We start from the raw sequence: 72,089 nt of genomic DNA, 5'->3' as shown, positions 1-72,089 counted from the left end.
TGTGGACTCTCAATTGGTTACAAAGGGATGGCTAGAAAGTGACATACACTCACTTCCACACCATTACAATGTTGTTTTTTTCTCACACAGAAAATTCTGTACGTTTTTCCCTTTGGATCTAACCAATTATCTAATTGGGCTGGCCTTTTGGGCCTTTCCAATTGGGCTTAAGTGTGTGGCTTGCAGTGAGACCAAAAGGGACCAATAAGACACTAGCTCCAATGGGCTTTGGGCTTTTCTGTCAACTCTTGACAAGTTCAAAGTTACCATTAACTATATTTAATACCACTATATAAATATAGTTGCACTCTAGGTCTTATCTATAAATTATATCCCAAAACTTTATTATACATGCAACCCCTTCATAAAATATTCGTAGTAATACAAAGTCATTAATGTAGACTGCTACTTGGTAAATTACTACATCTTTATCCTTGAGTACCCGGTTTAATCCTTTAATGTTATTCATTATATATTTATGAAATCCAATTCCATAAATATATGCTTTAGTCTTACTAAAGTGGTTAGACCTAACTCTCTGAATAACAAACTCATTAAACTTATCTCAAGGGAATACTTTATATCTCCGTTAAGAGACTGTGAATTCCATCTTGAGAATACATGTTCCATCAACACTAAATGTGGCTGCCCAACATACTGAGGTTTTGACCATTACTATAGATCTCACTCTTGATATATCAAAGCAACTTACACCTCATGATCAGATCTATTATTCTCTCAGGATTAAGAGTTCATGCAAATACAAGTCGTGAGATTTATTATTCATTTGACAGTCATTAGGAAAATAATAAATCTCACAGCGGTTCGGTTCAATACGTCTTAACTCTTAAAACATATTAACACATCAACCAGAAGTCTTCACTTCCATGATCAAGACAAATCATCGTGGTTGATATGTTATAGTCTTCGCAGATGAAATGCCAAATTTCATCACCGACTACGAACTATAATTCTAAGTTTACAAAGAACTTGTGATTTATATCTTCTGTGACTTTTCACATAAATCACATACTATGCATCTTATGGACTAAATGATAATGTCCGAATATTCATGTTACCATTATTTCAGATAATAATAAAACAAATTCATTAAACACAATATTAAATCATACATAATGTCATACACAATGTCAAACTCAATATCATACATAGCATCATACAATAGGATTTAAGGGCACTAATCCTAACAATTGAAAAGAAGAAGAAGAGAATGGTATGGTTGAATTTAATCAACCAATCGTGTTGGCTTTATTCCGTACCAATTTGCTTGTAATTTAAGCACCTAGTAACCCTGTATTTAGGTGGGTTTATTGTAAGGGTAGTGTGTGAGAAGATGTGAAGAAAAGCTCAAGATTGTGCAAGGAAGCAGAGTTTCGCGGCTAAGACTCGCGGGTGGCTCGCGGCTGCAAGCCGCCAACTGCTGGCATGTGAGAAGCATGCAGGGAACTGAAGGGTTGCACTAGGTATCGCACTACAGGGCAAAAGTCCCAGGCTGGCCAGGACATTATCTTGCAGCTTAAACTCGTGACTCAGACCAGTCGCGAGGCCAAGCCGCCAAAACACCCTGTTTGGCAAAAACTAACTCTTCGCATTCCTTTCTCACCACACTATATATAGACCCTTATACCCACCAAATGAGTAGAGATTCCAAAGAGAATTTTTGAGAGAAACTCTAGAGAAATATAAGATTGATTCATCCATAGTCTTTACCTTAGAGACTCTTCAAATTCCTCTACTCTCTCCCTCTACATTGTCATACCTTTGAGGGGCTTTTCACCAAATCCTTATCTCACCACACCCACGTCTATGAGAAGGTTTATTTGGTGCTTTTGGGAAGTAGTTAGGAAGGAACCAATCTACATTGGTTGATGCTATGGTTTAGTAGCGGAATCCGGAAAGTTAAAGAAGAAATAGGTTCGGCGTAACCTCGTTAGAGCAAGAAGCTTGGAGGGCTTAGGTGCTTAGGTAGATTAGGCTTGGAGGGTCTTCTGCTATTCATGCATCCCAACTACATTCTTTAGTGGATTATTTACCGCTTAGAGGGTAGCGGAGAGGTTTTACGCCGAGGGCTTTAGTTTCCTCTTCAGTAACACATCGTGTGTTGTCCGTGTGTTTGCATCTTCCTTCCCTTTTTCTTTGCCTTATATTTACTGCTGTGGATGTGTTTATATTTGGCTTAGATTAATTATCAATTCTGTATTTGGCTTATGTTCATGTTCCGCACATTAATTGTTTGATAATAAGTTAGAATTAATAATTTATAATTTGGGCTCTAAACGTTCAAGGGTGAATTATACCCATTTTGAACTTTCATTTGGTATTAGAGTGGGTACACTTGTTGTGGTTTTAATACCTTAGTGTGATCCCTGACCCCCTTTGAGATGGATAGGTCTCAATCTCTCAATGTTCCGCCATTTTTTTGTGGTAATAATTATGCATTTTGGAAGGTCCGCATGAGGGCGTTTTTGTGTTCTATTGATGATGCTATGTGGGATGCAGTTGAAGTAGGTTGGACAAGGCCAGAGGCTGCCAAGTCTACTTGGGATAAGGCTGCTCTTGTGGCGGCCAATGCAAATAGCAAGGCATTGAATGCTATTTTTTGTGGTGTCTCTCCAGAAGAATTTCACCGGATTTCACATATCACCATTGCTAAGGAAGCATGGGAAATTCTGGAGACTAAATATGAGGGGACTAAGAAAGTAAAGGACACCAAACTTCATATGTTGACCACTTGCTTTGAGGAGTTAAAGATGAGTGAGGATGAGTCTTTTGATTCGTTTTACAGCAAATTGAATGAGGTTGTTGTTGGCAAATTTAATTTGTGAGAAAAGATGGAGGACTCGAAAGTCGTAAGAAAGATCCTTCGATCACTACCAGAGAGTTTCTGTGCTAAAGTTACAGCCATTAAAGAGAGAAAAGATCTTGACGACATTAAGGTTCAAGAGCTGGTTGGTTCTCTACAGACATATGAGTTGTCCCTGCCTTCACAAAAGAAGAGCAAATCCATTGCTCTTAAAACAATTGATGAGAGAGTGGTATCTCATGACTCCTTGGAAGAAGAAGCTATAGGCAAAAATGTGGCATACCTTATAAAGAACTTCCAAAAATTCCTAAAGCTCAAGAATATTGGGAAATTTGGTAACAAAGGAAAATTTCAGAGTTCTGGGAAGGAGAAGAAAGAATTTTGAAGGAAAGATGGTAGAGATTCCCAATCCTCACAAGGAATCACTTGCTTTGAGTGTAATGGACACGGACACTTCAAAAAGGAATGTCCCAACTATTTGAAGTTCAAAGGGAAGGTTTATGCCACTACTCTGAGTGACTCGGATTCATCAAACTCTGACTCAAAAGAGAGCTGTGATGGAGAAGGAAATTTCTCTGCATTCATGACCATTGCTCATGTGGAATCCTCAGATGATTTGGATACACTTGTGAAGGAGCTTAGGGAGTATTCTGATTTGGAGTCTATTGGAATTGTGGAGGAATCAGATGCTGAAGTGGATGAGAATACAACTAGTCTTCAAGAGAATTATGCCTCGCATCTTGAGAAATCAGGAGAGTATACAAGGGTGGCAAGGGCGGCTGTGAAGAAGATGAAGAGAGCTAAGGAGGACTACCGGAGTCTTCTGGTCAGATATAAAGAAGCAAAGTGTGAGGTTGAGACACTAAATGGTGAGTTATCTGAAACTTATGCGAAAGTAAGGTTTCTTGAGCAAGAGGTAGTGCAAGCTCATGCCAAGATAGAGAGAGTCTCCTCCCAGAAGTTAGAAGATGTTATATCATCTCAAAAACCTTCTTCAGACAAGTCTGGATTGGGATAAACCGGAGCGAATTGCTCATCAACCAATGTCACCAAAGAAGTAAAGTTTGTAAAGGCTAAAGAGACGGTTGTAGAAGAACCCATTCCTGAAAAAGTTAAGGATGTAAAGAAGAAAAATGTGGTTAAGCAACGGATAGTGAATAAGCCCCAAAATCAATCTATGGTCAAACATGAAGCTAGAGGAAGATCAATCCTATGATATCAACAGGGTCCTAGAACGGATTATGTTTGTCACTATTGCGAACTGCAAGGACATACTAGACCCAATTGTCAAAAGCTGAGAGCAGACAACAATGCCAGCGCACCTCGGCCTCGAGGAAGAAGAAATGACATGAGGTATTGGGGCGGTGAGCAACCAAGAAGTCAAAACTGTGATCCAGGAATGATGGACATGATGAAGGTGATCGGTGCCTTCACCATTTGCTTGGAAAGCTTCACACAAAGGTTTGAAAGTCCTAACTCTCGTACCCAATCTGTTAAGGATATCACCCCAAACGCACATGACGTGTGGGTGACATAGGGTACTCATGCATAAGCATTATAAAATCTCCATGCATTAATACTTCCCATGTTTGAGAATATGCTTGGTTGTTTGCTTTTTGATTTTTTGAGTTGAAAATTTTTGTCTATCAATTTGTTTGTCTTAAAATGTTTTTACATTGTTGCTCTGTTTTTTATCAAAATTTTACTGCTTTTGTGTCAAAAATCCAAAAACACATAAAAAGTAGAAAATCTCAAAAAGTTTGATTGACTTTGTTGAGTTTTGTCACAAATTCATGTTTTGCCTTGTACCTTTGTACTAATGGCTTTATGCATCTACGAGCTTCGCTTGTCTTCTATGCACTCGTATCATTGTGGGAGAAATTTTGAAATCTATGTGACTGTTGTAAATCTTCAACCTTGTCATGAATGATTAGTGAATGGTTTTGTTAATCTTGAGACATGTATAGACTCATGCCTATATATCTTCCCACCATTTATTTTTATTTTTATGCTTAAAAGAACTCTCTAAATGTAAATCTCCAAATGAAAAGAGATGTAGAGCTGCAAAAGCCTGTCGCACATATTAGTATTCGACTAGGAAAAAGGGAAAGCAACCAAAATAAAATGTATAATGCCCAAAAAGCCAAAGGCTGACTCATCAATTGAAATATAAAAAATTTAGGCATCTATCTCACAATGAGATTTTCTTTGTTCAAAAAGTGCAAATTATTTGTTGAATATGGAGCCAAATGAAAAGTTTCAAAGAATTGTTATCAAGTTCATGTGGGAGGTCACATGTGCATGTTTCTATAATTGAGATAGGTCACATTATCTAGTGCTAGTTGCGTATGCCTTGATTGAATTGATCATTGAAGCTTCACATTAGACTAAGGACTATCTCATTCTTGATATCCACACACAACACACAAGTCTATGTTCAATGAATGCCATATTCATTTGTGTGATTGTACTTGATTAAATGGGTTTTCACATACTCAATTTTTGTTGATCAAACACAAAAAGATTTTTGAGTGTTTTTAGTTGTTTTTGGAAATTATTTTGTTTTTACAAAAATGTCAAAAATTTCAAAAACAGTGTTCCCCTATTTTGGCAACTAAGTCGTGGGTCAGCCCAGTCGCGAGCCCACTCAGAATATTTCGCGGCTTACTAGCGAGTTAATGTCCTAGGCGCGAAAAATACTTAGAAAATTTTTCAAAAGTTGAGTTTTTGCTAATTTCACGGCTCAGTTTGGTGACTTATTCGCGGGTGGAGGATCTAATCGCAAGGTTACTCAGAGATTTTCGCGGCTCAGCTCGCGACTATCTCGCGGGTAGACCTTTCAGTTGCAAAAAACACTTAGAAGATTTTTCAAGAATCTTGGCTTCACAATGTTTCGCAACTTACCTTGGCGACTTACTAGCGACTTGATCCAGTCGCAAAAAACGCGTGTTTTGCGTTTTAAAGTCAGTTTTCAAAAACTTTTCAGTGTTTCCCTCGTACTTTGTGACTGTTCATTGTCTTCTCCATTTCTCTCTCTGAAACTCACCGTGCTCATCTATGAAAATCCTTCATTTCTTGTTTTCACTTCACATTTCATGTATTTAGTGTTATTTTCTTGAATTTGTGTGTTTTGAGATTGGTTTGAGTTTTGGGGGTTCGAACATGTTTGTTGCTTAAAAATGTTTGGTTTGGATGTTTAGGGTTGGTTTTTTTGTTGTCATATGTTTGGTTGTCTTAGTTTATCTGAGATTATAAATTTGTTTGTCTCACAATGTTGTGTTTCTGTCAAATTATCACATCTTGTGTGGGTTTATGTGTTAAGGGTTCATCTTACACTTTTCATATTCTTTAAGTCATGCTTCATGGACATATGCTTATGGTCTTTGCTGTCCTTATATTTCGGTTTTATGCTTGTCCCTGTCTTCATCTAGACCTACTGATCTTGTTTAAGTTGCTGAAATATTTTGTTTGATCCCTGTGTTATTTTGACACTCTGTTACTCTATCTATTATTCCCTTGTTACTAATATGTGTATATTTCCACATATTGTGTTTTGCTCTTGTTGTGGCCTATTCTGCGTGTTTACAAATGCCTCCTACTCCTTTAAAGAAGAAGACTTCAGCTAAGAAGGCTGATAAAATAATGAAAATGGGCAACAATCTGTTTAGGTCGGTCAAGCACTTTGAGAGATACAGAGATTCCTTCATGAAGGGTACCATTATCCAGGAGAGATTTGTTGACTTACATGATTTGAAGGACATTTTCATTCCAGAGTGCTTTGAGGGAAGAGGATGGGAGAAGTTGTTGAGTGATCTACCTACAGTCTATGAGCCCTTAATAAGGGAATCCTATGCAAATGTGAACATAAGGGATGAAGAGATGAACTGCTGGGTTAGAGGACATGAGTTCATCTTAGACGCACATGACATTGATGAGGTACTTGGTCTTGAGGGTTTAGAGGAGTATGAGTTCATCAACTACAAAGACAAGATGTTGTCCCTAGATACTGTCTAGGCTCGGATTGGTAGTGTTAAAGAAGGGAGATGTCTCAACACTAATGCCTTCCCTGCTGACATGAGGTGTTTGACCACCATCATGATATTCAATTTGTATCCCATAAGAAAGATGACAACTCTTACTAATTCCAGAGCTATATTCCTCATGGAGCTCAAGGAGAAAGTCATCATTGACATTAGCTCACACATATTTGACACTATCATCGATGAGACTAGAACCACTGCTAGGCCCAAGTTGGTCTTTCCTAGACTCCTTATGAGGATCTTCAGAGCAAAGGGTGTTAGAATTCCTCAAGATATCAGTCCTATGACTCCACTGTCAGCAATAAACAAATTCACCATCACAAGGATACAAAGTCATCTTCCAGGTGATGAAGAGGAGGGTGACCATGGAGAAGGTGATCCTATGGAAACTGAAGTTGAAACTGCAGGACAGACTTCCACACCTAGAAGTAGAACCAAGAGGAGCAGGGCTTCCACTTCATCAGCTGTACCTCTTGATGCATTTCAGATCATCCTGGAAAGACTTGATGGACTTAGACAAGTTCAAGATCAACATACCGAACGGATGACAACAATGCAGGATCAGCTTGATGTTCTCTCAGCCAAGTTTGATAGCATTCACACCAACCAGGATCAGTGACCCTTTGGCCATTCCGGTCAAAAAAGGGGAGAATTTTTGGGGCTGCTCTTGAGGGGGAATGCTTGTTTTGAGGGGGAGTTTCATTATTATATGTTGTTTTGTTTATAGTTTTGATACCATGCTAATTAATTTTGTTATAGGAAGTTTTGCTTACGCAGCCTTTATGCTTTTTGTTTATGTACTTGTTAATGCTATGCATTCTCTTAAGTACATCACTCTTGTGCCTATGTAGGATTGTTCCTAGATGCATATACGTTGTATGCATTGGTTAAGTGATGAATACTCTTATGCCCTTGTAGGATTGTTCCTAGATGCATATATGTTGTATGCATTGGTTGAGTGTTGGACTTGCAAATGATACTCTTCAAATGAGCTTATCATCCTGCATGTCCGGATGTTCATTTCTTGTGTGAATGAGCATTGTGATCACTATTGTATAGTGATTGATTGTGTTGTTCAAGCCATAGGTTAATGCTTTATTGCTTATGTCCTTTTTGCTTGTTCGTGCTTTTATTTCTCCATATGCTATTCAAGTAATTTTTTTTTCTGCATTCAATGATATTATTGTGTTGTTGTCTTTCAGGAGATACTTGTTCATATGTTCAAGAGCTTGTTAGAATCTAGAGTTAGGTGTGAGTGAGTTTTGTTCAGCTGTTCCCAACTTACACTTTAAGTCTAGAGTCTGTTGTAGGGTTTTGTCACGAAATAGTCAAAGGGGGAGATTGTAAGGTTGAATTTAATCAACCAATCGTGTTAGCTTTATTCTATGCCAATTTGCTTGTAATTTAAGCACCTAGTAACCCTGTATTTAGGTGGGTTTATTGTAAGGGTAGTGTGTGAGAAGATGTGAAGAAAAGCTCAAGATTGTGCAAGGAAGCAAAGTTTCGTGGCTAAGACTCATGGGTGGCTTGCGACTGCAAGTCGCCAACTGCTAGCATGTGAGAAGCATGCGGGGAGCTGAAGGGTCACGCCAGCTATCGCACTACAGGACAAAAGTCCCAAGCTGGTCAGGCCGTTATCTCATGGCTTGAACTCGCGACTCAGATCAGTCGCGAGGCCAAGCCGCCAAAACACCCTGTTTGGCAAAAACTAACTCTTCGCATTCCTTTCTCACCTCACTATATATAGACCCTTATACCCACCAAATGAGTAGAGCTTCCAGAAAGAATTTTTGAGAGAAACCCTAGAGAAATATAAGATTGATTCATCCATAATCTTTACCTTAGAGACTCTTTAAATTCCTCTACTCTCTCCTTCTCCATTGTCATACCCTTGAGAGGCTTTTCACCAAATCCTTATCTCACCACATCCACGTCTGTGAGAAGGTTTATTTGGTGCTTTTGGGAAGCAGTTAGGAAGGAACCAATCTACATTGGTTAATGCTATGGTCCAGTAACGGAATCCGGAAAACTAAAGAAGAAATAGGTTCAGCGTAACCTCGTTGAAGCAAGAAGCTTGGAGGGCTTAGGTACTTGGATAGATTAGGCTTGGAGGGTCTTCTACTGTTCATATATCCCAACTACATTCTTTAGTGGATTATTTACCGCTTGAAGGGTGGCGAAGAGGTTTTACGCCGAGGGCTTCAGTTTCCTCTTCGATAACACATCGTGTGTTGTCCGTGTATTTGCATCTTCCTTCCTTTTTTCTTTGCCTTATATTTACTGATGTGGATGTGTTTATATTTGGCTTAGATTAGTTATCAATTCTGTGTTTGGCTTATGTTCATGTTCCGCACATTAATTGTTTGATAATAAGCTAGAATTGATAATTTGTAATTTGGGGTCTAAACGTTCAAGGGTGAATTATACCCATTTTGAACTTTTAAGAACAATCACCCTGATGACTAAAATGAGTGGTGAAATTTTTCCTAGTCTCTTTTCAATCATGTCAAACTATGTTGAATTCACTCACACAGAGTTTCATATTCAGGGGGGCCCAAGATTTGAAATCACTACATATTATTGATACTAGAGTTAGTACATTTGCAAATCAGGGCTACCAGAGTGTTTAATACGGTAATCTAGTATGGTAGATTATTAGTATGATTGGTTTTGACTTTTTAAAAAGGGATTCTAATAAGTTTTACACTCCTGTGGCATGAGATGATTTGTGTAGGCCGAAAGACAAAGATGGTCTTGGTTTTAAAAAGTTTGAGAAGATGAATCAAGCTTTAGTTTCCAAATTGGGATGGTGGATTTTGTCCAAGAAAAATTGTTTTTGTGTGAAGCAATTGGCTGCTAAGTACAAGGTTAGAGCTGATTGGCTTAGAGCTCCAAAAGCCTCTAATTCATCTTGGGTTTGGAAGAGCATTGAAAGGGTGAAGGATATAATCAAGTTGGGAGCGTGTATATTAGTAGGTTCTAGGAATACTATTTTAGTTTGGGAAGACCCTTGGTTACCTGACAAATCAGGTTTTATTCCAACACCAAGGGCTTAAGAAGGTAATTCTTGTTTGGTAGTTTCTCAACTTCTAAAGTCTTCGGGTTCAGGCTGGAATGATATTTTCTTAAATGATCTGTTTGACCAAGAGCCTATTGTAGCTATTAAAAACATCCCAATTTGGTCTTTTGATATGGAAGATAGATGGACTTGGACTAAATTTGAAAATGGGAAGTTCTCAGTGAAATCTTGTTATCGTCTCATTTCTGATGATGACAATTCAACTGGCAGTGTTTCCCTTACAAGGAATATATTGAAGGCCAACATTCATGAGAGGCTAAAGATGCATCTTTGGAGAATTGCATTCAATCTTCTTCCCACTAGGGACAAGCTGAGTGAGTTTTCCCCTTCCTCTGAGTCTAGCTGCCCTCTTTGTAATGCTGAGACAGAGTTAGCCCTGCATCTTTTTACTCAATGCCACATTGCTTGAGCTATTTGGGTTGGTAGTCGTTGGAACATTAGAATTGATAGTTGGCATGTTCAATCTCCATCTCATTTGATCGAGTTACTTGTTGAACCTCCTCCATTTCTCCAGCTGGATAAAGAGCAAAGGAATGAATTCCTGCTATTTGGTGCTCTAGCTTTAGATTTGATTTGGATGTGGAGAAACAAAGCAATTAATGAGAAATCTCTTCCAATGGAGGGTCAAATTATTAGAAGCATTCAGAAGCTATTTTTGGAGCATTGGCGGCCTAAAGTTCCAGTGTTGACTAGCGTTCTAGCTAGAAACATCACTAGGTGGCGTTGTCGAAGTCAAGGTATGCCAAAATTGAATTATGATGCAGTGGTTGGTGATATTTCTTCATGTATAGCTGTTGTTGCCAGAGATTGGAGAGGGACGTTGGTGTTTGCGATTTCAAAGAAAGTTAACACCAATATCCCTATTCAAGCAGAGGCTAATGCTATTCTTTTGGCTGCCCACATTGCTTTAAATTTCTCTTTTTGTAACTGCATTATAGATAATGATTGTAAAGTTTGTATAGATGCTATTAGAGCTGGTGGGAAGGAAATTCCTTGGAGGCTTGTGAATTTTGTGGACTCAGTTAAGAATGTAGTTAGGGACTTTGGCCATGTATTTTTTAATTGGGTTCATAGGGAGGCTAATCAGGCTGCGCATGTGCTAGCCAATTGGTCTCTTAGCCAATCTTCTTTTGGTTCTTTTGATATGGGGTTTGGCCCTCCAAGTTTTGTAAATGTAATCTTGGATGAGGCTGCTTAGGCTTCTGTTTCTGCTATGTTTCAATAAAATTTTCTTTCAGCAAAAAAAAAAAAGGGAGATCTTGGTCTTGGCTTTCGTCCTATTACAAAATGTTGACTCGTGCTTCCCACGATTTTTTTTATTAAATATTTGGTTTAAAGTTAACAAACTTAGCTTACATCATCATCTTCTCAAAGAGCGAAATTCTAAATTCTTAAAGCATTCAATGTAAGATTAATAAATGTCAGCCTTGAATTGCACCAATTCAAATCAAATATAAGAGGAAATAATAGAGGAAGCATTTCACATTCAAGAATTCAAATCAAATATAAGACGAAAGAATAGAGGAATCATTTCACATACAAGATCTTTTTATAAAGTCGAAAATATCTTTTTGATTTCTACATTTTGGTAGTAGTTAATTTGATTCCTATTATTTTTAATTTTCAGTAAATTTTCATTAGTGAATTGATAGTAATGACTAAATTGATTGCAAGTTGAAAATAATAGTGACCAAAACCAAATTGCCTACAAGTTGAAAATAATAGTGACCAAATTGACTACTATGAAAATATAGAAATCAAATTGATAGTAACCCCAAAATGTAGAGATTATAATTATATTTTCTTCTTTTATAAAGGATAACATATGTCATCATTTGTGGGGTCAAAGAGTTTGGCAACCCCGGCCCACTTTGTAATAAGCCCAAAGCCCACACCGAGGAGGAAAGGACTTCCCAGGACAAAGGTAGAAAGCCCAACTTGCCGTGGGGCATCGCCGAGGATAGTCCCGTCCTTGGCCAACCAAGACCATGGAAGGAAGGAGCAACACACCATCAAAGGCAACCTCCAAGAGATTCCCAAGAGAAAGGATAAGTACAATGTGTCAGCCATAGAAGCATGGTAGAAGAGCAATTCCAGGATAAGCTATCACCTCCGCATTAAATGCCCACAACTAACATTCTGGCCACATTAATGAAGAAAGGACCCCTGAACAATGCTGCCTTGGTTGCTGCAACCCATAGAAAGAATGGGAAGCTGACAGATAAGACAAGCACTTAAGTGGTGACCTACATGATCAACAAATGGAGGGCCAAAATCAACCACAAGGGGGGTATATAATGTAAGAAGTCCTCCAGAAAGGGGGGGCAATGAGAAGTAGGAAATACTGTAACAATTCGTGTAATCCTTTAAACCTTTGTAACCCAGCACTGAAGAAGTAATAAAAACTTCCAGCCCCCAAGTGGAAGGCCGAGGAATAGAATTCCATGCTTTAATTCACATCCTTATTATCCAGCTTACTCTCAACCATGACTAGTTGTTGTAATCCTCACTAATCCCTAGTTCTTAAACCCATTATCCACAAATTCATTATATTGGGCTAGTTGGGCCTGAGTTCCTTCATCCATATAGGAGAAGTGCTCAAACCCAGTCCCTACAATTGGCGTTGTCTGTGGGAAGAACTTGTGTGTTAGTAAGGGCAACGATCAAGCATGGTAGGAACAGGCCCTCATCAAGCAGGCTCTCATCAGCCTAAATAGGCTAGATCCCAACAACAGGGTAACTTTCCCAACCCTGAGCATGAATGAAACGAAAAGAATGGAAGGTTTCGAGAGGGAAGTGTGCACACCACACAAACCAGCGGAAGCCACACTCGTGGGGGCAACCACGTGCTCCAGAGACAAAATAACAGCCAGGCCATGCAATCAGAAGAAGTTAAGAGTCACGTATCCCAGAGGCAGGATGATAAGCTAGCCATGCAGCGACAGATAGACAACCAAAAGAGAAAGCTGTGCCATGCTCGATGAAGGCGGTCTCATCCTAGCACTGACATGCCCTCCGATGATGAAAGCAATGATGACTATAGGTGAAGATCGAGAACTCCTCCGAGTGAGACCTTCTCCCACGAAGAAGAGCACTACCGGAGGCGAAAACATAAAAGCCCTTCTCCTAGGGGCTTGGGAAGCGATGCCATGAGCAAAACACTAGATAAACTCTCCAAGTCACCTTTCACACGCCACATAGAGGAGGCTATACTCCCTCGACGATTCCAGTTGCCAACCTTCATCATCTATAATGGCAAAACAAACCCTGTGCAGCATGTGAGCCAGTTCAACCAAAGGATGGCCGTCCATTCTAAGAACAAGGCACTGATGTGCAAGGTTTTCCCCTCTAGCTTGGGTCCAGTGGCGATGAGGTGGTTCAATGGCTTGAAGATGGATTCCATAGATTTGTATAGACAGCTGACCCAAGCCTTTGGCTCCCGCTTCGTTACAAACAGCAGAGCTCCTCGGCCCTTAAGTGCACTATTGTCTTTATCTATGTATGATGGAGAAACTCTAAAGGCCTACTCGGATCGATATTGGAAAATGTATAATGAAATGGATGACAACTTTAATGATGTCGCCATCAACACCTTCAAGAATCGACTCCCGGCCAGGCACGGCTTGAGGAAGTCCCTGACTGGCAAGCCTACCACCAGTGTGCGCCAACTGATGGATCAGATTGATAAGTACAAGCGAGTAGAAGAAGACCAGTTGCAAGGCAAGGGGAAAGAGAAGGTTATCCCTCAAAAGATGAGGGATTTCAGGTCGAACCGATATAACAGCAACCGCCAGAGCAACCAACACACAGACTATCAATACTGTATTTCGAGAACCAGTACATCATGTTGGAGAAAATCAAGAACGAGCCATACGTTAAGTGGTCAGATAAGATGGCAGGAGAGCCTACGAGGCGTAATCAGAACCTTTATTGCCAATACCACCAGGACTACGGGCATACCATAGAGGATTATAGAAACCTCTGGAACTATCTGGACCGGCTAGTCTGAAAAGGAAAGCCTGCATCATTCCAGTGGTCGTTAAGGCAAGGCCCATCAGGAACCCCAGAGAGATGCTGCCCTAAGGCCACCAGCAAGAACGATCAATGTAATCTTGGCCGTGCCAGGAAGAACCGACATGCACCCATTACGAGTGTTGTTTGTGGTTCAGCTGCCTGTCGAGGAGTCTCAGCTAGAGCCGAAGAGGGCTAAGGGGAATTCTCACCCAACCTTAAGCTTTTCAAAGGAAGACAAGATTGAAACCACCCAGCCGCATGACGATGCGTTGGTGATCACTCTCAGAATAGGGGACTACAATGTGAAAAAAGTGATGGTGGACGATGGTAGTGGGGCCGAGATTATGTACCCCGACCTCTACAAGGGGCTGGGGTTAAAACCAGAAGATTTGATGCCTTATAGCTCTCTTTTGATGAGTTTCGACAAGAAACTTGTTATTCCAAATGGCATGATTAGGCTGCCCATCCAGACCGCCCCAGAGGTAGTGGAGGTGAACTTCATAGTGGTGGACACCTACTCTCCATACACAGCCATCGTCGGCAGGCCCTGGCTCCATACCTTATTGGCTGTTGCCTCCTCCTTGCATCTGATTGTGAAATTCCCGTCAAGGGACCAAGTTCTCAAAATTCGTGGTTGCCAATCTACAGCAAGGCAGTGCATGGTGACTGCCATTTCACATAGGCTCGATGCAGGGTCCTCGGCCTCTATTGAAAAGAGCTTATAGCAATCAAAGGCCCTGGTGGTGCCTCCTGTGGTAGCTGCCGAGGAAGCAAAATACGAAGATTTAGAGAAGGTGGTCATTGGTGATGACCCAGAGAAGTTCTTTCGAGTCGGGGCTCAGCTGCCTCTTTAGGAGAAGAAGGAGTTAATCGAGTTCCTCAAAAGAAATATTGACGTATTTATATGGGATGCTTGTGATGCTTTAAGGATTGATCCATCCTTCATATGTCACCATCTCAATGTCAACCCGTCCATCACTCCCAAGAAGCAGCCACCCCGGCGCCCATCGAGAGAGCATGCTGATGTGATTAGGGGAGAAGTGAAGAAGCTTAAGCACGTAGGGGCTATCAAAGAGGTTTTTTACCCCGAATAGTTGGCTAATATTGTGGTGGTCAAGAAGAAAAGTGGAAAATGACGAATTTGTGTAGACTTCACAGACCTAAATAGGGCATGCCCAAAAGACTCATTCCTCATGCCTCGGATAGACCTGTTGGTGGATGCAACTACAGGACATCCTCGGATGAGTTTCTTAGACGCCTTCCAAGGCTATCATTAAATACCACTAGCTTTAGAGGATCAGGAGAAGACAGCCTTTGTGACACCTATTGGGAACTACCACTACAAGGTGATGCCGTTCGGTTTGAAGAACGCAAGGTCCACTTATCAAAGGATGATGACGAAATCTATGTTGGGCAAGTGCATCGAAATCTATATTGATGATATGGTGGTGAAGAGTAAAGTGGTGTTTGAGCATTTAAAAGACCTCGGCTGCACTTTTGATGGTTTGAGGAAGCATAAGTTGTGCCTGAATGCTTCCAAATGTTCATTTGGTGTGGGATTAGGCAAATTTTTAGGCTACATCATTACTCACAGGGGAATTGAGATCGATCCTGACTAGATCAAGGCTATTAATGACCTAAAACCACCACAAAATGCCAAGGAGGTCCAAAAGCTTACTAGAATGATCGCGGCCTTGAATCGATTCATTTCCAGGTTGGCAAATAGATGCAGACCCTTTTATCTCTTGATCAACAAATGGAAAGGATTTGAGTGGTCTGAGGACTGTATTATGGCCTACCAATAACTCAAAGAATACCTATCTTGGCCACCTATCATGTCTAGTCCCGAGGCTGATGAAGTCCTATACGCATATATCGTTGTGGCTTCTCATGTTGTGAGCTTGGTACTAATACGGGATGACAATGGCATCCAAAAGCCAGTCTATTACATGAGCAAGTCGCTACATGAAGCAGAGGTCAAGTACTTACCCTTGGAGAAAGCCATACTAGCTATTGTCCACGCTACACGAAAGCTTCCCCATTACTTCCAGGCCCACACAGTTGTTATTCTAACCTAACTACCCTTGAAGTCTGTACTTAGGACTGCTGATTATACTAGAAGGATTGCCAAATGGAACATAATTTTGGGGGCTTTTGACATCAAGTACATGCCTCGAACCTCTATAAAAGGCCAAGTCCTAGCTGATTTGGTGGCCGAGTTTGCCGAACCACTAGAAGAAACAGTAGTAGAGAAGCAAAACATGGATGAAAAATCAGTTGGAGCAATCTTTGTGCCAGGACCCCTTTGTTGGAAGGTGTACATTGATGGTGCAACAAATCAGAAGGGGTCTGGAGTAGGGCTCGTCCTAGTATCCCCCGAGAAGATTATCATAGAGAAATCCTTGAGACTTAGGTTCTCAGCCATAAATAACGAAGCCGAGTACGAGGCCTTGTTACAGAGGATGGTTATGGTGCAGAAAATGGGAGGAAAAACAGTAGAGATGTTCTCGGACTCGAGATTGGTAGTGAGCCAAGTAAAGGGAGAGTTGGAAACTAGAGACACAAGGATGCAAGAGTACTTAAGCCAAGTCAAACTCTTGCAGTCAGACTTCGATCTTTTCAGCCTGTCACATGTCTCCAGGAGTGGAAACACCCATGTAGACTCATTGGCCACACTTGCTACCTCTTCGGTAGGAGATCTGCCTCGGATTATTCTTATCGAGCACCTGGATAGAGCAAATGAGGTTGGGAAAGGCGCGGTTCACATCCATCAAGTTAGAGTGGGTCCTAGCTGGATGAACCCCACTGTAAGATGCCTCAAAGATGATATCATGCCCGAGGAGAAGTCAGAAGCTGAGAAAATACGAAGAAACTCTTCTCAGTTCTGGTTGTCCGAGGACTACAAATTGTATAAGCACTCTTATTCTGGGCCATATTTGCTGTGTATTCACCCGGAAGCATCAGAATTGCTTCTCGAAGAGCTGCATGAAAGGATCTGTGGGAGCCACACAAGAGGAAGATCTCTGTCGCACCGAGCTATTACTCAGGATATTGGTGGCAAAGGATGCAGAAGGAAGCCTCAGAATACATTAAGATATGTGACCAGTGTCAGAGGTTTGCCCAAAATATTCATCAGCTAGGTGGGGTTCTCAACCCTTTGTCCAGCCCATGGACATTTGCCCAGTGGGGCCTGGATATTGTAGGCCCTTTCCCCAAGGTGCTAGGAAATAAGAGATACCTGTTAGTCGGAATAAATTATTTCACCAAGTGGGTCGAAACTGAGCCATTGGCTAACATCAGAGATGTAGATGCTAAGAAATTCATCTGGAGAAATATTATCACACGATTCAGGGTTCCTCACACCCTCATTTCAGACAATGGACTCCAATTTGATAGTAAAGCCTTTAGAAGATACTGTTGCGAATTGGGGATCACAAATAGGTACCCAACTCCAGCTTATCCTCAGGGAAATGGGCAGACTGAAGCTGTCAATAAGGTCATAGTCAATGGGCTTAAGAAGAGACTAGATGACGCCAAGGGAAGATGGGTAGAAGAGCTGCCACACGTCCTATGGACTTACCGGACTACACCATGGCAGTTAACAGGGGAGACACCTTTTGCCATGATGTATGGGGCCGAGGCTGTTATTCCCCTAAAGGCAAACTTCCCAATGCTGCAGATGAGCTCCTTCACTCTAAGCAGTAATGATGAACTACTAGGGAAGAGCCTAGATCTGATCGATGAACGAAGAGAGAGGGCAATGATCTAGTTGGCCTATTACCACCAGAAGCTCAAGTAGGGATATGATGCCAATGTGAAGCTAAGACCACTAGCACCAGGGGACTTAGTATTGAGGAAAGTTATGGGTGTTGCCAAGAGCCCCTCGTGGGGAAAGCTGGGACCTAATTAGGAGGGACCATACTGAATTACTTCAGTAGCAGGGGTAGGTGTATACTACTTAGAAGATTTGGATGAAAAGCCTGTACCTCGTCCATGGAATGTAAATAACCTAAGAATGTATTATTATTAATGAAAGCATTTCTTTTAATTCAAATTTTAAGCCTATCATGATTATATGTCTTATGTTTTGGCAACCATCTAAGTGTTAGACAGAACCAAGGTCTTGCATGGTCCTCAGACTCAAACCTATGAGGAAACTAACTACTTCAAGAAAAGTCTAAGTGTTAGACAGAACCAAGGTCTTGTATTGTCCTCGGACTCAAACCTATGGAGAAACTAACTACTTCAAGAAAAGTCTAAGTGTTAGATAGAACCAAGGTCTTACATGGTCCTCAGACTCAAACCTACGGGGAAACTAACTACTTCAAGAAAAATCTAAGTGTTAGACAGAACCAAGGTCTTGCATGGTCCTCGAACTCAAACCTTTGGGGAAACTAACGACTTCAAGAAAAGTCTAAGTGTCAGACAGAACCAAGGTCATGCATGGTCCTCGGACTCAAACCTATAGGGAAACTAACTACTTCAAGAAAAGTCTAAGTGTTAGACAGAACCAAGATCTTGCATGATCCTCGGACTCAAACCTATAGGGAAACTAGCTACTTCAAGAAAAATCTAAGTGTTAGACAGAACTAAGGTCTTGCATGGTCCTTGGACTTAAACTTATAGGGAAACTAACTATTTCAAGAAAAGTCTAAATGTTAGACAGAACCAAGGTTATGTATGGTCCTCAGACTCAAACCTATGGGGAAACTAATTACTTCAAGAAAACTCGAAGTGTTAGATAGAACCAAGGTCTTACATGGTCCTCGGACTCAAACCTATGGGGAAACTAACTACTTCAAGAAAAATCTAAGTGTTAGACAGAACCAAGGTCTTACATGATCCTCAAACTCAAACCTATGGGAAAACTAACTACTTTCAACAAAGATGTGAACAAACACAAGCCCATGAGCATCACTTAAGGCATTCTGAGGTACATTGAACTTAACCCCCCAGTCTAATCAGCAGCTAACTGTTTTCTTAAGGTCAGTAAATTTTTAGAACATGCTTATAAGTACCTTTGTGCATTGTGCTGTGGCATTTGATCTTAGGATTTAAAGGCTTATCTTTATGAATGCTGCGTGCAAAGCATTTTTTACCATTTATGATAACCAATTCATTAGGTATAGGATTAATATCATAAAGTTATTCCCTTTGTATTCTATTCAGCGAAAGCAAGTCATAGTAGTAAGGTGGTTCAGTTACTAATTAGAGTCTAAGTGGAAATCGCCATTATGGACTTCATATTTTTTGACTGCTATTTCAAAAATATAAAACAAGTTGAACTATTGAGATCGTTTGGCTAATAATCAAAGCACAAATTATATAAATGGTAGAGCCCATCATAACAACAATAAATAAATAATGTAAAAAAAAGATATTTCATACGTTCAATCCAAAAGTCACATTACAATGTTCAAAAAAAAAAAAAAAAAAAAAAAAAAAAAAAAAAAAAAAAATTCAAAAAAAAAAAAAAAAAAAAAAAAAAAAAGAAGAAAAACATAAGGCAAAAGTCCAACAGGAACTATCCTAGATGGCCTATTTTTTCAGCTTTATTTTGATTCCTTCTTTGGGGAGTTGAGCATGAAGGGTCTCAGGGTCCTTAGGGCCCTAACTTAGGGGAGCAACCTGAAGGGGATCAACCAAAAGAGGTGTCTCCTCGGCATCAGGGGCCTGGGCATCTGCTGAGGACCTTGAGGCATCCTGGGGTGCATCTTGGTTAGGGCCTTTGTCTGTTTCATCCACCCCAGGATGCTCGGCTTCCTTGGCTGGCTCATCAAGGGCGGTTATAACCAAAGCAACTTTTGCTTGGGCAGTTTCAGCCTCCTCAAGAGCAGCCTCAGCCTCGGAGCCAGAGGGAGCAGTTTCACAGATGGCCGGGGGGTAATACACCCTCTCAGCCCCCCTAAGTTTGGATGAAGCCTCAACCCCAGCTTTGTTAAGGGCCTCAATCCAAACTTAGGAGCAGTAGAGCCTGCATACCCTAGGCACTTGAGCCTTGAAAGTAGCTTAGGTCTCAGCCATTCCCAAGGCAAAAGCTTCCTCCTCGGTTGCCTCCTTAGAAGTCTAAGCCTCTGTCCTACCAAACTCCGCCTCTTCCTTGGCCCTCAGGGCTTTATCTCTGGCCCATTCTGCGACCTTCTTGGCCCCCTCAGCCTCGACCAACTTCTACTTCAGATCAGCAATTTGCTCTTTGGCAACCTTCAGTTGATCCTCCACTTCAAACAGGCACCTCGTTTGGTCTTAGGCCTATTTTTTAGCACTAGCCAGGCCTACTTCAGCACTATCTCTACCCTGGTCATCTCCTTAAGATCCTTCTTGGCCTTTACGAGATCAGCTTCAGAGATCTTAAGGGTCCGAGCAACGTCCAGGCGCTTTTCATGCTCGAGATCAATGACCCTGCTCTGGTTGTTGGCTACTTTCTCCAACCTAAAAGTGGTCTAGACAGCCTGCCAATTGAAACAAGTGCACAATAAGCAGGAAACCAAAGAACAAGAAATCAAGGGAGTCACAAGTGATTAGAAGTCTTACCATGCCCAAGTACCGTTTGAGGTTAAGGAAGGCCTTCTGCTTCCTTAAGTTCTCCAGCTCGGCCATGTCAGCAGGGAGTAGCAGGGATCTCTCCAACGCATTGGCCACGTATGTGCCTTCACCCCCGCTAAAGTCTCTAAGAGAGGCATTGTCCATCAGAGGCTCCCTGTAGAGTATCGGGGCAGGGAGCCAGGCCTAGGGCTCAGCCTATAGGGCCACTTCCTTTCCTTGGCCCTAGTGCCCAATTTTTTGTTGCTTGGAGGGCCGCCGAACTTCGTCCTCCTCCTGGGAGGAACGAGATTTTTCAGCTCCCACATGCCGTTTGCCTTTATCCTTCTTCTATTTGGGGTCAGTGGGCTCGGGCCTTAGTGGCAAACTTGGCTGAGGTGGAGGAGGTGGAAGCTTAGACTGGGTGGAAGATGACCTGGTCTGAGTAGGCTGAGACTTGGGTGGGGGAGGAGGAAGCTTGGATTAAGACTTCCTCGACGCGTCCCTCTCGGGTTGGCCCTCAATCAAGTCAAACAGGTTGGGTTGGAGTTGTCTTTTAAAACCCATCTCGACTTGAAAAGAAGTCTCTACAGATAAAAGGTCTACCTCAGTCAAATTAGGGTCACCCAAGTCGTCGGAAAGATCCTTGGACAGATGGACTTGGTCGAATAAGCCAAATTCGTCCTCGGTCGGCCCAAATTAGCAACTTCTTCTTCTTCTTCTAGTCTTCTTCCCTCGGCCTCTGCAACTTGAGGGGATGAAGAAGGGCCTGCTGACGGAATGCCTTTCGAGATAGGGGATCCTTCAGGAATCAAGAACCCGTGCTCTACTACGGTGATTTTGTGAAGCCGAGGATCTTTGGCTCTAACCACGTACTTCGGAGCCGAGAACGATTTTTGAATTGGGTTGTACCCAAGGATCTTGTGAGCAGCTCTAACTTGGTTGTCTACTTCGTTCATAAAAACCTCTGCCCTAAGGATGGTCTCCAAATCTCCTTTGTTGGCCAAATGGAAGTGTCGTTCAAAAGCGTGTGGATCTGCAAAAAAGAAAACATATCCTTATTAGCAACCGAACAATGCAGACTGTAATGATACAGAAGACCAGACCCTCTCCTACTTTGAATATCCCACCTAGTGTCCCTTCCACTATCGGACAGTAAAGGCCGTCGTGCCACTCCCCAGACATGATGAGGAAGTCCTTATCTAGCCCCTTGCTGGACCCAGTGAGGCACTGGATAAGCCGAACCTTATCATCCCTCGTCTTCATATAGTAAGATTTACTCTTAAGGTGTTGGAGGTTGTAGCACCTGTTTACATCATGATAGGTTAACCTCAACCCCATCTTCTCATTTAGGGCATCTACACAACCTAGAATCCTAAACACATTGGTGGCGCACTGGGTGGGAGCTAACCGGAAATGCCTAAGGTAGCCCCTCATCACCGGCCCCATAGGGATTCTCATACCGCCTTCTAAAAAGGCGATTATGGGAATCACCACCTCACCCCCTTGCCTCCTAAAACTCCCCTATCCCTCTTCACAGTACCTTAAACCCATATTACTAGGTATCCTATAATCTGCGATGAACTTCTCCATTGCCGCTTCAAACTCAACCAACTTCTTAAACCTACCCATCTCTAGAAACAGCTAAAAGACTCAGGGAAGGACGGAAGGAAGAGAGAAAACGTAAGTTAAAGAGAGAGAAGAAGACTTACAGAAGTGAGGAAAAGCTCTTCGGATAGGCTTTTTGTGTTGGAAGAAGTTGTGAGTTTAGTTGGAGATTTGATCGAATTCAAGGTATGTGCACAAGAACTCTTGAATGTGAAAGTAAAGAGGCGAATCGGTTCAAACGGGTATTTATACCCCCAATTAAAAATAATCATGTGAGTTTTTCCGCCAAAAAGTGAAAAAGATCTCCGCCGTTAGATTATGGGCGCGCTCCGCATACCGAAGCACTAGAAATGTGCCCTGGACAGGTGAAAGGACTCTAGCATTGATGGAGGACAAGACTTAACAAGCCATGACAAGGGCCCGAGGATATCAAAATCCTCCTCCCCGTCTGAGGAGCCAGACAACAGGATTTTGAGGGGCTATTGTGGGTTCAAAGAATTTGGCAACCCCGGCCCACTTTGTAATAAGCCCAAAGCCCATGCCGAGGAGGAAGGGACGTCCGAGGAGAAAGGTAGAAAGCCCAACTTGCCATGGGGCATCGCCGAGGATAGTCCCGTCCTCGGCCAATCAAGACCATGGAAGGAAGGAGCAACACACCATCAAAGGAAACCTCCCAGAGATTCCCAAGAGAAAGGACGAGTACAATGTGTCAGCCATAGAAGCATGGTAGAGGAGCAATTCCAGGATAAGCTGTCACCTCCACATTAAATGCCCACAACTAACGTTTTGGCCACATTAATGAAGAAGGCACCCTAGAATAGTGCTGCCTTGGTTGCTACAACTCACAGAAAGAATGGGAAGGTGGTTGATGGGACAAACACTCAAGTGGTGACCTACATGATCAACAAATGGTGAGCCAAGATCAACCACAGGGGGGTATATAATGTAAGAAGTCCTCCAGAAAGGGGGGGGGGGAACAATGAGAAGTAGGAAATACTGTAACAATTCGTGTAATCCTTTAAACCTTTGTAACCCAGCACTGAAGAAGTAAAAAAAACTTCCAGCCCCTAAAAGGAAGGCCGAGGAATAGAATTCCATGCTTTAATTCACGTCCTTATTGTCCAACTTACTCTCAACCATGAATAGTTGTTGTAATCCTCACTAATCCCTAGTTCTTAAACCCATTCTCTACAAATTCATTATATTGGGCTAGTTGGGCCTGAGTTCCTTCATCCACATAGGAGAAGTACTCAAACCTAGTCCCTAAATCATTAATGTGTCATCAATGACGAGAAAAATATTAAGGCCAAAATACTTACATTATAAATTACTATTGTAAGGCCTAAGTTTGAACACTATTCCTATGGGAGGAGTGAATTCAAGCCTAACAAGCCCAATACAATAAATTTGTAGAGAGTGGATAGATGAACTGGGCTTTGACGAGTATGACAACAGTTGAAGATAATTTAAAGAATGAATAAGTGAAACAAAGATGGATTTAGGCAAGCTATTCCATCCTCAGCACTAGTCCGAGGAGCTTTAACTTATTATTTCTTGAGTGACAGTAACAATGGTCACAAAGTTAGTTCAGATTGCTACAGTGTTTTCTCTGGTAAAATCTCTGATCCCCTTTCTCAGAGCTCCTTCCTCCTTATATACTACTTTCCTCCTTCATCTCCACCATACACATGCAGGTCAGATCTACTATTGTCGGTCTTTGTCACATTAACCTCCTCCCAAAGCTCTTAGGTAGTAGCTATGAGTCTGAAAAGCTACTGCTCAGGTATCCTTTCCACATTAATGCGGTCAGAGTGTTAGTTGTGGAGCATTTAATGTAGAGGCAGCAGCTTTTCCTGGAATTGCTTTACCACTATGCTCCAATGTGCTTACTTGCTGTACTCACCTTTTTCCTTGGAGTACTTTGGAAGACTGTCTTTGCCGGTAAATCACTTTTCTCCCACCTTGGCTTTGGCTAGCCGAGGACAGAGTTGTCCTCGGCATGGTTTCCTGGGCTGCCATAATCACCACTATCTTCTTTATATGCGATTATGGGCCTCGGGATGGGCCTCAGGCCTAGTACAAAAGGTGGATGTATACCGCTAGGCTCTATAACCCCACAACTACTACAAAAAACTTACGAACTGATGTGTTAAGAACATAATTTGTATCACATTAGAATAATATAATAAATGAATAATTGAATCACATTTTTCTAATTAGTGACACATCAATTTGTAAAACCTTTGTACTACAGTTTTTAGTATATGTATTGGGGCATAACGTAGCACCCAAATGAATACGTACACACACACACACATATATATTGCACAGTTTTCCAATATTTATTTGCTAAATATTAGACAAAAGTTATAATTTTTGGTTGTTTATTTATTGTATATGTGACATAAAGATAAAAGTTAATTTATTTATATGAAAGATAATTTTGTTAATTTTTTTTTAAAAAAAGAAAAAAGAAAAAAGAAAAAGAGAAGGCAAAAACCAAAATCAATTTTGTGAAGAATAATACTACAACCACAAACTTCTTTTAGGCCTACCATTAATATCACATTTTCATTTTTCAATAATCGTTCACCATATCAATAGTTTGTTATTTTTTTGTAAAAAAGTTTGTATCTCTACCATTACTCTTTTGCAAAATAGGATGCCAAATGGATGGAATTTTCTTTGCTTGACTAATTAGGAAATGCATATAGTCAGGTCTTGATGTGGCTCAGCAAATCACTAATAATCTTGTATCTTACTTTATTGCTCTTTCTCTAGTTCTGTATTCTCATTGCTCATCAATTTTCTTAATCAATCTCTATAGAAAATGATTAACGCCATGGTGGGATCACCACCACTTCTAGCTATAGCTTTTTGTGCTGCTTGCATCTTCGGCCAGCTGGTGGAGGTAGCTCAATCTCAATCTCAAAATCAAACCCAACCTCGTACAGACCCTGCTGAAGGTGTGCCTCTCTCTCTCTCTCTCTCTCTCTCTCTCTCTCTCTCTCTCCTTTGGCTCTGCTGTTTTTGTGTTTATGACATAAATAGTAATACAAAACTGTATTACCACCCTCTATGCGAATTTAATCCTCAAATCTATTTTAACAAAATCATTTGTAAATAATACTATATTCGACTAAATATTCTATCATTAAATTACTAGCTTCATCAACAGTTTTTTTTTTTTTTTTTTTTTTTAAATCCTGCCCTCTCTTTTTCTCCTCTTGACTCTCTGTCTCTGGCTGTGTTTCATCAACTGCAATTAATTTCCAAAAAAACATTTTCCACATTTACGGATGTTTGGAGCAAATGAAAATTGTTGGTCAATCAGAAATTGTTTTTCTATTGACCGTAAAATAAGGGCACTTATGGCTGAAATTCAAAGGAGTCAATACCATAATAAAAGTTGTTATGGTTTGGTCTGGAAAACAAAATATATTAGTATCTATCAATACCGATGTACTATTTTAGGATTACCACTAATTATATATTTATTTATATATTAATATGTTAAAGCTCATACAATTTATTGAAAACATTTAAAATTATAAACCCATATCTCATTTAAATATCTTAAATCTTAATTTAAAATTTTAATTCATTATTATGTAGTATACATTGATATACTTTTAGAAGATAATAATATAATTTTTTTTTTTTTATCATTTTCAAGATGGCACAATAGTAGTATTCGGTGTGTACAGTATAAATTTTAGCATTTGGCACACAAAAAGACTACCCATATCAAACGTGCCAAATCTTAAAAATTTTGGCATGGAGCTACAGTAAGAGCATCTGTATCAGGTGTGGTAAATGTGCCAAATGCCAAATATTTGGCACATTTACCACACCAAACAAAAAAAAGAAGCTTTATGAGATGAGGCAAATCTTAAAACTTATACCACATTGCTACAGTACCGTTGCAAATTTGCAACGGTACGGACAGATGTGGCAAAATTTTTAATCTTTTTATATTCTCTTTTCTCTCTCCTCTCTCTTCATTTTTTTCTTTTCTCTTCTCTCTCACACACCGGCTCCCTCTCTCACATCAGACCCAGCTCTTCCCTTCTCTCTCACTCACCGGCTCACCATCGTCACTCTGATTCGATCGCCACTTCGATCGGATCATCGGTCTCGCCATCGTCACTCCGATCGGCGAATCATCGGTCTTCTTTCATTGCCATCGTCATTCCGATCGGATCGCCACTCCGATCGGATCATCGCCGTTGGAGGCTCAAGCGGCATGGGCGACGCCACTCCGATCATCGCCATCGTCATCGCCGCTCCGATCTCACCGATCGCTCTCTCTCTCTTTTTGTCTGTTGGTTGTTTTGATTGTTGGTGGTTGGCTGAATCTGAAGTTTGATGGTGGTAGGCTGATCGGATTGTGGGTGTGAGATTTGGGATGGGTATGAGATTTTGGTTGATGGTGGTTTTTTCTAGTGTAGGGGCTGATATTGGTTGTAGTGTTTGTTTGAGTTTTTTTTTTTTTTTTTGGTAGCAAGTGGCTGATATTGGTGGTCGGTGGTTGATCTGTGGGTTTGGCCGGTGGTTGTGGGCTGTGGTAGTTGAGCTGCGGTGTGGGTTGTAGGTGCTGTTGTTGATAATAATGAATTAGGAAATAATATTTTATTTTAATGTGAAGGAAATATTATTTTAATGTATATGATTGAATTATAAAACATCTGATAAATGAGATGTTGTAAAATGATGTGGTAAAATAATAAACTAGGTGTTTGATGTGGTAAAATGGCAAAAATTTTGCAACATCTGATAAAGATGCTCTAATATTCTAAAAATGAGGCGGCATGACATATGTTCTAAATATATATTTTAATTCATTTATCTTTCTACTCTCTCTGTCTCTCTTTTCTTCTCTCTCTCGACTCTATCTTCTCTCTCTATTGCCTCTCGAAGTAGCACTGGTGGTTGTGGTAATCTCCGCCAATCTCAACGATCACGTTGCTCCCTTGCCTGCCGATCGCGTTGTTCTGTTGCTTGCCGATCTCTTTGTTTTTACTTCCCAATCTGGGTTTTTGGGCGGTGGCTCATGCTGGCACTAGTTTTGGTGTTTTTGTGGGGTGAGGGCTTGGGCTCGGACCATAGAAGGGAAGGAAGGGATATATATATATATATATATATTTTACGTCTCCCTCTCTCCTTCATCTTCTTCTTTTGGATCCAAAAGTCCAAAACCAAATTGTTTGTTTCATGCTCCGATAGAGAGAGAGACAGAGATTGGAATTCAAGCAAATCGTACTTCACCCATCGTTCAATTGTTTTTTGGGTTGAGAAAGAGTGTATGTTGTGATTTTGGGATGAAAGAGAGAGTGTTGTGATTCATATGTTGTCATGATTTTTTTTTTTTTTTTTAATTTTGTGATTTTAAATCATCTTATTTTTCTTCCTGTTGATTTTGGGAGAGGAATCTCTTCTATGAAGAGAGTAAAAGAGAGAAAATAAAGAAAGAAAGAAAGAGAATGAAGAGAGAGCAAAATTACGGGAAATATTACCATTGGTGAATAAAAAAATTCATGAAAGCACTCCTAAAAATATAGAGAAGTGTTTCGTCCATAACATTTTGATAAAACTTTTATAACAAATTCTAGGCAGTAAGTTTTACGGATTCTAATTTGAAACTGTTTGTACAAACACAATAATAATGGAAATAACACAAAGAGAAACTAAATAGTATTTTTGAATATTATTAATTTAAAGATAAAAATTACATAACACTATTGGGACTGAGGTACGGCACCCGATTCAAGCTCTTGGTCAGCTAAACTTTGTAATCAGTGCAGTCAATGAACAACATTACTTGCTATTGTTTTGTAGGGATATAGTGAAGTCAGTGAACAACATTACTTGCTATTGTTTGCCAAGCTAATCACAATGATATTTAATTTAATAATTGTGTGAATTTTATTTCAGTGAGAGCACTGAACACAATATTTCAAAAATGGGAGATCTCAGCAAATTCAAATCGATGGAATATAAGTGGAGAACCATGCACTGGAGTAGCCATCGATGACTCCATCTCCTTCGATGACCCAAACCACAAACCCTTTATAAAATGCGAGTGTTCATCTAACTCTACTTGCCACATCACCCAATTGTATGTCTCTCTTTTATATATTCTCATGTTTTGTTTCTCGTGCCATTTTTGCTTAGAGTTACAATTTCTATATATTTTTTTTCAAAAAAGAAATAATTAAATTGCATGGTTCATGTCAAATTGGTTCAACTGGTAAAATATTTTGACATGGTAGTATCATTAGACTAGGAATCACAGACGTAGAGATTTGACTTTGCAGAGAGATAAATCATAGAAATTGTGTAACCTGTGCAAATGATTGTCCAGATTATTTATATGCAAGCATATACCTCTTGGGAAGAGACGTATCTGTTGTGAACAAATATATCAATTCCAAGAGTCACACCTATACCCAAATACCACTCCAAATCTTCAATTAATATATCACTACATAAACAAGAGTAATGCTAGACATATAAACTATTTTACAATTTTTTTACATACTATTAATGTTGTGAGTGGCTATTGGTAAATGAAAAAGTGATATTAGTGGTGAGCCTAGATGACAACTAGGAAGAAGTTGGCAACATCAACAATTTGTAAAAATATTGTAATCACTCATCACAATTGTACATTAACATGTTATGGTGTAAGGGTGTTCCATGTTATGGTGTAATCACTCGTCACAATTGTAAATTAACATCATTTATTTTAGTTGAATATATTTTCTTAATTGAAAACAAAAATGAATAAGCCAGTTGATCACCTCTATTATATGATACTAGTTGTTGAAAAGATGTTAGGTTATTGATCGATATCAGTTGCAAATTAGTATCAAAACTGTTGGATTATATTATATAAATTGCTTGTTTAAGAGGTTTAAGGTGTCAGAACAAAGTAGCTAAGAAGAAGCAAAACTTATTTTTATATGTTCTCATTAAACTCATATTTTATCATTTTATGTACCTTTATAGAGTGCATGAGCAAAGAAGAAGTAATTAAAAAAAAAAAAGTTGACACGTGAGTTGCCACTGTGCATTACAGAAAAATTCCTTTTTAATCTGTTGTTTTATATATGCCTGCCTGTAACATTTGGTTATTAGACCAGGTTTTGTTTATTTATTTATTTAAGAAGGGTGTCTAGAGCTTTTTAAGTACTTGACTATTCTCCTGAGCATGTGTAGCCCCCCATCACACAAACACCAACTAATTATAGAAAATTATGTTAGTTTGTTGGTAAAAAAGCTGTGGTTGGCATAGTATAGAGGTGGATATCTCTAAAGTGAACTTAACTTGGGATAAGAAAAGTGGTGGGGGAAGTTAATGGCCGATAATAATTTTTTTATGGGTAAGTAACATAGGTCTTAATTCGTCTTCCATCTTGTTTTTATAGAGGAAATGATAAGGTTTATTCATACTAGAGCTTGTTAATAAATTTACTTTATATTGCATTGAGAAATAGATAAGGGATAACAGTCATTTATTGATTTATATAATACTCCAGGTCATTTTTCAATACCAATTCCTACATTCATTTTAGGAAAAAATACACACAAAACCCCATATGTTTTCCCATAAAACACGACACATCTTGAGGTTATGAGTGTAACGCTTAAACCCCTTGTAGTATAATTTTATGTGCAAACCAATAATTATGCATATGAATCTTTGTTAAAATTAAATATTCTTGAGATATTCTGAAAATTTTGGTATGTTATAGAACCTACACTACAAATTATTTTGAGCTTCTTCAGATATTCTTGAACTTTTTTTTTTTGGATAGGAACTAGGATTGAACTTAGATCTTGAAAGTGTACTTCATCATGTTATCCAATTGAAAATTGTAGTAGATGTGGTATACTAGTTTTCCAGGATAGTTCATTTTCATTATATTATGTTAAATGTGCTAAGTTTCCAACATCTGTTACAGGAATTTGGGCCAAAATTACTTGACTAGTAACCTGTCTTCATCCATCGGCAATCTATCTCGCATGCAATACCTGTAAGCCTGTCTGAATTTTGGTTTAAAACTCAAAAGGACATAGTAAAGCTGATGTTAGTTAAGCTTTCTCTTCTTCTGATGTAGGAGTTTTGGCATCAATGCACTATCAGGGACACTTCCAAAGGAACTTGTAAATCTTACAGAATTAATATCATTGTAAGTAAATCTCATTCAAAAATTTTAAGTCATCTGTATGGCATCTTGGTGGAGTTGTTTTTATAGGTATTATTTGTCTTCAAATACAACCATTTCTCAAATAGCATTTCATCCTCCCTCAATGATAGGATTGAGGGTAAGGTCTAGGGTTCAAGACCCTTAGGATGCATGTTTAACTTCTCAATAAAAATCTTTGAAGAAGTATTTTACAAAAATATGAATGTAGTAGTCACCCAGATGCAAGTGTACAATTCTGCTGCCTTCTACATTTCACAACATTTTTTGGGCTGGTATTCTGTGTTTCACACACTTGATCTTGATGAAGAGAATCAAAACCTTGGTTTATAATTTATTGTTTTACTTGTTGATTTTGTAGGTCTTTTTCAACAAACAACTTCACTGGTTCTCTCCCATCTGAGCTTGGGAATTTAGTGAAATTAGAACAGATGTAAGTTTTAGTACAACATGTCTTTCCATTTTCAGTGTAAGTTTTGAAAATCTATATGATTGAATTATATAGCTCAGTGAGCTAGACTCTGGAAATGTTTCTTGTAAAGCTTCTTTAAATATCATGTCTATGGCTCAAGATTGTAAGAACTTTGTGACAACAGATATTATTTGACATATTGCAAGGTTTTTCATGTGTAAGACTGTGTACCATATCCCAGGATTGAAAAAATGTGAATCATAATTTTTGAAAATATAATTTACATGATACAAAAATGATTTGGTGGAAATGATATGACTATTGTAGAGAGTTGGTGCAGCTAATCACATTATATTTGATATTTGATTTGTAGATACTTACTGTGAAATTTTTTGAAAATTGTTCTCACAACAAGTTAGCAAAGAGAACTTAATGCTGGCCTGAGGCCTGTCTTTTGCTGTTAAATTCATTAACTGTTACTACTAAAATTTTATTTTGGCTGAGGATAGGATATCAAATATCAGTTGATTCATGTAAATTCTTTACCTTGACAACTACTTTGATAGTTCTGGAGTTAGTGGTGAGATTCCTTCAACATTTGCTAAGTTACAAAACCTCAAAGTAATGTAAGAACTCTCTGATTACTTCTTTTCTCAATTGCAAACTTTCCAACAAACACATAATGATAAATATAAAAACAAAAGATTGTGATAAGATGTGAGGAAATACTTCTTGTGATCTCAGGTGGGCATCTGACACTGAACTCACGGGCAGGATACCCAACTTCATAGGGAATTGGTCAAAGCTTACTACCTTGTAAGACAATATAGCTGGCCCCATCATTTTTGCTTATCCTTAAATCATGCTTGATAAGGCTCAAGTTTCATTACAAAGTCAAAGTAACATTGTTTATTGTAGGAGTTATTATTGAAAGAAATTTAGTGTTTACTTCTACATTCTACAGAAAAGATTCATTTGCGCACAATTTATGATTATCTACTCCAAAATGCTTTTGTAGGAGGCTTGAAGGAAACTCTTTCAAAGGTCCAATACCCTCAACGTTTTCCAATTTGACTTCTTTGAGAGACTTGTGAGTGTCTACATCACTTGGTTACTTTTATTTGTATTTTGTAGATCTGTAAAGCTAACAATCTCATGTGTGATATAAATTGTAGGAGAATGAGTGATTTGACTAATGGGAGCTCTTCACTGGAATTTATAAAGGATATGACATCTCTCAGTATCTTGTAAGAAAACACAAAAGCAGCTATCTTTCGGATTCCTAACAAAGAATATACATGTTTTCTTTCCTTCTTTATTGCTCTTCTAGAATATGGTATAACAGTTTAGTTACATGTGTTGCAGGGCACTAAGAAATAGTAGTATTTCTAATTCAGTTCCATCCAATATAGGAGAATACCTAAAGTTGTCATAGCTGTAAGTAATGCCCATTGTCACAGCTGGAATTTCGGTTGAATTTGATTGTTGGTTCAAAGCAATGGAACTAGGAACATCTCTGCTATTTATTAGGTTGGACAACCCCAACTTGAAGAAAGAAATTTTTATGGGTTCCTCTACTAAATTTTAAATCGTGAATATTGTTCAATTAAGCGATATAGTTATTAGGTTTCTCATGGCATGCAAAATGATTTCGCCCTGTTTGTAATCGAATAAGGGGCCTTTTCATAGTATTTTAAACTCATCCTATTTCTTTTCAACTTCTCTTATCTTTTCTCTATCATTTTCTTCAGGGACAAACCTAGGATTTTAAGCTAGCAGGGCCAGAGTATAAAGAAAAAATAAATAAATAATAAATAAATAAAAAACTCCAAATTGGCATCCATATAGTATTAAAAAATTATAAATACTCAAAATCGTTGTTTCTAAATATATTAAGATGCAATCATTTACCAACAAAGACAACCAAAAACAAAATAATGTCTTTTTTTAATACTTGGTTAGCTAGGATTTTTATTTTTTATTTTTTGTTGAAGTTAGAGCATTCACATTGGTGGTGCTAAAAATTTTAGCTTTTATCACCTCAAAATGTTACTTTATCTATTTTATCACCTCACTTTATAATATACCCAATATTAAATGTTCTTTTTTTTTTTTTTTTTTTTTATAACTTCATTTAAAATAATATAAACAATTCATTAATTTTTTTTTTTTTTTTTTTTTTTTTATAACTTCATTTAAAATAATATAAACAATTCATTAAAATAATAAAGGAAACAAGAGAATTTGAGTTTTTTAATTGAAGAAAGAGATATAATCTTAATAAAATATTATATTTATTTTGAACAACTTTCTACAGTCAACTGGCATTTATACCAGTTTACTATAGTTACAAAAAAATTTAGCTTTACTTTCTCTAAGAGCATCCATAGTAGTGGAGCTAAATTTTTAGATTTTTAGCACCACAAAAAGTCACTTTATCTATTTTACCTTCTCACATCCTACAGCAATGAAGCTATTTTAGCTTTTAACACAACAAAATAATATTTCATTCAACTACCAACACACAACCACAACCACCATCAAACCCATAAAAATCACTGCACCCCGTCGTGCCCATCAAAACTAGTGAAGAAGAACAAAAAAAGAAAACAGAAAAATCAGCGCTGCCAAACCGAAACCCATGCCCGAAACAAAATCCCAGCCCGAAAAACAAACCCGAAACACAAAGCCAAAACACCGAAAATAGAGAGAGAGAGGCCAAGATGGGTCAAGTCAGCAACTGAGCGTGGGTCGGCAGCGATGGGCCTGTGGCGGCTGGGCTTGTGCAAATTGGTGATGGGTCTGTGGTAGCTAGGTTCATGCAGATCGACGATGGGTCTGTGGAGGAAGAAAGAAGAGATGGAGAGGCAGTGAGGAGAGAGCCACGGAGAAAGGAGAATGAAATGCAGAAAGAATTTTTTTTTAAAAAAAAAAAAAAAAAGGTAGTGTGAACGCAAAAAAAAATAAAATAAAATAAAAAATAACTCTCAGCTACAGTGCACAGCCATACATAGCTATGCACTGTAGTAATGAAGGTAAAAATTTTACCTTTAACTCTACTGTTGTAGTATGGATTTTTGTGTTTTAGTGAAGCTAAAATAGCTATATAGCTATTTAGCTTCACTACTGTGAGTGCTCTAGCTAATAACACATGATTTTTTTTGTGGTAAAATATATATATATATATATTTTTTGCTAAAATACAATCACCATTCTAAATATTTTTATTGTTTTTATTAAATTTTTTGGTTAGACAGTTACTATTTGGATAAGGCTAGTTAGACTTATTGTGAAGAAAGAGAGCTTCGGGTTTTGGAAGGGGCCTAATTACAAAAATGAAAAATATTATAACTAAAAAAAAAAAATTGGACCTAGGGGGGCCCCACCTAGGTCCTGCTTTTCTTGTTCCTTATTTCTTGTAGGGATGGTGTATCTAGCTTATGTTTTACTCGCTGTAGTTGCATAAAGATTATAATTTTTAATTACTTCTTGTAGATAGCTAGTTTTATGTATCACACTACCATGTGATAATAGCATTTTTATCAATACATAATAATAATAATTTTTTTAAAACTTTTTTAGGGATTTGAGTTTCAACAATATATAACAGGACAAATTCCAAACTCGCTTTTCAATTTGAGTTCGCTTTCTTACTTGTAATATACCTCATTTTCTCAATTGCATGTTATACATCCCAATATTATTTTTTATTGTATTGAAGCATGTACTATTTTGTTCATTATCAGGTTTCTAGGAAATAATAAGTTAAACGGCGCTCTGCCTACACAAAAAAGTGCGTCTCTTCTCAACATGTAAGTATTTTAGAAATTCTTTACATTTAACAACATTCTGACACATTTAAAATGAAAATGGAGATGCCTAGCTAACAATTAGCTTATTAATTGGGAAAAGTTCCTTATTTGTTCATTGTATACTAGGCTTTTTTGAATCTCTAATGTATATATATTTTTTATAAGAAATTTTTCATTATTTTTTTATTTATTTAAAAAATATATATACAAGAAGTATACAGGACATACAATCAATCATGAAATTACATAAATCTAGCAAATCAACAACTAAAAATAAAGATCTGACAACTAGTCCAATAAAATTCTAAAAGGGAATAACTTAAGATCAAGCATAGTCCTCTTTGTATCTTCAAAGCTCATGTTATTTCTTTCCCTCCAACTACACCACATCAAACAATGGAAGACAGCCATCCATATATAATCATTCCGATTGACCTTGCTAGCAAGCTAGTAACTCAACAACAGAGTTGGCATCACCCAACACACTCCAAACAAACCCAATACCATGAATCTCTGGTGTATATATACAAGGAGTTATATTTTATCTGATGTTGAGGGGATAGTATAACACTGATCTCTTATTAACACTAAGCTATTTGGGGTGGTATCTTGGTAGGAAAACCTTACCACATCCCAAAATCTTGTATTAGCTAAGTGAACATTTATATATAGTGCACTCAGGTTAATCAAAGATACGATCTCTATGTAATAATTTAGTGATTCCCTAAAATGATAACTCTTTCCTTTATTTATTTTGACCGGAGGGTTCTATATACTCAATATCTAGAAGCAAGAAATTACAGAAAAGAATGAAGTCTGTATCACCACTGGATTAATTGTATTGGCCTAATCTTATAGTCAGAAAAGAGTGACGCCATGCTAGATACATGGATCTCCATGTTCAGCTGATAGCATAAACAAGCATGGCATAAAAAACATGGAATAATGGAGGTTCTGGATTTAAATAATGTGGTTTCAAAATTTTGTTTTAAAGCATCAGTGTCACTTGACTAATGCCTAACTTAGTACCGTGAAAGAGTATGTAAAAAAACACAGAGAGAAATTGATCAAAGAGAAAAGCCGAAGAGAAACTTCTAGTAATCTTATTAAAATGGTTAAACCAGTTACCATTACAAGACTCTGATATGCTTATATACAATCACAGACGAGAGAGCGCTTAAATCTCGGAGGTGGTTATAACTAATTAACCACCTCTTTCACGTGTGCAATAACAGAGTTTTAGGCAAAAATATAATATGACTTAAATGAAACGCTGCGTTTTGGCTAGATCATAAACACTCTGAGATTAAACGGCAGAGTTTTGGTTTTAATGATACGGTGCGCATATGTAGGTGATGGATATCAATACGCCACCGTTTTCATCTTCTCTGCTGCAGAGTTGGGAACTGTTGCATCAGCTGAACCTTCATCACCAGAACTAGCCTCTTCTGTTGGGTGCAAATTCTTAATTATATGGCTAGGAGTAGAATTTAGTTTTCAACTTTTGTAGAGATGTTACTGTTATGCTAGATATGAAGGAAAAACAAAGTATTGCAGCACAAATATTTCATTGTAATTTTCGTTGTTCTTTTTCCGGATGTTACATGCATCATTTTACAACTCACGTCTATATATAGATGTGTTGGGAGCTTAGGATGACTACAAGCTTCAAGAGTACTACAGAATTTTGCTTCATTTTGAGTTTGCTTCATTTCTCTTTAATTGACACTTGTCCATGAGGTGTATACTTGCATGCTTGTTCAATTTTGCTGCTGCTGAATTCTTCATTTGTTGACACCTAGATTTCAATTGCTTCTTTCTTTGACACTTATGGCATGTTTGGATGTTTAAAAAAGGAGAGGGAGTAGAGTAGAGGGAGGGAGAGTAATGCAATTACCTTGTTTGGAAGTTTTTTAAAGAATGAGGGGAAGGGGTTTGGGGGAGTTTGGAGGGGTTTGGACTCCCTCTAGTCCCCCAATTTTAATTCCCCCAAATTGGAGAGATTTGGAGGGGGAGTAGAGTACATAAACTATTGACAAAGTAAATTACCTAATTTACCCTTATTATATTAACAAAATTACACAAGGGGAGTGACTAATTACTCCATTCTCCCTTATTAATTTTAAAAACATCCAAATAAGGTGGAGGTGAATCATTCTCCTCTACTCTCCTCCCCACTACTCTCCTTCCCTCTACTCCCCTCTACTCTCCTCCCTCTCTAAACTTCCAAACAAGCCATTAGGGAGCCACTTGTCAATTACAAATTACATTTTAACATCTTCTACCTTCTGCTCTTCATACTGAACAAGGGATTGTTTACCAAATGAATGGAGTAGGTATCTAACATCCTTTTTATGTCATGCTTGCAGTGATTTGTCTTACAATAATTTAGAGGGAAGCTTTCCTTCTTGGGTCAGTCAACAAAATTTGCAACTGTATGTATACTATTGTATTTGAAATTTATAATAAATTTATTTTTCTGAGATTCCATAAACTGATACTCTTGAATAAAAACTGACATTCAAATCTTATGATGTATAACATGCAGTAATTTAGTTGCCAACAATTTCACAATAGAAACTTCAAACAGCAGGTAAATTTCTCAATGCTATATTTTCTTATTTTAACTGTTGAGTTTTACCATAATGAAACAAGTTGCTATTTTTAATCTAGTTTAAAATGCTATTAGTATCTTGTCAATTATGATGGAGAAGCTGTTAGATTTTGATAGCCATGAAGCTTTCAACATGGTAACTTGTCCTCTCATTTGTTTTTGAACTTTCGTTTTACATGGAGTGTGTATTATCATCAACACACTACTTATGGGAATTATTATGTTTTACTAGCAGTAGATTATAGATAGAAAAGCAATTAGCTGCCGTCTAGCATGTAAATTACTTAAACATGTCCATTAAAAGGAGTGGACCAATGGGCGTCTGATGAGGACAAAAGCTATGATACCAAACTAATTTGGGATTTATTGTTAAGTTTTCGGATAGGTAGGGTCAGTGTTTGTTGTTAGGAAGTGACAAAAGAAAAATGTAAAATCAATTGAAATTTGCTGGAATTTGAACAGAAAGAAGACGAAGAAAATATTTACCTCACACGTGGAGATCCTGAGCATGGCAACTAGAGTTTCCAGCTCCAACAATTCAGGAGTCATCAGTTACCAAAATATTGAAATTAAAGAATTCATTTTATTAACTAGAATGGGTCAAGCCCGATTATATCATCTTGCTGAGATTTACATGGTCAAATGAGCATCTAATCTATGTTCTCTTGATATAAAGCATTTGGAAAAATTTAGAGTAATTAGTTGATTTGATACCTCGGAGACTGGAGAGTAAAGGGGAGACTATTTAATGCTTATGAGCATTTCATCACAGGGCAATGATGGGTTAGTATTTCTAGGAGAATGCTTATGAGCATATTGCCAAGAGATCATTTCTCATTACATGAATGAAAACTTAATACTAATAATAATATTTGTATGAATCAGATATATCTGCTTTGATAACTAGTGTTTCATGTCGTTAAACACCATGTTTCTTGCCTAAGTGCCTTTCTTTTCTTTTAGTGTTTTGCCTTCAGGATTGAACTGTCTTCAACGTGGCTTTCCTTGCAATCGAGGCACTGGAAGATGTAAGTACAATTTAAAAATCACACTTGATTGTAAGATTGGAAAGCATTAGTAGGTATTGAGGCCAAACAACGAGAAGATTATACTTTAGGGTTGGTGTTTTTAAGAAGAATACGAAGTGATGAAACTTCAAATGCTTACAAAATATTGATATGAACACAGTACTAAGAGGAAGCATTCCAAATTTTTAGTACACATGAATATTGGATCTATCCTTTTAAGGGCTAAATTGGCAATGCTCATAGCTATATTCTAGTGTCAATTCAGTAATTTTCAATGGCAGTGTGATGTACTTTAGAAAAAAATTGCAAGGTCAATGAACCTCTGACTAGAACCCTTTACTGGTTATCATTAAAAAGTATTTAAAAATCTTGGGTATGAATATGTCAATATTTTGTCCTTAGCACTAAGTCTCACATTCAACTTACGGATAGTTAAACTATTTTTCAACTATTAATTTATGTCCACTATTGAAATGCATAGCATGCTTATGAGCACACAAATTTGATCACCTTTTCTGAACTTAAACATCAATGAGTGCTTTTTTTTTTTTATATTTGATTTCAGATTCTAACTTTGCAATTAAGTGTGGTGGTCCTCAGATTACCTCTTCTAATGGGATTGTGTATGAGTGGGATAATGAGACACTTGGTCCAGCTACATATTATGTGATTGACACAGACAGGTGGGCTGTTAGCAATGTTGGATATTTTGGCAGCAGCAATGATGCTCAGTATACAAGGCTTTCATTATCTCAATTCACAAATACTTTAGACTCAGAGCTGTTCCAAACAGCTCAACTCTCTGCTTCATCATTAAGATACTATGGCTTAGGGCTCGAGAATGGAAACTACACTGTGAGCCTCCAGTTTGCAGAAACAGCTTTTGATAACTCTAACACATGGAAAAGTCTTGGGAGGCGTGTCTTTGATATTTATATACAGGTCTTCATAATCTCATCAAATTGTTTTAGAATTACAGTGTTTTCTTTAAAATAAAATTTGCACTTTGCATTGCCTAAAATGTTTATTCACCCTAGTAAATAAGTGTTACTTTCTTTTGTTAACCATTAATTGTGTGGTTTAATAATCACACACCATGACCATGACTAGGGATTATGATGATAATCTAAGTGTACATTTCTTAACAAAAAAGAAAGAGTGCATGTAAAAATTTATCAATGCAAAAATTTCCCTTGAATATGATGCATATTTATAATTGAGATTATATAATTAATTCAAAATTTACCACTAGAGGTTCTCTATGTTGGCGCCTCAGATTTTCTTTGACCATCTGTAATTTCTTCACTACTTTTGCAATTAATTTACAAATGAAAATAGTTTTGATATCGAAAATATGTCTATAATCATGATAAAGATTTTGAATGAAGCCTTTGATGTGGTCCAATTTTCCTAAAAATTTATCTCCCTATTATCGTCCCTGTTTATTTTGTTAATTTTTGAATTTGGTTACTCTAGGGGAATCTTGTTTTAAAGGATTTTGACATACGAAAGGATGCTGGTGGTGCCTCTTTCGTAGCTGTTCAGAAGGAATATAATGCGGTTCAGGTATCAGAAAACTACCTTGAAATCCATCTCTATTGGGCTGGAAAAGGGACTTGCTGCGTACCTGCTCAATGTACTTACGGGCCTTCTATATTTCAGCCATCACAGTGCTACCCCAGGTAATAAAGTGCAAAAACTGTAGCGGCAAGTTAGAAAGATTAGGTACTGGTTTCCTCAGATATTAGTACCATGTTATTGACTATCTTACCTTGGTATAGAATTTACACCCACTGTCAGTAATAGACCTCCAAGCAGCAACAAGAATAGGACTGGTCTGGTTGTGGGTCTCGTTGTTGGTGTTGGAGTTTTGAGCTTTCTGGCTGTTTTCATGTTTTTCTCAAGGATGCGTCCAAGGATGCACGGACGCGGCTCTGGAGGAGCCGCACCTGCGTCGGACTCGGCGGGACGCGGCAACGCGGGAGGGACGCTGCTGACCGCGCGTCCGTGCCGCTTTGGGCCGCGTCCTACCACATGGATGGGCCGACGCGGCTCAAATCGGCCAGACTTGGGCCGTATCGGCCAAAACCACCGAAATGGCCGGATCGTATCGGCCGAATATCGATGTATTTCAGTTGGAAAAAGGAAATTGACCTGTAAGAAGAAAAAAAAAAAAAAAAACTTAAAACCGAAAATACCGGTGGATTTGATACGTCGCTGTCGCTGTCTTCACCGGCTTAACTATTAAGCTTAACCCCTTTCTTCTTCTTCTTCTTCTTTTCTGCTTCTTTGCTTCTTCATCCTCTTTTTTGTCGTTCTGTTCTCTTTTTTTTTTTTTTTTTTCTCGAAAACATTTGTTAAATTCTTTGGGTAGAGGCTTATTTTGTTTTTTGTGCCTCTCACATGAGCCATGTCTCCTCCCTCTTTTTTTTTTTTTTACATTAAGCCACTGAACGTCTGAACCACTAGTACATGAGCCACATCTGCCCCCTTCTTTATTTTGTACATTATTATTATTATTATTATATGAGTTTTCTAAAATTATTATATAAAAAATCATGCTTAGCAATATATAAAATATATAAATAAAAATATTTTTAATAATTTTTTAATCGTCGAGTCTCGTCGCACCCGCACCCACCTTTTTCAAAATTTGCCTAGTCCTGCACCCGTACTCGCACCCGCACCCGCACACAAGTCCCGAAACGCACCCGTGCTTCATAGGTTTTTCTATATTGTTCAAAGGAGAAAACCACCAGCCAATGATGATAAGGGTAAGCCAAAAATCATGTTGCACATACATGATAGTTGTCAAACTTCTTTCAGTTTTCTCTACATATTAGAAAAATGGAACTCTTTCCTTTATGTGATGCTATGGAACTCACTATTAACGACTACAGAGGTGGCCTCTGCATACTCCATATTAGGTTGAGTATAAAATGCAGTGTATCATTTCTTGTATACATAGGCATCTATATCTATATATTACTAAAAACTGAAGCATAACATTTAATTTTGTTACGTCCACATTGAGCCACATCAAAAGCCATGTCATCACTTTTTATTTCCAATTTTTCTTATATATTTTTTAAAAATTTTCTCATTTAAGGTGACTTAAAAGCTATATTATTTAAAAATTAAAATATCTTTTAACCATTATTTTAATTATTAATTTTCCAAAACTCTTCCTCCCTTTTACCTCTTCATCTCTCCACTATTTTCTACCTTAATATCATTTTTACTCTACCTTTTTATCTTCCTCTATTTTGACTCTTCTTATTCTCAACATCTTACTATAAATTTGATTTTTTTTTTTTTTTCATTCCATACACAGTTTTCTCATACAAAAAGGTTACTTCTCTCTCTCTCTCTCAATTTGTTTTTCATTTTTTGTTTGATTTTTTTTTATTGCATCAATTCTTTAGGTTGATGAATTTTTTTGTTAATTAGAATTCTACTTTGGGTTGATGCAATTTAGTTTTTTGTTTTAAGTTATTATCTTTTATATTCTCTTTGATTAAATATTACTGAAGCGTAGCATTTAATGTTGTTATGCTCACGTTAGGCCACATCAACAGCCATGTCATTATTTTTTATTTCCAATTTTTCTTATATATTTTTTAAAACATTTTCCCATTTAAGGTGACTTAAAAACTCCATTATTTAAAAATTAAAATATATTTTTTAGCTTTTCATATAATCTTACCTTTACATATTCATCTATATTAATTTAGATTTTTCTTTTCAAAAAAAAAAAAAAAAAAACCTTTAATTTAGATATTTATAAGTAAACAATGAAATAATGATTCATGAGTAATCAAAAAAATAAAATAAAATTATCTATACATATTTATCTTGTGCGGTTGTAACTTTACATATAATTTTGTATTTATATATTCATCTACTTTAATTTAGATGTTTATAACTTAATAATGAAATCTATAAACACGGTAACTTAAAATAATGATATTTCTACAATTCAAAAAGTCACAATTTCTTTTTTTTTTCTTTTTTTTTTAAAAAAGGCCTTTTACATTTCTTTGGAATTATTTTTATATATATATATTTTTTTTATAAAACCTGATGGGATAACAAAAAATTACATCTATGGTTCGTCCAACTAAGTCGTCCATAATGACCGGTTGGCCAAACCACCAGGCCATCTCAGATTCGTCCAGAGATGTCGTCCCTGAATATTTACCAATTGCATAAAGCTCGTAATCAAGTCAAAAGAGTCGTCCATGTGCATTGCACATGGACGACCACACGACAGCAGAACAAAGAGTCGTCCATAGGCATTGCACATGGACGACCATGCAACACTTAGTAAATTCTAAAGCGGTTAATCAACCGATGTTCGTCGCCACCAATTCCTCCCAAGTATGTAACTTCCAGTGGCGATTATGATTTCTCTAGCTGTTAAGGAAGTTATGTCCGGATTCCATAAATTTGGGGGAAGTTATTGAACCAATAAACCGCCCCAAAGTCCCCTATATAAGGATCAGTCTGAACCAAACAAAGATATGAAATTCTGAGATTTTTACTCCCAATACAATTAGAACTCCATTCGAGAGAAGATACTAACTTAGTCATCGGAGGGTCTTAGGCTGGTCCACCCCAGTCTTCTTTGATATTTTGTTTATCTTTCAGGCCTTCGCTACCACTTTAAGCTCATCGAAGCCGAGTTTTGCAACCTACTGATTCTGTTCTTCATCAGTTGGCGTCGTTTGTGGGAAATAGGTATTATCTGTGAAAACTTTAAGTTTGACAGTCTATTCTTCTCCGACAAAAGGCTGTATGGTTCAGACTAGATCAAGGGCCACTAGCCCAGGCCACCAAGAGAGTAGGGATGCTTCTAGCCATCCCAACCGATATCGCCAATCAGCGCCTGACGTGCAGCCTTCTTCCATCCAACACATACAGTCCATGGCAGAGTTAACTCGTCAGAATCAAGAGTTGACTAGGGAGATAGAGAGGTAGCGTCGTGAAGGGCATGTAGAAGAACAAGCCCAAAGTCAAGAAGATAGAAGGGGAAATGCTGAGTCCGAAAACCATCCAAGGAGCACCACTTTGCAAAGGGTGCCATACTTGGAGAAAGAGATGGATCAAATGAGGAAGGTTATGGACGAGATGAAGGAGAACATGAGAAGGACGAATCCCGTAGAGGATTTGGTTCACTGAACAGATTCCCCTCTCACGGCTTCCATCAATGGCCATCCCTTGCCTCCAAAGTTAAAATGCCTTCCTTGGATTTGTATGATGGAGCGCGTGATCCTTTCGATCATATCGCCACTTTCAAAACTACAATGCATCTCCAGGGGGTTCCGGACGAGATTATGTGTAGAGCTTTCCCTACCACACTTAAGGGGCCAACACGAGTGTGGTTCAGCAAAATACCCCGTAGTTCTGTGAGTCCTTTCGAGGAGTTAAGTAAATTATTTGTTAATAATTTCATTGGGGGGCAGAGACACAAACGTTCCTCGTCCAGTTTGCTGACCATAGAGCAAGAAGAGAATGAAAGCCTGCGTTCCTTCATCACACGCTTCATCAGGGAAGCCTTAATAGTAGACGAGGTGGACGACAGGCTACTATTGGCAGCCTTTCGCAATGGGGTTAACTCAGACTTATTCATTCACAAGTTGTATGAAAAAGAGCCCCAATCTATGGCCGAACTCATCCATTCAGCCCAAAACTTTATGAACGCCGAAAATGCAATCATAGCTAAGAAAAGGAAGAGAGCTAAAAGAATGGAAGCCAACCCCACACGTCACCCTGATCAAGGGCCTCATACAAAGAAGGGACGAACAGAAGATAAGAAGGATCAAGACAGGGATAATAGAAAGGCATGCCCATCAGCAAGAAATCAGAATTACACACCTTTGAATGCCCCTCTCGATCAAGTGCTCATGCAAATCAATGATGATCCTTCCTTGAAGTGGCCAGAGAAGATGAAGGGAGATCCTAACAAGCGCAATAAGAATAAATATTGCCGCTTCCATAGAGATCATGGGCATGACACGGACGAGTGTTANTAATAATAATAATAATAATAATATTAGATTTAAAAGTTTTTTTTTTTAAATTTAGTTTGAATTAAATTGAAATTGAAAAATATAAATTATTTTTATTTTTTTAATTAAACTGACGTGGCTTTTTTTAATTCAGAAAATGCTGACATGGCATTAAAAAAATGTTAAATATATTTTTTTATTATTATTTTATTAGCCACGTCAGCAAACAGTGTATTCCGTTTGCCACCTCAGCATTTTCTGTCACTGGGTTGACGGCAAGGACTATTTTAAAAACGATTTTTAAAAATCAGGGACTGACTTAGGAGCTAAATCAATTTAGGGACCAAATTGAGAATAGGTCCAAAATGTAGGGACCAAAAGTGCATTTTCGCCATTATATTAAAAATTCAAATAAAAAAATATTTTCTTTTCTTTTTTATTTTCTCTCACTTTCTTGGCAACCAAACAGTGTAACAAATACAAAGAAATGTCATTTCAAGCTCAAAACTTTCATAAAATTTCCCAACAAATAAAGTAAATCACGCCGTATTCCCAACATTTCTTTCTATCTTCACTGAAAAGAAAAAAGAAAAAACCGAAAATCCAACAAACTCTCTCTCTCCTCTCTCATCGCTCTGGTCTCCGAAATCTTGGGCAAGAGTTTCGGCATTTAACGATTAGAAATTTCGGCCTTCCTTTTTTGTAATGGATCAGTCCGAAACGAAACGCCATTACTCAGAGCTTCTCTCTCTCTCTCTCTCTCTCTCTCTCTCTCTCTCTCTCTCTCAGAGCTCTGTGATTTGTCGAAAGAGATCTCAACCACATTTTCCCACACAATCGTGCTATGAATCCTCTAACTTCGTATCGTCAATCCACATTCCGTTCGTACATCTCGCATTTCTTCAAATCTTCGGGCTTCGTACAAATCCGATGGCCAATTTGTTGTTGTTATTATTTTTCTAAAATGTAGGTCAATGGATTTGAATGATTTGTGAGAATTGTCATTGCCAAAAAACAAAATTTTTTTTTTTTTTTTCGTGTGTTAAAATTATGGTCTATTTAGTGGCTGAGAAAATGGAGATCAAGAAGAAGGAAGCTCAATTTCATTGTTGTTTACTTAATTGTTTATACTTTAATTGTTCATATACTGCTTTCTTTGTTTTTTTTATTAATTTTTTAATTATTTTATGAAAAGGGTTGGGTTGAATTTGGGTATATTGTTTTTGGGTTAAATGGGCTCCAATGGGGGGTTTTTAGTTAAAACCCAATAATCACTGGGTCTAATTGGGTTGATGCCCATTTAATCCAACTAATAATTGGGTGGGTTTGAGTTCAATTAGAGTGGGTGGGTTTGGGTAGGCAAATGAGTTTGGGCTTACTTTGTCACCCATAATATTTTCTATGCCGTCGTTTACTTACACACACGAGTCCAAAATGGTGCATTTTGGAAAGTCCAAAATAATGTCGCATTTCCCTTTTTTGTTTTTGTTTTAAGTTAATGAGTTGTCATTTTTGAGTGACATTAATCTTTGTAAAACGCCATTGTTTAGGAACATATGTTTGTAAAACGCCGTTGTTCAAAGATCAAGGTGTTCATTGAAACATTTTTAAAGTTTAGGGGTTTAATTGCAATCAGCCCAAACTATAATGTTTAAAACGTAATTTAGTCAAAAATAATTATTGGACACACGGGTGCGGCTTACTTCCAGTTAATTTTTTAACAGGACATCTCCTTTACTTTTTAACAAACGGCTGAGATTAAAAGTAAAGCCACGTCATTTTTCTTTTGGGCAAATTAACGCCTGGCAAGGTCCTTGAGTGAAAAAACACACTGACATAAGGGTAATGCTAATTGCAGAAAGCCTGAGATCTGTCTTCGTCAATGTCTTTATTTTTCTTCTTCAGATAAACTAAAAGAAGTCCAAAAAGGATCCACAAAGTATGGTAAGCATAATCCCAAAGGCCAAATCTCAGTCTCAAAAGAAAAAAGAAAGAGAGAAGGCCTTGGTTTCTAATTTATCAGTCCACGCTATTCCTTGGATTGAATTAAAAAATCATTGCTGACTGACCTCCAAAATCAAAGACATAAATAGAGACTTGAAGCTAAAAAAGACTTGTTAAAACCCTGTATGTGATTAAATCTATGAATATTTTCTTTTTTTCTTTTTGAGTTTCTGTGAAGAAGTAGAATACATTGAAAAAAAATGTCTCAGATCTTTTTTTCGATTCTTTTATTCAAATAATTTCCCTTGATTTCACTGGCAAAGAATGAAACCTTCACATCATGTAGCCTAGTCACTAAATCAGGCGTAACTAAACTGGATCCGAGTAGGAAAAAGCATGGTAAAGACGAAACCTTCTCTTCATAGAGAAAAAGATCTCGAGTTTGGCAAACGATTTCAGGGGTAGTTAGAGGCTTGGATTTGAAGAGGCCCTTCATCGTCTTGGTAGTCAACACTGAACTCTGAAGGAACCACTGCCTTGTTGCTTCAGAGGTCTATCTTTCTTTTTAAAATGACGTGTACTTCTTTTTTAATCTCAGCCGTTGTTAGTTTAATAAAAGCAAAGGAGATGTCCAGTTAAATTTTTAACTAGATGTAAGCTGAACCCTTCTAAGTAGTCACACTCCAAAAAAATTACGCTTAAAATGATGAATTGACGATTCCATAAATTTAATGTCCTCATGGATGGTTTTAAAGCTTGAGCAGTTTTTTAAGAAAAAATTTTAAAAATGGACTAGGCTCTGCGTTTATTAGATTTGATATTAATGGCACCATTAGATGAGTAATTACATTTTGTGAAGGGTATAGAATTTTTAATTAGTCATAACATTTGGCTTGAATAAAGATTTCCTAAATGTTATACTATTAGGATTTAGAAGATTCTGACCAAAATATTGAAGTCATAAGAAAACAAAATTAAATTTTTTTGTTACTAATTTAATTGCTAGGAGGTAGGAGCATCAAATAACGCTAAATTTTTTTATTTTATTTATAATTTCTATGGTTGTTTACCTTATCTATGAAATGGGATCCAAAAGATGATCTTTTTGTTGTGAATAGCATGATTTTTAAATCCGGACCGGACCGTACGGTCTGATCGAATTAACCGTAAACCGTTTATCAAAACGGTTTTTTAAAGTAACAAAACCGAAAATATCAGTTTTTCTGTGAACCCTCGAACCGCGGTCGAACCGCCCGGTTTTGAAAACCGGACACGGGTTTGGCGTCTTCTAAGCCAAGATCTCTCACACGACATATCAGATCTGGCGATCTGCTGAGAAAAAAAAAAAAAAAAAAAATGTAGTCCCTGACTCACTGTCCACCAGATCTAGTAAAGAAAAAGTGAGAGGCGGCAGAGAGAGAGAGAGATAAGCGGGTGAGAGACAGAGGATTTGTTTTGCACCTGGCCTTTAGCTCTGTTTGTTTGAGAATGAAGATCATGACTGAGAAATGAGGGAGAGAAAGAGACGAAGCCTTACTCTGTCAGCAAAAGTAAACTGAGAAAGAAAAAAAACAAAAGAGGGTTTGGTAAATCATCATTGGCTTGGGAAACGTGAGTGGTGTTAGATATTTTGAATTATTTACTTTAAACCTAAAAGCTATATCTCATGAGATTTCAATGACTTTTGAGTTGTTTTAACTTTTTTATTCTCTTCTTTTTATCTTGGAAAACGTGAGTGGGGTGGGGTTTTTTTTTCCTCTCTGAATGGAGGTTGTACTTGGGTATTTAATTTTTCAATTATTTAATTTTTCAATAAATTTTTAAATTATTTAGTTATATAATTTTATATTTTAAATATAATTTGTTAAAATATTTTAAATAGTTAAGATAGTATCTACTAAATCTATGCAACAAATTATAAGAAATATTATCTTATCTTGAATTAAGATATATTTGAATTTCTATAAATATTGATTTCATCAATATTACATAATTTTACATATTTATTTTAATTATTTTTGTACTAAATAATTATTAAATTAATTATGATGTCATCACGGTTCAACTTCGGTTCGACCTAGGTTTGACCTTAAAAACCTTGAACCTCTTCCTTTTACGGTTCAATGAACGGTCCGGGTCTGTGAAAACCGTTAATAATTTTTTACTGTATTGAATGTATCGTTGGATGGAAAACACTCTAGAAAGCAAGGTTTATTTATTCATTGGACAAGGTTTGGCTCTGACCAACAATAGGAATATGACATGTGCCTCGTTATGTACAATGCATGTGACTCACTTGATTGATTGAGTTAAGTAAGTCATTTACATTGCATATGACAATGACAAATGTTATTTTTCTATTGCTGATTGGAGTCCAATGCTTCAAATATGGGAAAATTTATTGTGAGACTCACAATTCATGTGAGAGGGGGGAGCATGCATTTATGATACTCCGAAAGTACTTAATAATTATCCCCAAACATGTTTGGAGCCAAACATTTTCCTTATTTATTTATTTTAAAAATCGACATTTTGGACCAAATGAAGAAATCTATGCTCATACGTTTCCTATGAATGGTAGGAGGCAAAAAATTTTTTTTTTTTTTTTGTGAGAAAAGGATGCATAAAATTGAAAATGATAAATTGGACATACATCTTTACAGTGTAGATAAACATAAAGTAACTACAATGTTTTGAGTTTTATCTTATAATTGTATATATAAATGGATATTATGTTATTTTGTTTTACATATTGTTTGACTTGAGCCATCAATAAGATAATAAGTGTAAATTACATATATTAAGACATCCATCCTAATTGGTCAAACTCTCATTTTTAATTTACTTTATGGATTAAATTCATATGTAGATGTGTAATTATTTAAATATATATATATATATATTTAATATTTTGTTGGTACTTTGTATTAGGGAACACTCAATGATGGGAGACTAATTGCTGTGAAGCAACTGTCTGTTGTAACATCACACCATTCCAGTTAATTTTTTAACAGGACATCTCCTTTACTTTTTAACAAACGGCTGAGATTAAAAGTAAAGCCACGTCATTTTTCTTTTGGGCAAATTAACGCCTGGCAAGGTCCTTGAGTGAAAAAACACACTGACATAAGGGTAATGCTAATTGCAGAAAGCCTGAGATCTGTCTTCGTCAATGTCTTTATTTTTCTTCTTCAGATAAACTAAAAGAAGTCCAAAAAGGATCCACAAAGTATGGTAAGCATAATCCCAAAGGCCAAATCTCAGTCTCAAAAGAAAAAAGAAAGAGAGAAGGCCTTGGTTTCTAATTTATCAGTCCACGCTATTCCTTGGATTGAATTAAAAAATCATTGCTGACTGACCTCCAAAATCAAAGACATAAATAGAGACTTGAAGCTAAAAAAGACTTGTTAAAACCCTGTATGTGATTAAATCTATGAATATTTTCTTTTTTTCTTTTTGAGTTTCTGTGAAGAAGTAGAATACATTGAAAAAAAATGTCTCAGATCTTTTTTTCGATTCTTTTATTCAAATAATTTCCCTTGATTTCACTGGCAAAGAATGAAACCTTCACATCATGTAGCCTAGTCACTAAATCAGGCGTAACTAAACTGGATCCGAGTAGGAAAAAGCATGGTAAAGACGAAACCTTCTCTTCATAGAGAAAAAGATCTCGAGTTTGGCAAACGATTTCAGGGGTAGTTAGAGGCTTGGATTTGAAGAGGCCCTTCATCGTCTTGGTAGTCAACACTGAACTCTGAAGGAACCACTGCCTTGTTGCTTCAGAGGTCTATCTTTTCTTTTTAAAATGACGTGTACTTCTTTTTTAATCTCAGCCGTTTGTTAGTTTAATAAAAGCAAAGGAGATGTCCAGTTAAATTTTTAACTAGATGTAAGCTGAACCCTTCTAAGTAGTCACACTCCAAAAAAATTACGCTTAAAATGATGAATTGACGATTCCATAAATTTAATGTCCTCATGGATGGTTTAAAGCTTGAGCAGTTTTTTAAGAAAAAATTTTAAAAATGGACTAGGCTCTGCGTTTATTAGATTTGATATTAATGGGCACCATTAGATGAGTAATTACATTTTGTGAAGGGTATAGAATTTTTAATTAGTCATAACATTTGGCTTGAATAAAGGATTTCCTAAATGTTATACTATTAGGATTTAGAAGATTCTGACCAAAATAATTGAAGTCATAAGAAAACAAAATTAAATTTTTTTTGTTACTAATTTAATTGCTAGGAGGTAGGAGCATCAAATAACGCTAAATTTTTTTATTTTATTTATAATTTCTATGGTTGTTTACCTTATCTATGAAATGGGATCCAAAAGATGATCTTTTTTGTTGTTAATACTTAATAATTTTTTTACTGTATTGAATGTATCGTTGGATGGAAAACACTCTAGAAAGCAAGGTTTATTTATTCATTGGACAAGGTTTGGCTCTGACCAACAATAGGAATATGACATGTGCCTCGTTATGTACAATGCATGTGACTCACTTGATTGATTGAGTTAAGTAAGTCATTTACATTGCATATGACAATGACAAATGTTATTTTTCTATTGCTGATTGGAGTCCAATGCTTCAAATATGGGAAAATTTATTGTGAGACTCACAATTCATGTGAGAGGGGGGAGCATGCATTTATGATACTCCGAAAGTACTTAATAATTATCCCCAAACATGTTTGGAGCCAAACATTTTCCTTATTTATTTATTTTAAAAATCGACATTTTGGACCAAATGAAGGAAATCTATGCTCATACGTTTCCTATGAATGGTAGGAGGCAAGAAATTTTTTTTTTTTTTGTGAGAAAAGGATGCATAAAATTGAAAATGATTAAATTGGACATACATCTTTACAGTGTAGATAAACATAAAGTAACTACAATGTTTTGAGTTTTATCCTTATAATTGTATATATAAATGGATATTATGTTATTTTGTTTTACATATTGTTTGACTTGAGCCATCAATAAGATAATAAGTGTAAATTACATATATTAAGACATCCATCCTAATTGGTCAAACTGTCATTTTTAATTTACTTTAATGGATTAAATTCATATGTAGATGTGTAATTATTTAAATATATATATATATATATTTAATATTTTGTTGGTACTTTGTATTAGGGAACACTCAATGATGGGAGACTAATTGCTGTGAAGCAACTGTCTGTAACATCACACCAAGGAAAGAACCAATTCATAACTGAGATTGCTACTATATCTACTGTGCAACACCGTAACCTTGTGAAGTTGGATGGATGTTGCATTAAGGGAGATAAGCGACTCCTTGTGTACGAGTATCTAGAGAATAAAAGTCTTGATCAAGCATTATTTGGTATGTGAAAGCATCTTTGCTGTTGCTGTACGTGTATAACTATTTATTTATACCATGTAGATTAAATTTGTATGCTTGCATGAGACAGGAAATAGAACTTTGAATCTCAATTGGTCAACACGCTTTGACATATGCCTGGGTGTAGCAAGAGGTTTAACTTATCTTCATGAAGAGTCACGGCTTCGAATTGTACATAGAGATGTGAAGGCTAGTAATATCCTTCTTGACTCTTATCTCATCCCCAAAATATCAGACTTTGGCTTGGCCAAGCTTTATGATGATGAAAAGACCCACATAAGCACTCGCGTTGCAGGGACCATGTAAGACCCTAGAGGCATAGCGTGTCACCTTGTCTCTTTGAATTACATAATCCTTTTATTTTATTTTATTATTTTTAGATATGTTAGTTCTAAACTTTGCGTGTGATTATTACTGATATAGTGGGTACCTCGCACCGGAGTATGCAATGCGTGGACACCTTACAGAGAAGGCTGATGTGTTTGCCTTTGGTGTTGTGGCTCTTGAGATTGTCAGTGGGAGGCCAAATGCTGACTCAAGCCTGGAAGAAGAAGAGATATATCTGCTTGAATGGGTATGCACAGTATTTTTGTGCTCCATATATTTATGATCTTTCTTCAATTGGATGGAATTTTTTTCCTTCAAAAAGTTTCAGTAGCATTTTTTTTTTTTCATCTGGACATGTTTTTTGTGTTTGTGACAGTCATGATCCATCCATAACTATATATTTTTTACTTCTGCCAAAAGTTGAAGTACCATTAAAACCTGGATCATAACTTATCAGAAATAAATAATTTTTTTTGCCAAAAATAAATAGATAAAAATGAAGAGGAAAGTTTGGACGTCCAAAGGAAGCTGAATAATTTTAATTGCTAATTTAGTGTATTTGAAAATAAGTCCACTTTGCAACATAACAGGAAATGAAATGAGTCTCCATACCCAAACCTACCCTAGTAAAAGCCTACTTTTTTTGTGACCAACATTATGTAATAGCCTCTTTCAAAATTATTTCATGAATTCCAAGATAAAACTTAAGTCTTATTTTGTTTGGTTAGTTCTTATATATTCATAATTCTGTGATGATCATGATTTTGAACTTTACACTTTCTTTGATATTGAAGAATGTGTTAATCTTGATTTATCACTCATCCATATGTCCCAAAACATTTAAAATAGAGTTCTTAAAATAGAGTGATTGTTAGATTCACAAAATGAGCCTGTGGATGAGTTTAGGGAAAATAACTGGATTTTATCTAGATCCCCTGTAAAACATTGTTGTCTTATTCATTCAAACAATTAGAATACTCACTACCAATACATGTATACTTCATTATGAAACCTTAGATTCATTTAAAGTTCTAAGCCATTGGATTACTCACTTCTACCTGTTCTGTACTATATTCTGAACCTATAGAAAGTTGATTCACTGAAACAAATTGATCACTCACTGCGACCGCCATGATACAATATTGTAAAGCTGCTCTTGTAACACACATCTTTCTCAGGCTTGGAAGTTGCATGAAAACAATCGTGAAGTTGACCTTGTGGACTCTGCATTATCAGAATTCAATGAGGAAGAAGTAAAACGACAGATAGGAGTATCTCTTTTGTGCACTCAAGCATCTCCAACATTACGGCCATCTATGTCGCGTGTGGTGGCAATGCTTTCGGGAGATATTGAAGTAAGCATTGTAACTTCATGGCCAGGATATTTGACTGACTGGAAATACGATGATGTGACCAATGTTACAACAATGAGTGGGGGTGCAACTATAGGAACCGATACTAGCTATTACAACTCATTATCAGCTAGTGCAAGCATGGTGGGCGATTTAGGGAATTCACCAGGAAATGCTTCTAAACCTATGCTTGGTGAGATTATCAAAGAGGGCCGATGAGAATTAGTATTTTTTTTCTTTCAAAAGTTTTCTGGTGTGTAAATTAAAATACTTTTGTGTATTCTCCAAGTCCTAGCTAGTTGTAAATTTATTTATATAATCTAAGATGTTATTGTTTAGCATGAATTTTTCAAAATTCCTTTTGTAAGTTTTACCCCGTAATTCCTTACGTTTTATGGTATGGCGTTATTTGCTTCACGTTGTGACTGAAACACTATCAAATTTAAGGCACTATTCAAGAAGTGATACTTTCACATGGAGATTTACTTGGGTGAAGTTCTTAGTAAAAGGAGAATAACTATATATCTCACTTATCCATTTATCAAGGTGAAATGGAAAGTATACAAAAATACTATATAATACATAATATTGAGCGTGAAGGCTGATACGCTTAGTATTAGGCGGGGAAAAATCTAGTTTGGAAGAATTTCCTTTTACACATTATATTGCGTAGTCAAACTATCCACATGTATTTTTAAAACAAGCTATATGACTCATTAAATAGGTCATGAGACTAAAGCTTTGTTTATTTTGAAGTGAAATATTTCCAAGTATTTGGTATGACAAGTAAAATTTTTCAAGCAAATCACAAAAGCCGATGGCTTAGCACCAATTCTACTAGTGTCGGAGGTCTAAAGACCGGACCATTGGAAGTAGCAATCAAAGCAGTGGCTCTAACAAGTAGACTACTGAAGATCATTGTTGGAATGGTATCTTCAGTGATTGGATTGCCAACACCAGTCGACAAAATGGTGTCTTCGGTTACAAGACCTCTAGCATTGGTTGTGGTGTGTTTCCTCTGGCCATAGGACCATCGACGCTAGTCAACAGTGCGGCGTCTTCGGCCATCAAACCACCAGCACCAATTGTCAATGAGGCATCTCTTGCCACAAGACCATTGAAGTAGAGTCATTGGCCACGGAAGCATTGGCATTGATCACGGAATGGAGTCACCAGACACTAGACCGACAACATTGGTTGTTGGAGCAGTGTCTCCAGCCATCAAACTAGTGACCTTGCAACCAGATGGGGGAGGGAAGCTACTGTGTGTTTTTGGAAAATATTTTACCAAATTTTTAAAGGTAAAACATCTTACAACTTTTTTTAAATGATTTTACAGTCAATCAAAAATATTTTACAAGTTTGACTATATTTTACCTGCAAACAAGCACCTAAAAAAGGGAAAACATTTTACTTCAAAACAAATAGAGCATAAAGTACACATGGATAGTTTTATCAATCATCATATAGTGGATTAGAGGAATTTTTCTCCAAACTAATTTAGAGGTAAACTTTTTCAATTAGTCAACACCTCACATCGAGAGTGAGTGAGGCTGAAGTATGAAAACAAGAAGATAACCGATTAGTGATGGTTGAACTACACATTTCATATGGCAGTTAGCTAAGCTAATTGGAGACTACCACCAAGTAAGGCATCTAACCCTAATATTTAAGCTTTGTTGGCATGTGAGACATGGCCGCGTATGTTAGATAGTCACACGCCCCATTCAACTGAGATTTATAAGGAATGTTAGGGTCATATTTTTATGTAATTGACATATCCTAAGCTAAATTTGCACGTCTCGATACCTAGCTCAACACCTTCGATCTATCGAGGTTTAATGAACCTCGATACCTTTCTCAATCTATCAAGCTGACCGATTTCATAATATAGCCTGCAATATTTAGATTCTAATTGGCTATTGTTTATGGGTTTGTGTAAACCTAATAGGAATAAGAAAGCTCATTTAAAAGGCCCATTAAGCTCCTATTTAAATAAGGTGGTAGAGAAAGAAAACCCTAATCCTAGAGAGTTTCATAAGGTTTTCTTATTGAGACCCTAGCCTCCATCTTTTAAACTTGTGAGTTCAGAAAGTAGAAGAAAGAGATCTTGCAGCTACTGTGCGCTTTCGGATCCTGTACCAAGAAAAGTCTATGACACCAACAATGGAAGATTTTATTGGTATTTTTATGTGAACCTATTGCAAATCAACTACAATAATCAAAAGGGTTGTTGTGGAGTTAGTCATATACTGGGCTTCATGTAAAGCTGTTAGACATAGATTGAAGATTTGTGTAAAGGTAAGAAGTCTTCTACAAGATCAAGTCCAATTGAGAATTGGAGTAAGGATTCAACTGTAGTTGGCACATTAGGATAGACTGGGTAGGGGTAAAATTCCTTGTACTTGTAATCTTTTGATTTTGATTAGTAATTCTTGAGAGTGATGAACTGAAAATCACCTAGTGGGGTTATTTCCTTGTGAATGTTTTCCCCATTAGTCAACAAATTACCATATCAAATTTATTTTCCATTGAACTCTTGATTATTTGGTGATTTTTTGTGCCTCCTCGTTATTTGCATATAATTTAATCTAATCAACTTGGGTGATTGAATTAAGTTACTGTGGTCAATATTGTGGTCAATATATAACCCAACAAGGAATAAAGAGATTTAATTTCCCAAAAAATCTTGTGTTGTATTCAAGTGACACCAAAGAAGGATACTACTTGATTGGCTAGCAATAACTTTGATCTACAAGAATTCTTGGTGTGTGTTGATGCCCATTTTTTGCAAATTTGTACCCAAAGTCCCATAAAGAAGAAAGCCTAGTGAGAAGCAAGGCCTAAAGACCCACCAAGAAGACCGAAGAGCAAGAAATTTCCAAAGAAAGAAGTGCAAGTGATCGCAAATCTGCCGCAGAATACAAGTCTACCGCAGAATGCAAATCTGCCGTAGAATACAGTTCTCTGGCAGGATAGCTTTGGCAGATGAAGATAAATTGAGCCGAAGACCATTTTGCTCTAGTCAACATCATTTGGCCCATAAAGGCCCAAATCATTTTGTATAAAAAAGGTAGGCGTGAAAACTAAGAAGAAAAACACACGGCAGGCCCAAAAGGGTCCGGCAGGATTGAGATAAGCAGCAGGAATAACAATCTGGTATGGCAGGAGATGCCAAGCCACGAAGCAAACACCCAAACTAAAGGGAGGCCAAATGATCCAACAAGGCCCAACCCTTCAAAGAAAGGGACAAGTCATAAACGTTGGAGATGTAACCCAGAAAAAGCCAAAACGTGCACGACAGGATATGCATACCTATTCTCAGATCTCGACAAACGTATGAAACATCAAGAAGGTAAAGCATGCGTAAGACCCAGGCATCACCAGCCTATTCCCAGCCACTATGGGAAAAGGTGAGGTCATGGGAGAGGGCACGGTCTGGCGGTGGGGAGAGGAGTGGAAACCCATTCTTGTGTTTCTTGCCTAGGCTCTTTCGGTGGACACAGTCCTCCTAGGATGACATGCCACCCAAAAGAGGTAAAGCTGGGTAAGAACCACTGGGTGCATGCCATGAGAGACCGAGAGGGAGAGGGTACACATTGGACGAGTAAAAAAAAGGAACCTTCATTTTCTGAAAGCCATAGGTCAATGGTGGCAGTCAGAACCATTGACTTAGTAAGTGGTCGGCAAAAGGCTCCCATATTAGACAAAGGCCATTAAAGGGCTAGAACAGTAAAACCGGTCACGGCAGGCTCTATATAAGAGACTTGTAGCTGTGTACAGGAAGAAAAGGGAGCAAGGAATTGAAAGAAAAAACAGAGAGGAAAAAAAGGAATTCGAAGAAAAAACAAAGAGAGGGGGAAAAAGGAGAAAACAAAAGAAAAGAAAGAAAGAAAGGAAAAAAGAAAAGAAAGGCAAGAAAAAAAGAAAGAAAATAGAGAGAAAAGATAAAACAAAAGAACAGAGGAGGAAAAAGGAAAAACAGAGTATTTTATGGCAGGCATGCACCCAAATGGGTTAACCCCCTCTCTCCTTCAATAGCCTTGTCCTCCATTGGAGGAAAATACGACTCATACCCGGACACATACCATTTGGGGCTGATCTCTCAAAGCAATTAATTTCACCTTTGAAGTTACTTGCGTTGAGGGAGCAGTTTTTCCTTCCCTGGTTAGAGTCCCGCGGTGATACGTGTTGTGGCAGACTCATTCTTTTTACTCTACTAATCCCGCTCTAATCCTTTGTTTAAGTGTTATTCTTTAAAAGCGAGGCATTTTAAGTTATTTATCTTATTTATTGCGGCAGAAATAGTGACTGCATTTTCTTTACATTTTATATATTATGTCTGCCTGCCATAACCTCTTAACAATGACTCTGCCTGCTGTGAGCTTATAAACAGATTTTAGCAAATGTGGTGTGGCTTGCGCACAAGCCAGGCCAAGGAAGTGGAAAAATGTTTCTACAGTAAAAACGAAGAGTGGTCATTCACATTGTAGAAGGCTTTAATGCATGACAGACAGCTTTAAAGCACGGCAGGCAGCTTCACTGCATAGCAGAAACTTTTATTGCATGGCAGACGGTTTTACTGCACGATAGAAAGACTTGCTGCACAGCAGAAAAGACAATCCTGCGGCAAAAATTGGAGAAAAGTTCCTGTGGCAGGAACAAAGGATAAGCCCACTTCGCAGCGTCTTCCCTTGGACTTGGACTCAATATTTGCGCACAAGCCGGCCCAAGTTGAGTTCTAGTTGGACCGGTCTTAACTCCCTTACTCAGAATACTCGGGCCTAGTATCGCGGTAGGCAGCCCAGCCCAACGCACAACAAAAAAGGCCCCTACATTAAAATGGCGACTTCACGGGGGAGTTGGGATCAAGATGGGGAGAATGAGATATTTTTCCATCGCAAACATGTTTCCAAGTCCTTACCAAAGCAAGATTTGCAGATGTTCTTAAACCTTCCAAGCTATACTCTCAGGAAAGTATCCAAAACGTCATAGTAGTTCATATCAGAATCCTATGGCGGAATATCACAACAGTGTGGTGGAATTCTATGGCAGAACATTGCAACAACGTTACCGCATGATAGTACCATAGTAGAATTCTATGGTGGAATATCACAGCGGTGTTGAGCAAGACAATATTATAGCAGAATTCTATGGCAGAATACAACAATGTTACAGCAGGACAATACTATAGCAGAATTCTGTGGCAGAATACAGCAACATTACAGCAGGACAGTGTTGTAGCAGAATTCTGTGGCAGAATACAGCAACGTTACAGCAGGATAGTACTGTGGCAGAATCCAGCAATATTACAGCAGGACAGTTTCATAGCAGAATTTTGTGATAGAACACAGCAACATTTAAACAAAGCAATATCTTGAGTAAAATACTATGGCAAAATATTACAGCAGAATGTTGTAGTAGAATACCACAATACCATAGTAGAGTTCAAATGACATTGTATTAAAATGCAGTAGCAAAATATCACTACAACACCATAAAGTTCTACAACAAAAATGCCACTTGTTCCTATCCTATAAATGCCACTTGTTTTCCTTGTCATGCATGTGAGACATGTGGCAAGCCACTTATTCAAACATGNTGGGGGGGGGGGGGGGGGGGAGGGGGCTAAGGCCCATTCTGCAGTAAATTTAGAAAGCCTGTCGCAAAGTGCTTAGAGTAACAATATGAAGCAGCAACATCATGTATCTTCTACAAAAGCTTGGTGTGTTGCGTGGTTCAAGAAAGTTTGGAGGAAGAGAGTAATGAAGTGAAAAACAAAGAAGTTGTGGTAGAAGAGGATGTATAGGTTGTGGCAGAAGAGGAAATGGAGGAAGTTGACCTGGGGTTTGTTTCGCAAGGACCAAGACCCATCTCAATTAGCTTAAGACTTTTAGAAAAGGAGAAATTATAATTGATACTATTACTGAAAAAATTCAAAGATGTCTTCACATGGGATTACAGTGAAAATGCCAGGAGGGGATCTTGGGCTAATAGTGCATACATTGAACGTGGACCATGAGGCCAAGCTAGTAGCCCAGCCTGCCAGGGTGTTCCACACAGCCTGCCAGGGCGTTCCACACTGCCTGCCAGAGTACTCCACACTGCCTGCTAGGAGTTCCATACTACCTGCCAGGGTACTCCGCACTGCCTGCCAGGGTGTTCCACACTGCCTGCCAGGGTATTCCACGCTGAGATAGAAGGGGCAAAGCTTTGAGGAAAGAAGTACAGCAGGCAGCCTTCAAAAGGCTACAACAGATCATGATGAACCTTCCTATTGTGCAAGCCCCAATCCGCAAAAAGCCATTGTTACTCTACCTAGCCACCAATTCATGTGCCATTGGTGCATTAATGGCCCAGAAGATGGAAGAAAAGTTTTCAACTTTTGAAATAGAACATGCTCCAAGGAATGAAAATTGGTTTGCCAATGCTTTGGCCGCACTAGGCTTGCAAATAATGTTTGAAGGGGATAGCACCAAAGTAGAGGTCGGCAAGAGAAAAGAGTCCATAATTGAGAGGCTGAAAGAAAGATTCAAAGAAGAACAGTGTGAAGGGGACTGGCAGATCCCCATAAAAGAAGCTTTGATGAAGGAAGGAAAGGACGCAAAACTAAAATTATTGAGAGACTACGTCCTGGTGAGAGAAGAATTTTACCGCAGGATGCCGGGTGGTATATTGTGCAGATGCGTGCGGTAGGAGGAAGCCCAAAGAAAGTTAAAAGAAGTATATGACAAGACTTATGGATCTTGCGGGGAAGTCAGCCTTTATCGCAGACTCCAGAGGGCAGACTTTTATTGGCCAAGTATGGGTAAAGATGCAAATCAAGTCCAAACCCAGTGTGGGACCTGCCAGCTTGCGGCAGACAGAGAGGAAAATTACACTGTGTTCATTAGCGAAGACTGGAGAAGCCCATTCATACGGTACTTAACAGAAGGCATCCTGCCACAAAAGCACAGTGAAAGATACAAGCTTAAGAGGTTGGCAACACGTTACTTCCTGCAAAATACAATCCTTTTCAAAAAAGGGTATAATAGGGACCCCTTAAGATGTTTAGGCCCTGAAGAAGCAAGAGAAATGATAAAAGAAGTACATTCAGGAGAGTGTGGCAAGCACCAGGAGAAGAAAAAGCTTTATAGTTGCCTGCTGCAAATGGGCTACTACTAGCCTGCCATGAAGAGAGATTCGGCAGAATTTGTAAAAAAAAAAAAAAAATGCCACAGCTGCTAACTACAGGCCAACTTGATTTACACTCGTCCACAGAACTTACACAGCATGGTCACCCCATGGCCCTTCCAAACTTGGGGGCTTAAAGATCATTAGCAAAATGAGCCAAGAGTATACAAGAGGATAGGCAATGCATCTGCCAGACGCTCTAGAGAAATTCACCAAAGTCAGCCACAGGGTTTTCACCTTTTTTCCTAAGTCTGCGGGACAGAGGTAATGAGCCCAGCAGAAGTAATGACTCCATCCCTAAGAGTTATGCAGATGCAGTAGAAAGAAAAAGAAAAGGAAGTCTTTGTGGCAGAAAGATGCGAAGACCTAGAGGGGCTTGATGAAAGGAGGGAAGAGGCCTAAAAGCGCAATTGCAGATATAGACAAAAGATGACTAAAGCCTATGGCAGAATGACAAGAAGAATATGTTAAAGAAGAAAAAAAAATAAAAAAAGCAAACACGAAGGAATCAATAGTTGCTGTGGCAGAATGACAAAGGAAATGTTTATAATGTTTAAAAAGTGAAGATTTCTTATGAGAGCATCCTCATTTCCCCTTGGAAAAATATCTATAGTGGCACCACTTGTAGGCGCCTTAAAATGAGTGGCAAACTCAGTCATTTTTGTAGAAAGATCAATTTTGTAGCAAAACTACAATTTATGGCAGGATCAGAAACAGTCCGCAATGCAAACAGCAAAGGTACAAGAGTACTAATGATCTTGGGGGCTGAAAGGTCTTCTACTATTGCAACAATACATTTGCCCATGTTAGTAGCAGCTCCGAATAAGGAGGCCTTCCACAAATACATCATCACTGAAAAAAACTTGCCTTTCCACAAGGCCCAACATCTTTCTCCGCAGAAACTTCATCCTGCCAAAAAATACGTGTGTTCTTCAATACGGCAGAAAGTATTATCAGCAAATGAAAGAGTACTCTACTATGATAAGGGCTTGCAATGTTAGCTCTACGCTTTGTTTTGAACAAAAGAAATGAAGATGTGTGAATGCAAAGAGAAGAAGAAGGCATAAGAAAAAGGAAGTGAAACCACCCTTTGATCTACACACTTAGAGGAAGCTTTCCTCTTGTGAAAGAACTCTACTTGCAGAAAGTGAAGTGGCAGAGATTTTTTGATGAAGCAACCTTAGGTGGCTAAAAGAAAAGAAAAATGAAGACTGTAAGAAGGATCCTTGCTCCGCAAAGGTGTTATTCGCAAAGTTGGTAATAGAAAGAAGAGTCAAAGAAATCCGGAGAGCCAATTTTAAGCATTCTACAAAGACGTAGAACATCATAATGGAGAAGAACCCAACAAGGAAGGATTCCACGACATTTGTGTCTTCTGACCATTCGTAGAGAGTAACTACACTTATGGAAGAAGGAAGAGATGATACTAAGGAATACGTGGGAAAAGTGAGTTAGCTGAGGCAGTCAAGGCTAATTTTTCTGCCGCAGAATCTACTACAACCTTCACTTCATACAGTATAGATGCTGCTCTAGCAGAAGCAGGGTAAGAGGTGTATTGACGCAGAGAAATAAGTGCATGCATTGTAGCAGAAAGTGTCTACATATTCTGCGGAAGTGGAAGCAGAAAAATGAGTATTTATCCCTACAAAAGCAAATAAATGAGTACGTGTTGCTGCAAAAACGTAAAGAAATAAGTATACAAATTGCTGTAGTCATAAAGAAATGAGTACGTGTTGTGGCAGAAACGTGAAGAAATAAGTATACAAATTGTCGCAGACATAAAGAACTGAGTACCATTGTAGAAGTCCAAGATCACAAGGAATTTCCAACAAGCAAACCAAGAAACAAGCGAAGAAATGATAAAGAGAAGGATGCACACATCATCATCATCAACAATCCCTTTGAATGAAAACCATATCAGAAGAAAAGAGTTAGTAAATTGAGAAGAAAACCATTAAGCTCGAATGGCAGAAATAATGGATCACAAGTCCATGAAATAAACAAATGGGCCTTGAGGAAACAAACGGGCTTAAAGGAGCCCGAAAGAATCTTAATGGGCGGAGGATGTCCAAAAGAATAAAATGGGACAAAGGAGCCCGAATGGGACAAAGGAGCCCGAAGGTGATGAAACGGGCCGAGGATGCCCAAAAGAATAAAATGGGACAAAGGAGCCCAAATGGGACAAAGGAGCCCGAAAGCGATGAAATGGGTCGAGGATGCCCAAAAGAATAAAATGGGACAAAGGAGCCCGAATGGGACAAAGGAGCCTGAAAGTGATGAAACTGGCTAAGGACGCCCAAAAGAATAAAATAGGACAAAGGACCCCGAAAGAATTGAAATGGGCCAAGAATGCCCGAAAGAATAAAATGGGACAAAAGAGCCTAAATGGGACAAAGGAGCCTGAAAGCAATGAAATGAGCCAAGAAAGCCCAAAACAATATAGTACAAATGATAGTACTGGGCTAATGGAATTTAGCAAAAAGGAAAACATACAGCAGGCCTAAAGAGGCCTAGCAGGCACAAGTCATGAAGCACAAAAGGAAAACATACAGCAGGCCCAAAGAGGCCTAGCAGGCACAAGTTATGAAGAGCAAAAGGAAAGCAAACAGCAAGCCCAAAGAGGCCTAGCAGGCACAAGTCATGAATCACAAAAGGAAAACATACAGCAGGCCCAAAGAGGCCTAGCAGGCACAAGCCATGAAGAGCAAAAGGAAAACATACAGCAGGCCCAAAGAGGCCTAGCAGGCACAAGTCAAATAATGACGTGCAGGCGATTAGCAGAAAGAGATACAAAGCTTTCAACAAACTCACTTTGGGGTGACAGCAACAAAACCACTACCCTCAACTTTTTCGGCTACCCTTAGAGGGTCATAAATTTGTAGAAAGAAAGACAACGACTTGCCTAAGGAGAGTAAAGATTGAAATAGTAGGCCCATGAAGAAAAGAAGAGAGGCATTCACATGTGAGTTGTAAAACAATCCGCAAAAGAAAACTGCACGAGTTTTCGCATACGAATTGCAGGAGCAATCCATATGCTCAGGGGGCTAACTGTTGATACCCATTTTTTGCAAATTTGTACCCAAAGGCCCATAAAGAAGAAAGCCTAGTGAGAAGCAAGGCCTAAAGACCCACCAAGAAGACCGAAGAGCAAGAAATTTCCAAAGAAAGAAGTGCAAGTGATCGCAAATCTGCCGCAAAATACAAGTTTGCCGCAGAATGTAAATCTGCCGCAGAATACAGTTCTCTGGCAGGATAGCTTTGGCAGATGAAGATAAATTAAGCCCAAGACCATTTTGCTCCAGTCAACATCATTTGGCCCACAAAGGCCCAAATCATTTTGTATAAAAAAGATAGGCGTGAAAACTAAGAAGAAAAACACACGGCAGGCCCAAAAGGGTCCGGCAGGATTGAGATAAGCAGCAGGAATAACAATCTGGTATGGCAGGAGATGCCAAGCCACGAAGCAAACACCCAAACTAAAGGGAGGCCCAATGATCCAACAAGGCCCAACCCTTCAAAGAAAGGGACAAGTCATAAACGTTGGAGATGTAACTCAGAAAAAGCCAAAATGTGCACGGCAGGATATGCACACCTATTCTCAGACCTCGGCAAACGTATGAAACATCAAGAAGGTAAAGCATGCGTACGACCCAGGCATCACCAGCATGTACCCAGCCACTATGGGAAAAGGTGAGGTCATAGGAGAGGGCACGGTCTGGCGGTGGGGAGAGGAGTGGAAACCCATTCTTGTGTTTCTTGCCTAGGCTCTTTCGGTGGGCACAGTCCTGCTGGGATGACATGCCACCCAAAAGAGGTAAAGCTGGGTAAGAACCACTGGGTGCATGCCATGAGAGACCGAGAGGGAGAGGGTACACACTAGACGAGTAAAAAAAAGGAACCTTCATTGTCTGAAAGCCACAGGTCAATGGTGGTAGTCAGAACCATTGACTTAGTAAGTGGTCGGCAAAAGGCTCCTATATCAGACAAAGGCCACTAAAGGGGTAGAATAGTAAAACCGGTCACGATAGGCTCTATATAAGAGACCTGTAGTTGTGTACAGGAAGAAAAGGAAGGAAGGAATTGAAAGAAAAAACAGAGAGGAAAAAAAGGAATTCGAAGAAAAAACAAAGAAAGGGGGAAAAATGAGAAAACAAAAGAAGAGAAAGAAAGAAAGGAAAAAAGAAAAGAAAGGCAAGAAAAAAAGAAAGAAAACAGAGAGAAAAGATAAAACAAAAGAACAGAGAAGGAAGAAGGAAAAACAGAGTATTTTATGGCAGGCATGCACCCAAATGAGTTAACCCCCTCTCTCCCTCAATAGCCTTGTCCTCCATTGGAGGAAAATACGACTCATACCCGGGCACATACCATTTGGGGTTGATCTCTCAAAGCAATTAATTTCACCTTTGAAGTTACTTGCGTTGAGGGAGCAGTTTTTCCTTCCCTGGTTAGAGTCCCGCGGTGATACGTGTTGTGGCAGACTCATTCTTTTTACTCTAGTAATCCCGCTCTAATCCTTTGTTTAAGTGTTATTCTTTAAAAGCGAGGCCCTTTAAGTTATTTATCTTATTTATTGCGGCAGAAATAGTGACTGCATTTTCTTTACGTTTTATATATTATGTCTGCTTGCCATAACCTCTTAACAATGTCTCTGCCTGTTGTGAGCTTATAAACAGATTTTAGCAAACGTGGTGTGGTTTGCGCACAAGCCAGACCAAGAAAGTGGAAAAATGTTTCTGCAGTAAAAACGAAGAGTGGTCATTCACATTGTAGAAGGCTTGAAAGCATGGCAGACAGCTTTAAAGCACGGCAGGCAGCTTCACTGCATAGCAGAAACTTTTATTGCACGGCAGACGGTTTTACTGCACGATAGAAAGACTTGCTGCACAGTAGAAAAGTCAATCCTGCGGCAAAAATTGGAGAAATGTTCCTGCGGCAGGAACAAACGATAAGCCCACTTCGCAGCGTCTTCCCTTGGACTTGGACTCAATGTTTGCGCACAAGCCGGCCCAAGTTGAGTTCGAGTTGGACCGGTCTCGACTCTCTTATTCAGAATACTCGGGCCTACTACCGCGGCAGGTAGCCTAGCCCAACGCACAACAAAAAAGGCCCCTACAGTGTGTTAGGCCCAGGCAAGCAAATTAGAGAAAGAATTCCTAGTAGAACACTTAACTAGATCTAGTCTCATTCAATCCTATAAAGAGAGCTCTCTACAATCTACATCACGTAAAGGGTCAAAAATAATTATCTAAAACTTTTTGAGTTTACAAAAAGATAGAGAAAAAGAATTACAGTTTTGGTCCTTAACTCTCCCTAATTTCGGATATAATAAAATGAGAAAAAGAAAACATGTAGTTGACCCTAAATAGTATATTAGAGCATTCACATCCGGTTTTCTAAAAAAATACATATTTTACCCTCTAAAAAGCTACTTTACCTATATTATCAACTCATTTAATAATATAACCAACATCTCATTTCTTATTTTTACATATATACAAAATAATAAAATAATATAAAATAATAGAGAGAGAGAGAGAGGAGAGATAAGTGAGAGTATGAAATAAATACCTACTTTCACAATTGCTATAAATACAAACTTATTACTTTCACAGTTGCTAAAAACTTTTAGCAATACACACCCATGTAAAGCTTAATTAATTTGAGAGTGTGTGTTGCTAAAATAGCCATTTGGGGGTTTTATACCCCAATACTAATGCTTTTAAAAACATTAGCATCAGGTGGGCCAAATGCTAAATTTTTGGCATTTGGCATACCAAACACCAAAAACCAATCCTCATTAGATGTGTCAAATTCCCAAAATAAAATTTGCATTTGCTATAGTACTGCTGTATCAATTTTTACTGTACGATCATATGTTCTTCTTCTTCTTCTCTTCACTCAACCATCATCCTCAATCTCTCTCTCCTCTTTATAGTCATTTGAGGACTCTTTAACTATAGATATAGCTATAGTCCCAGCTTCATCCAGAGGAAATCCAAAAGAGCATGATAAGAAATATAAAGAAGATATAATTGTCATACACTGATGGACATCTAAAGAGGAGAAATTATAATCCACAAGGAACACAACTATACCTCAGTCATTATAAATTCTATTAAGCAAGCAATTTTTACAATGATAAAGTGATAAAGTGAAATGAATAACTCAATATTTTTATTAGTTTGTTTATATTATTTTAATAAATTATTTATTTTATTTTAATGTGTTAATCCTAATATAGAAGATATGATGTCGAATTTATTGTAAAGTGGTATGTTAAAATAGATAAAATAGGTTTTAGTGTATTAAAATGACATTTGAAATAGCACAACTGATTAATAGTTTCCCTTAAGACAATTGTTAAATAAATCATTTTAGGAAAATTTTGGCACAATTTTTTTGAAAAATATGAAAAGCCGTTAAACTAATTAATCATTTTTTTCCATAAATTTTTTTATTAAAATAGTTCCTAAATCAATGCCCTTATGGCATCCCTTCACATTTTCCTTTAAAAAATCAAGAAAAGTTAATATTTTAATAGGAAAATATAGAATAAAATAGATAATCTGATGTGTGATGTTTTGAAAAATAAATATGTAATATAAAAACATAGGTTTTTACGTTAAAATAAAAAAAAAAAAATTGCATTGCAAATGATCTTAAGGGTCACGATGATCGAGTCCTGAAACTTGCACAAATAAATGAGGAACATGTAAACGGATGTCTTGAGGGTATTAATTTAAGAAATATTTTTAAAATATTTTTTATGAGAAAAGAAAAAAAAATTTAAAGTTTTTTATATTTTTCACAAAAGTTATGTCAAAATTTTCATAAAATGGTTTTATAAACAATTGTCTTTTTTTTTTTTTTTGCTGAATAAATACTTTATTATTCAAAAACTCAACCTGAAACAGGGGAGAAACAAAAAGATTGGGCTTGGAACCATCTTTAACAAAGGCTTGAAATACATGAGAAGGTAGATTGGAGATGGAAATCGGCTTAGACCAATTTACAAGAGCTGTCCATTGAGCGAACAAATGTATAGATACATTACCAAAGTAACTAACAAAATAATTAACTGGCCTAGACTAGTTTACAAGAACTGCCTAGTAGGCAAACAAATTTGCAGTTGCATTCCCTTTTTATGAATAAAAGAAATTTCAACATTTGAAAAGCAATTAACAAAGTACAAAAATTTAATATGACTCTTAAAACAACAAAAACAACGACAATGCCAACGAGTCATGACTAGAGAAGAGAGCCTAGATGCCAAGTTGTGAATAATGACCTTATAAGTTATACAACTTATACTTACTAGCTACCAAGTTGCCACCAATAGGGTCCGGTTTGTGAATCTCGAGCTACCACGTTGCCAATAGCTAGGGGCGCGAGTGGGGCATGATGTAGTGTTCTATAAACCGCATGAATTTATCAATTAACAATGGTCAACTTTCTGTCCCAAGCTATTGGCATTTTTATGTTTAGTTTATATACCAATGGATATTTGAATATGGGAAATTGTATATTGTAGGAAATGCATTTATAGTCAGAGTAGATGGCCTGGTGTGGTGGCTTTGCATATCTGTATGAGAAGCTTTTTATCTTCCTCTATTCTTCTCTCTCTCTAGCCCTTCTGTAATATCTCTCATTGCACTTCTATTTTGTTAATGAATCCCATATAGAGAAAAAATTGAAGTCAGTCATGGTAGGATCATCACCTCTTCTAGTTTTAGCTTTTTGTGTTGCTTGCATCTTTGGCCAACTTTTTGAGTTAGCTCAAGCTCAAAATCGAACCCAAGCTGCTACAGATCCTGCTGAAGGCGTGCCTCTCTCTCTCTCTCTCTCACACGCACAGTATGATACATATGTTATAGTTCTTGGCTGAGTGCTTTGTTGTCTTCTGCATAGTTTACATATGAACAGCAATACAAAACTGCATTTGTTTTTTGGGTTATAACTTATAATTAAAAAATGAATTCCGAAAACTGTGTTTGGTTTATGTAATTGTTGAAGTAAAATTGTATAAATTGCAAGCTATTTTAGAATCTGATCGTGCTATAGCTTGCAAATCTAGATAAGAGCTGAAATAATAAGCCACATACTCATATGTCATACAAACAAACGAATCATGCATGCTATCACTGCAAAATAGATATTGTACTTTTCATATTATCATCTTTTCAATGACAAGCTTTACATTTGTGCTGACAACTTGTAGTAAATAGTGGGGCTTGGGTGCGTCCTAATTTCGGATATATAATTATCTATTTATAACTAAATAATCAAATAGCTATCCCCTATGTGCAATGCCCGGCATACTATTTTATTTTATTTTTTATTTTTAAAAAACAAAGGCCTGGTAATTATATATATATATATATATATAAAGTAAAGAATTTTTTTTGGGTGCAATGCCCAACATACAATTTTAGTTATTAGATTTTTGAATCACTTGTTAGATTTTTATATATAGGTAATACATATATGTAGAGTTCAGTTTACACTTACTAAAGATTTAATTTCTTTTGAAAGCAAGATTAAATTTGGATATAATCATGTTTGTATTTTTTTCTTCTTCCCAAAAAATGTGAGAGGAAGGGCTAGAATTAGATTATTTACATGGGGGAGACGGAAGAGTGACAATAAGCTACAACCTACAAGCTTCTTGATAAGCAAACCAAATTTTTTTTTAGGTTGATTGATGGGGAAATGGGAGTTAGGATTCGAATCATAGGAAGAAACATTATAAAAGATATCAATATCATTAGATTATTACCTAAATTTGACAAACGATAATTTTTTTTTTTTTTTTTTTTGGGATGATGAACCATAAATTAATAGACAACATGTAGTTTTGTAAGAATTTTTTAGTTGTTGTTGTTGTTGTTGTTTTTTTTTTTTTTTTTTTTTTTTTTAATTTATTTTTTTTACTTTTAATATTTTCTAGTGCGATTTCTTTTGCAGTTGAAACTGTAATGGTTCTGAATGATTCATGGTTTTAAAAATCGGTATGGTAAAAGAACAGGTCAAGGAGCTAATTATCGGTTTTCTAGTTAGACCGGTGACATCATAAATAATTTAATTATTATTTATTTAAATTATACAAATAATTAATAATTTTTTAATTATATACAAAATTATATGTTTTAACAAGTGTACGCGTGTCCGGCCTCTAGAGGGAGAGAATTTTCTAGAGTCTTTTTTTGATCCCCTGAAAAGTCAAAACGTTTACAAAACAAAGCAACAAATACCCAGTTCAAAACAATAACAACAACAACCAAATTGGCCAATACCCTTTTGCTCTCTCTGTCTCTGAAATTCCAAGGCTTTGATTTTGAATCAAATTCACTTTGAGGGCTGGTGGGTTTGTTTTGTTTTTTTGATTTGAGTAGGGAAAAAAAAAGTTATTTTCGTCTAGGATGAGTTCCATTACGGCGTCGTCTAGTGTAGGAGTCGCTGGATAAGCTAATTCTGCAGCTCCTAGAAGAAATTCCAAGAAACCCAAATGTAATTTCTTCTCAAAAGACTTGATTTTTATGGTTTTTTTTTTTTGGTGGAGTTTTGGTTCCATCCATGAGTACCCACTTGCTAATTTGTTGAGTTTTCACATGGGTTTTGCTTGAGAGGTGAGAGTGAGGCGTGAGCTTGAGAGGCGAGACCGTAGAGGCATGCGTGAGAAGAAAAAAGAAACATAAAACCCAGCACTTCAAAGTTCAGATTAGACCCATGAGGATGAGAAGGAAAAAAATGTTGGAGAGGCGTGGGTGTGGCGTGCATGATATTTAGAGAGGCAGAGAGAGTGAGCTTGATTGCTTGAGTTGAGTGAGAGTGAGGCGGAGAGGGCGAGGCAGAGAAGCGAGAGCTTGAGATGTAAGATGAGGCATAAGAGGCGTGAGAACTGAGAAGAGAGTGGGAGAGTGTTAGGACTTAGGACTTTAGTCTTTAGGGTTAGTTTTTAGGCCAAAATGATGTAGTTTTAGGCTGGGAAAGGACAAAAAATGACCAACCGGTCAGTAACCGGTTCGACCATGTCGGTTTCTGATTTTTTGGTTGAACCAGCCGGTTTATACTATTTACCAGCTTTTAAGTTATTTTCGGTTTTTTATAATAACCGGACCTAATTAAAAGCCGATTCCCGGTTGAACCAGTCGGATCGGCCGGTTCGGCCAGTTTTTAAAGCCATGGAATGATTTGATAGTTTTTTTTTTTTTTGGGGGTGGGGGTGGGGGGATACATAACATTTTTATTTTGGGATGGAATAAAAAAAAAATAGAGAATAATGCAAAAAGACACACTAAGTAAGAACATGCAGCAGCAAAGTTTTGGAGGGGTATGTATCTATCAGAGTAAACGGCCATTGCTGGCTATTAATTGTTTCAGAAGCTAATCACAATGATATTTAATTTTGAATTTGATTGCATGCAGTGAGTGCATTGAATACAATATTTCAAAAATGGAAGATCTCAGCACCATCAAATCAATGGAATATAAGTGGGGAACCATGCAATGGAGCAGCCATCGACTCCACCGACTTCAAAGATGGAAACTTTAACCCCTTGATCAAATGTGATTGTTCCGCCAATAGTAACTCTACTTGCCACATTACCCAATTGTACGTTTCTTTCTTTTGTATCCTCATGGTTAAAAATAAAAATAAAAAATTAATTGCATGATTCGGTTTTAACTAGTTTTATTTTGAAGGACGATTTTAACTAGTTCAATTGGTAAATTGTCTGTCTCTCTATTATTTTAGCTCAATATATATTTTTTATTAATAAAAAACCAATAAGCCAGGAGATCTCCTCTATTATAATTTTTATCTGATTGGTTGTTGAAAGGTGGAAGGTTATTGTTCGATATTGGATAAAAAATTAGCATCAAAACTGTTGGATATAATATAAACTAATGGCAAAACAAAGTAGCTGAGTGTAAGTTTGCCAAAAACTGATGAGATCTGTTTATTTTGTTGAAACTGAAATTTTTTTTTCTAAAAATATTGTAAATAAAGATAAAAGTTATCTGAATTAGTATACAGTGAGACCCATAAATAGTATCAAAAATTACAATAAGACCTATAAATAATAGTAAAAATAAGTTAAATAATAAAATAAGTTGACTTTTTAAGCTAAGCCAAAAAGTGTGTTTCGATATTATTTATTACTGAAAACTAAAAATATTGTAACAAAATAATTTTTAAATATGTAATTAATATCATAAGATTCAATTTTAACATTATTTTTACTAAAAAAAAAAAAAAATACTTTCTGGTCCTGTGACATGAACTGTCACAGAACCCACGGCAAAACGAGGAAAAAGTACTTACTTTTTATGCTCATCTTTTAGGTATCTTTATTGAGTGGCAGAGAAAAGTAGGAATTGTTTTTTCTTTTTCTTTTTTTTTTCTTTTTTTAATAATTTGATATGTCAGTTGCCACTTGCCACTGTGCAATACAGAAATCCTAATCCGTTATTTTTTGGTTATTGCATACCTGTCCGTAACATCTGGTTATTGGACCAATTTTTGTTTTGTTTTTGTTTTAATGGTTTTAGAGCTCTTCAAGCATTTAATTAATAACTATTATATACTCCGGCCGTGACCACAATGGCACAAACACAACTCCTTTATTGCGTATGTCCCTTTATTATTATATATATACACACACACACACACCCAAGTCATCCTTTTGTTAATTAAAAGAGCTAAGCTGTCATGGGGGTGCCCTTATATATATGGTGCTCCCATGTGCTTTT

The 72,089-nt window shown here is 37.4% G+C and overlaps 3 protein-coding genes and 1 pseudogene across 3 annotated transcripts; all 4 read left to right on the top strand.

Annotated features, from left to right (window-relative positions):
* The first annotated feature begins 13,092 nt into the window (after positions 1–13,092).
* LOC111995132 (uncharacterized) lies at positions 13,093–13,908 on the top strand. Its single transcript, XM_024027041.1, has one exon. It carries the CDS (start codon positions 13,093–13,095, stop codon positions 13,906–13,908), a length of 816 nt encoding a protein of 271 aa, XP_023882809.1.
* A 171-nt stretch (positions 13,909–14,079) lies between these two features.
* LOC111995133 (uncharacterized) lies at positions 14,080–14,682 on the top strand. The gene has a single exon (XM_024027042.1). The coding sequence runs from the start codon at positions 14,080–14,082 to the stop codon at positions 14,680–14,682; it is 603 nt and encodes a 200-aa protein (XP_023882810.1).
* A 1,110-nt stretch (positions 14,683–15,792) lies between these two features.
* LOC111995134 (uncharacterized) lies at positions 15,793–17,726 on the top strand. The gene is made up of 3 exons (XM_065762300.1): positions 15,793–15,938; positions 16,059–17,071; positions 17,161–17,726. The coding sequence occupies exons 1-3, from the start codon at positions 15,793–15,795 to the stop codon at positions 17,724–17,726; spliced, it is 1,725 nt and encodes a 574-aa protein (XP_065618372.1).
* A 6,986-nt stretch (positions 17,727–24,712) lies between these two features.
* On the top strand, positions 24,713–53,384 carry LOC111995128 (probable LRR receptor-like serine/threonine-protein kinase At1g56130; annotated as a pseudogene).
* The last annotated feature ends 18,705 nt before the right edge of the window (positions 53,385–72,089 follow it).

The sequence above is a fragment of the Quercus suber genome, unplaced genomic scaffold (genome assembly GCF_002906115.3).
Source record: "Quercus suber isolate HL8 unplaced genomic scaffold, Cork oak 2.0 scaffold_451, whole genome shotgun sequence".
Classification (NCBI taxonomy): domain Eukaryota; kingdom Viridiplantae; phylum Streptophyta; class Magnoliopsida; order Fagales; family Fagaceae; genus Quercus; species Quercus suber.
This window is presented reverse-complemented; position numbering and strand designations above follow the sequence as displayed.

Bases quoted from the DNA above. Each gene is read 5' to 3' on its own strand.
- LOC111995134 (XM_065762300.1), top strand. From the start codon at position 15,793: ATGTCTAGTCCCGAGGCTGATGAAGTCCTATACGCATATATCGTTGTG. The intron at 15,939-16,058 runs GTACTTACCCTT...GTCTGTACTTAG, and splicing joins CTACATGAAGCAGAGGTCAA to GACTGCTGATTATACTAGAA. The intron at 17,072-17,160 runs GTTTGCCCAAAA...TGGATATTGTAG, and splicing joins ATATGTGACCAGTGTCAGAG to GCCCTTTCCCCAAGGTGCTA.
- LOC111995132 (XM_024027041.1), top strand. From the start codon at position 13,093: ATGAGCAAAACACTAGATAAACTCTCCAAGTCACCTTTCACACGCCAC.
- LOC111995133 (XM_024027042.1), top strand. From the start codon at position 14,080: ATGCACCCATTACGAGTGTTGTTTGTGGTTCAGCTGCCTGTCGAGGAG.